At 42.6% G+C, this 72,089-nt stretch overlaps 1 long non-coding RNA gene across 1 annotated transcript; it reads right to left on the bottom strand.

Annotated features, from left to right (window-relative positions):
• Window positions 1-55,746: 55,746 nt before the first annotated feature.
• On the bottom strand, window positions 55,747-67,566 carry LOC309367569. Its single transcript, XR_014167226.1, has 3 exons — window positions 67,433-67,566; window positions 63,318-63,487; window positions 55,747-55,764 (listed from the first exon to the last, which is right to left on the bottom strand). It is a non-coding gene; the product is annotated as an uncharacterized lncRNA (long non-coding RNA).
• Window positions 67,567-72,089: the final 4,523 nt, after the last annotated feature.

The raw sequence follows: 72,089 nt of genomic DNA, 5'->3' as shown, positions 1-72,089 counted from the left end.
CCGGGTCCGCTCTCACGCACATAGCCCGGCGAGAGGGCGCCTCCCCTGCGCGCGCGCCTGAGCGCGCGCCTGCGCGCTCTGTGCCCCCTCCCTCCCCCTTTTCGGCCCAGCGCGCCGCCTTGCCTGTTCGTGCGCCGCGCGTGTGAGGCGAGCGGGAAGGCCGCGTAGCCCCCCATGCAGGAGACCCAGGAGAGCCCGGCGGCCGCCGAGACCCCCGCCGCTCTGCCCGCCCAGGACGAGGGGCCCGGAGGAGGAGGAGGAGAGCCCGGCGGCGGTAGCGGAGGAGAAAGAGGCGGCGGCGGCGGCAGCAGCGGCGACTCGGAGGCCGAGCTGCCGGACGGGCCTTCCGCAGAGGAGCCTGAGGGGAAGAAGGAGCCGGAGCCCGAAAAAGGCGGCGGCGAGGAGAAGGAGGAGGCGGAGGAGGAGAAGCCGCGAAGCAGCAGTGGCGAGGAAGAGGAGGCCGCTGGTGAGCGTCGGGAGCAGCCGCAACCGTCTTCGCCTCCGGCCGCTGGGCCGCCTTCGCCGCCTCAGGAGCCGCCCGAGGTTGCCGCTGTAGCCGCCGCCGCAGAGGAGCCGCCGGAGCGGCACACTAGGCAACATCTCGCGGCACACTACTGTGCCGCGGAACACCGGTTGGGAAACACTGGACTAGAGGACGGCTTCAGATAGAGGACTATCCTCTGTAGAGTAGGACACATGGCTACCTTAATGCCATATATATCCACAGAAGGAATATAAACTGCATTTGTTTCAGTATATAATATACATCAGGTCCTACCAAAGATGTAGAACAAGAGGAGTAGTCTCTGGCTGTGGGCCAGTCTTGGTCTGCCAGAGGGTCCATTTCCCCTCAAAAGACTGCAGGGCATGCCATGGCGAAGCAGACCTCTGCAGTTAGCAGAATTGAACCCTCTGCTCATCAGCTGGTGATTGTGGGGCTCAGACCTGCTCAGTTTGACCGTGCATGTCGGTTCGTCTGATGGCAAGCACTAAATTCATCTCTGCATAAGAAAATAATGCCAAGGCATTATTTTTCAGCCCTTTGAAAGTTATGCCAGTGTTAATACGTAGAACTAACAACAGGTGATGATAGCCCTCCAGGAGAAAGAATAAATGTTCTATTCCCCTCTCTTTCCCCCTGCTGCCTGTCTTAGACTGCAAAACTGGAGGGGAGGCAATAATCAAACACTTGACAGGCACACAATATAAAGCTGGTAAGCTCTGTTTGGTTTGGTGAGGCACAATTTGTACAGAGTGTAGCAATACAATAGGAGAATTCCTCCATTCAGTAGGCCTCTCAGCACTTTTATTATGAACTCAGGTTCCCAGCTGCTTTTGTGACTGAGCCATTTCAAATCTTGCAGGGTAGAAAAATGTTTAACAAATTATCAGCTGAGAAGCAAATTTAGGGAACGTCTATGAAACTGAGAGGTGTTGGCAGGATTTCCCTCCTAAATAAAAATAAACATTTTGTTTGTAGCCTTCTGCTTCCACCAAACAGCAAAGAAGAGAAAATCAAAGTATAAGAGCCATTAAAAATATACAGTCTCTGAATAAAGCCACACATAACCATTTGCTAAGAGCAGGAGCAACAAACTAATCCATTTATCCAGGTCTCTCATCTTCCCAGTGCCTGCTGAAAAAAGTGCACCTTAAATTAAATAGAGGTGAGACTAGGTAGGTAAAAGGTAAAGGTAAAGGACCCCTGGATGATTAAGTCCAGTCAAAGGTGACTATGGGGTTGCGGCACTCATCTCACTTTTCAGGCCAAGGGAGCCAGCGTTTGTCTGCAGACAGCTTTCCAGGTCATGTGGCCAGCAGGACTAAACTGCTTCTGGCGCAACGGAACACCGTGAAGGAAACCAGAGTGCACAGAAACACTGTTTACCTTTCCGCCGCAGTGGTACCTATTTATCTACTTGCACTGATGTGGTTTCGAACTGCTAGGTTGGCAGTTCTTTAAATTATATAGAGGTGAGGCTAGGTACACCTAAGTCGGGAAGGAATTCCACAGATGAGGAGCAACCATTGAAAAGCCCCCGGCCTCCACACCATGTACTTCTTCTGACATAGTCAAAACAAAAAAAAAATTCTTTCCAGTAGCACCTTAAAGACCAACTAAGTTAGTTCTTGGTATGAGCTTTCGTGTGCATGCACACTTCTTCAGATACACTTCTTCTTCTGACATAGCGATTTCCAAGATGGCCCATCTACTTATCTTAAGGTATGTGCAGATCAATAAGGAAGAAAGCATTCTTACATATATTAGGGCCCCAGACCATTGAGTGTTAAATGTCAAAGGGGCTTCATGGGGTAAGAAAAGCAAAGACGGCATTTCACTGCCGTAGTGGATAAATTTTAACACTGAGAGGGGACAATAGGAGATAACCAATAGGAGATAACTGACAGAGGCAGGGCAATGGCTTTCAGTGGTCAGGGCTGTGTGTCTATTCTTACTGTTGTTCAGCACAACTGTAGACTTTTGTAATGGGTGGAAAATTCAACATCCTGCGAATGCCCAGGACCACCAAGAGTCTATGAGAGGTTCAAGGAGAAAGGAGTTGGCAGCTATCAAGGCCAACCCACAGAGTTTTGATTTTCAGAAGTGAAAGGAGGAAGGGTGACATCATGTGTGGGATGGAAAATCTCTTAAGCGTGTTAAGCTCCCTCCACGGTTACAGGATCTAGTGGAAGTAGCAGTGTGACTGTAGAGCTGTATTGCTTGTAACTTCATAGGGCTCAGCTGCCCCTCTCTGGCTTAGTGCTCGCTCCGTCCTACTTTTACATCTTTTTCAGATCCCGACAGCCTGTCAACATGAAAAGCCAAAGTCATCACATGTTGACTTTATAGGGTCAGGAATATAGAATGAGATGAGAATTAGTCAATGTAAAACAGCTCCAGGAGAGGTGGGAGAGGAGATTCCAAAAACTGCATTGGTTTTATAAATATTGTATTTATTTACGTTCTTTATAAGCTACCTTTCGGGGCAAGTCCTAAGGCAGAGAATAAAATGATTTAAACAATAAAGTAAAGAACACATAAGAAATTATTAAAAGAAGCAGCAGCAAAATAAAACAAATGAAAGCCTGCAATTGCTCAATCCCGAAAATATTTAGGGATCACTTGAAACAAACGAAGCACCCAAAAGAAGGATACTTCAAAAATGTGGGGCCATCTTGGGGAAGGCCCTGCCAACCTGATCCTTCTTAGTCACAGGCCAGAGAGCACAGCCTTTGAGGCTGATCTTAAGGCCAGCATAGTCAATAAGGGTTTCGAATGTTAAAACCAGCACTTTGAATTGAGCTCAGAAGGGAATTCCAAATAGGCAACCCATGTACCCGATTAAGAAGAAATGTTTTATACACAGACTTCCTGGTCCCTACAGTCAGCTTGGCAGCTACATTTTTCACCAGCTGAAGCTTCAGTGCCAGTCTTTCTGACATTTTTTTTATTATTTTGGATGCTAACTTTTGAAAGAACACTCCCAGGTGTGCTAATGAATGGTAAAGTCTGACAAGATGGAAAATGATGCCCGAAGTTTAACTGTTTCCCAAGAAGCTGGACGAGAGCATGTTGTGTATGTTGTAAACTTTCTTCCCCTGTTACACCTCCTGCTTCCTTTTCTTTCTCTTTGGGGAGAAGTTAAGAGAATATGAGCAGCAGCAGCAGCAGAGATACAGTCACTGAAAGACCAGGACAACAACTGTGTGTTGCTCTGTACACTGTCTGCTCTGTGACCTCCTTTGCTCCTAGAGCAATTAGGGGGAAACCCACCACACCTTGTTGTGTAAAGGCTTATATTTTCTTTGAACACATCAGCCTCAAAAAAATCTTTACGTGTAATTCTAAAGCTCCTGTGAGCACATGTGTTGAAGCTCGCCCAAGCAAACAATCCCCGCTCTCCTCCAACTGCAACACTGTACTGGGGTTCTCCCACTCCCCACAGCCAATTTCAGGGGACACTGGGGCTGCAGGGAGAGGAGTGGGAAGGCAGTCCCATTGTGCAAGTGGAAGCTCTTGCACTGACAGGGGAATCTCACCGACATAAACAGCAGAAGCTTTATCTAAGTTTATAGGAATGGCAGTACAATGGGATGGATATATAAAAACAGCAGCTGGAGAAATAATGGGCAAACTCCTCAGACAAGGATTCAGGCAGGGTTTTCCGAGCTCGAACTGGAAAAACAAGGGATTAAACATGGGTCCCTACTCTACTATTCTACCCTTGTGAACCACCCTGAGATCTTGTGTTGAAGGATGGTATATAAATAAAATAAATACTACTGAGCTATGCCCCTCCCCAACTTCTAGAGCTTCATAAGAGGTTGCAGCCATGACTTCACCACCTCCATTCCTCTCTGAGTCCTTTGTACTTTTCCCCATCCATCTTCCTTCTTGCAGGAGTTAATCAATCTCCAGTATTGCCCCATAGGAGAGGAGTCAAGAGGAGAGGGATGGATGGAAAGTCATAGAGAAGGGCAGATGAAATTGCAGCTGCATACTCTTCTAGCGTTGAAGATCCACTCTCAGAATGGCAACTTAGCAAGTTCCACCGAATTCCAATAGCTTATGGTGAGACTATTGTACAGCACCACTTCATATTTCTGCTGCTTCTCCCTATCCATTTACATATTAGGAATTATTAACCATGTGCAAGGAAGGCATAATAGAATTATAGTGCAGAACAAACTGATATATGTCAACCTAAGAGTATTAGCATACATTCTCTTCCATAAGCATGCTTCTTTTTAACTCTTGTGTCCATTTTACCAAGACCCTGGAGAGGTAATTAGTTAATTCACAGAAGCATGAGAAATAGAAACAGATGTGTTTAATTCAGTTTATCACTGGACTCCAAGAAAGGAAAAACTAATGATGTTCCTTATCAGTTAGCACAGGAGTATACTGATAACTCCCCAGGAGTTCATCCTCAAAATGTAATGTTATCGCTGCTCACACAAGCTATGCTCTTGATTAGGAAGCAAAAGTTCAGCATCCTGTGGCCCTACAGAAACAACACTAAGCTGCTGTGCTTGGAAGCAAATGGGAACCAGCCAATATGAACAAAGGAAAGTGTTAAGTTACTAAGCATATATGAAACTGTGTGTGTGTGTCTGTGTTGTCTTGAAGCTGTTTAATGCCAGCAACCCTGGCTCTCCCTTTAATAACCCATAGATTATTAAGAAGAATAACATTCTAAATTACAAGGGTGAGCTGATAGTTGCAATGTGGATTAGGTTATGAATAAATGTTTCAGTTTTAAATTCTTCTGCACACAAACAAAGCTAGAATCATGGCCGCAGATCTAGAGTGAACAGGGCGGCATATTTGAGTCCCTTTGAACCCCATCCTGGTTCCTTGTCACTTACTGAGAATTACAAAGAGCAATGGTCAGAATCTTGTTGTAGCTCTTTCCTGATATTTCTGCTGCTATCTCCCACCACCATGAAATATCACATTTTTAAGTATCATGACATGCAAATCAGTCATTGTTTCTGATAAGTTAACTGAAATGAAAAACAAAAGGCATTTGTGCAGCTAGCCTGATCAACGGAGGTATCAATCCCACTTTCTTTGAAAGTAGATACTGTCTTGCCAACAGTGGCGTAGCGTGGGGGGTGCAGGGGGGGCCGGCCGCACTGGGCGCAACATCTGGGGGTTAGGGTTAGGGGGTGCAAATCCACAGGTTAGGGGGCGCAAATCCATGGGTTAGGGGGCGCAAATTACTTGCCTTGCCCCGGGTGCTGACAACCCACGCTACGCCACTGCTTGCCAACACTTATCTATAGCCATGCCTAACTTAGAAGAAAGCTACATTCTTCTTTGGTGGCTGACATATCACAATGTGTCAAAAGAGCATGCCACTAAGTGTGAAAAGTGACATGATGTGTGACATCATTTCCATGAAGGAAATGTACCATTTCTGGTTTGGGCATGAAAACTTCCTGCAGACACCAAAGCACACAGGCATTTGTGCATCTACTTTCTAATGCTGTAGTGTGTGAATTCACCATCCTAAGTCCATGTACAGTAGCTTGAAAAAAGAAGTGAAAGGAATATTAAAAAAACAAAACAAAACATTAAGATCTCCTTATGAGACTTGAAATTCAAATATTGGGCAGGGGGACACAAGCCTTTTAAATCGCAGTTAAACTTTATGAATCCCTTGCCTCTCCCCATTTGACATGACCTACACAGCATTTCAAGATAAAACTCTTTCAGTGTTGTGGATATGCAACATGAATGCATGCATTTAGATCAGTGCTCCTCCGTTGGTGATCTGCAGACCCTAGGGGGTCCACTTAACCTACCAAGGAAGTCCGTGGTGCCATTCACATAACAAAAACTACCATAGCGATATTACAGTTTTCAAAAGTAGGGGTCTATGACTTGGCTTTTGAAAAACAGGGAGTCCACAGTGCTTAGCTAATTGAGAACCACTGCTTTAGATTATAAATTAATTCAAAGCAGCAGCTGGAGCCACATTGCTTTAGCAAACACCACGTGCAATCCTAATGACAGACATTGCTTATCAAAGCAATTTAAAACTCTGTGTACAAATCTCCCCATTCCCCAAATGGGCTCTGAAGTGCTTCAGACCACAATGGGAATGTGTTTTTCATGTGATGACTTTTAAACATTAATTTATATCTGTTGCAGTGTTCCATGATGAAGAGGGCAATTCCTCTGTTTACATGCTTGTGGGATACAAAAGCGTGTGATAGGCTGAGAAGTTTTGTTGAATGAAATGAGGCTTAGTGTTGCTAAGACCCATTTGAGTAGAACAGAAAGGTCCAAATAAAGCCTTCCAGATTCTGTAAACTCTTAAAATGTTTAGGGAACAACAAAGTTCTTGGAAACCAGGCACAGGATTGCATACAAACAGCTAATGCTGGCATACCTTACCATAGCCTTCCCTGATGTCAGACATTTTGGACTACAACTCCCATCACTGCTGGCCATTGGCCATGCTCTCTGAGGCCCATGGGAATTGCAGCCAAAACATCTGGAGGCTTGGGAAAGCTGCTTCAGAATGTCTTCCCTTCCGCCCTGTCAAACCACCACTCTGGGCACTATCTTCAAAATACTGTCTACCCAGCAGATTCAGTCAGCAAAGGCACAAAAAGTTACATTCTTAGCGGCTGACCCCCAATTATTTCATTCCTTCTATGCACAGACTTGACTAAAGTCTAAGCCTGATAACCTTTTGGAGGAAAACCCCAATGAAATCTACTTGCTTGCTTGGCCCTTTGGGGCTCAGAGCTAATTTGAGTATGCTAATTCTGTTGGACAAAAAGGCCCTAGCAGTGCCAGAGAAAGATGACGAAGATCAAATACTATGAGAAAATATGTTATGAGAAGAACTGTGGAAGGAGGACCCTGAAGCTTAGAAACTATTTGATCTATGGGTAGTCTCCTTAGTTCAGCTTTTCTAGTACTCCAGTGAGATTTGGCTTAAATCACTTTAAGAAAATTAGGAAATTGGGAAAGTTTAGAGAGATGGAGGCAATGGTCCTCTGTTCTCTTCAGTGTCCCTAAGGAAAGCATCTTTCTTTAACCAAATGGTGCCTGCATAACACAAATGGAGAAGCAGTGAAGATGATACCATGTGGTCCTCTGGCATTCTCTCAAAGTAATATCAGATTAAAGGAAATTGTGAGCAACACTGCTTACTGCTGTATAATAGCAATGGCCTCACGGGATCTTCACAGAGGTCTCTGAATCTCTGAAAAATGTAGATGCTACAAGTTACAAGAAAAGACATTCCAACTAAACATCAGGAAGAACTTTCTGGCAGTAGGACCTGTTCAACACCCAGTTTGGCCCCAAGGCTGAGAAGTGGAGCCCTTTAGTAAACAAACAGCTGAAACAAATAGGCTTTTTCATACAGTGACTACACAGGCACACATATGGCAGCCAAAGAGTGTTTTAATGTTCGCTAAATGTTGCTGCTTCAAAAAATATTCTTTGGGTCATCTAGAATATGGATGGCAAAGAGTTCCTTTCCATGAAGTGTTGGAGGCATGTATGGGGGAGTGGGACCAAATGAATCACATCTTTGGCCTACTTCCAGTCCCTGCTGACTGCCTTTGGATTTCAGCAAGCTTAAGCAGAGGGGAAGTATGAACAGTGCCTTCATCCATGTTTTGTGCTAAATTCATCACCAATGTTGCCTTCAGAAACCTGTGATTTCTATATCCAGAGATGATGTTCTTTTCCCCTCAATGTTCTGTGGTCTACCCCTCATAGCAACATCTGAACAGTTTCACTAGAGATTGGTAACTTCTCCTGAGCCAGGTTATGTCTGGGGGGGGGGGGAGGCAATTTCTTGGCTTATCTTGCAAGACAATCTGATTTCAGAATCTTCATCTATGCAATACACCAGGGCATCTAGGTAGTGAGGGGGAAATCATCACTAACCAGCCCAGATGAAGTTTAAAAGGAAGAGGGAGAGGTGATCAGGATTAGCCAGGATAGGAGGAGGGGATTAGCCAGGCTAGGAGGAGTTAAACCAGAAATTCTTCTCTGGGTCAGATTTTAATCCAGATCAGAAATCCTCTTGCTTTTTAACAATGTCAGGAGCATAATTAAAATATTTAGAACAGTAACATATTTTGATTTAGTATGGAGCCCATCTAGGTAAGTGCCTGACTAAGTGAAATATAAACCTTTCAGTGAAAAATTGTGATTTTCCAGTCCTCTCATTCATTGTGATTTTTGTTAGGACTTACCTGGACCTCTCTAATACCAGTTGAGTATGTCTGTGGTTTCTTTTGAGTATCTACAAGTATCTACAAGACGTGATTGAACTATGAGCTCAAGTGATGCAGCTCAATGATGGCTACCAAGAGAGGAGTTTGATCCAGGCAGACTTGAGACCTCTGCTTGAACCTGACCCTTGGGTAGATGACAAGCACTTGATGTATATTAGTCCATAGAAGCCCTTTGCCAATTCCAGTTTGGAAAATCCCCTTTCCGTGAGCAAGCTCTGGTGCCAAAGCACAAGTTATAAGCCTACCTCCTGCAAGCTGCTCTCTACATGTGTCTCAAAAACCAGCCTTTTGGTCAAAGAATGTTTTGACATTTTGGTTCGAATTTATGAACATGATCTCATGGAGGGAATTACAGTGAAACAGCCTTTTATTGAAGACAGAATGCTTGGCAATTATTTCCAAAGCTAAATGATAAGTTCACAGTAAACCGTTGTTTTTGCAGCAAGGTTTCAAGAAAGAGTTTTGCCTTTGTTTACACTGGGCTGCCGGGCTGCCACAAAAGTCTTTTGAAGACCTCACATAATAAGTCCATGTGGCAAAAGTCAAGTCATATTCCTAATTTTTAAAAGCAGAAGGATGTCAGGAAACTCTTGATAGGTATCTTATGCTGCATCTTCTATGGGCTTTATACCATTTTCATTGTCATGGCTTCACCCAAAGAATCCTGGGAACTGTAGTTTGAAATGGATGCTGACAATTCTCTGATGCTGAGAACACTCTTAAACTAGTTTAAGAGTGACTGTTACTGACTATGAAAGGCAAGTATCAGAGCCAATTTACACTTTATGCAGTAAATGAATTTGTGTTTGTTTTGTTTTTTTGTCTCGGTCTGAAAGGACTGTTCATCATCTCTTTTCATGTACTTATGGAAATGCACTCCTCCTCTAGATATTATGGAGCTTGCCAGATACTGGGGTCAGCAGGCAGTAAATTCAGCTGCTATATAAAGTCTAACCTAGCATATGGTCATCGTCTTCTTTTTAACAACAGGTGATATCCAGCGCTGTCTGCCAGGAAAACTCATAGATACTCATGGGTACCAAATGATTGAATGTTGCTATAGGTATTCTGGGTGGGTATTTTAGTATATACCCTCATCAGTCAAATTTTGTGCAGAATTTCTTGTACAAATTAGGGTGTAGTCAATTTTGACTATGTGCAAATATGTGTGTGTGCATTCGTTCTAAATCCACCTTGCAAAAGCAAATATATATTTCTGTGTTTTGTTCAATCACTATCTGAACATCAATCTAGAGCAGTGTCCTTCAACACTGGGTCCCCAGATATTCTTGGACTACAATTCCCCCTCCCACCATATTCCATCAGCTGAAACAATAGTCAGGTATGATGAGAGTTGTAATCCAACAATTTCTGAGGTCCAAGGTTGAAGAACAGGGATAGCTCAGCACAGCTGTGCGCCAAGTTCAAACAACGTGGACATGTAGGTATGTACTCTACCGCACGCTCAGTGATAAATGCGAAGATGAATGAAATAGGAAAGAGTTACAACATGAAGGGTCCTGAGGGCACCAAAAAAATCTGGCACTGCTACTCATTGTTTATAAGGAAAACAAGTGCTTGAAAAGCAAATATCTCACAGAGCAGCCTTTAAGGTATGTGCTGGCAAAACTGTGTGGGAAACTTAGCAAAGAGCCTGTCAGCACATCAAGCCATCACTTTCACGGCATTTAGGTTTCCAGTCTTTCAATTACTGTGACATCTCAGTACATACAGATGCCCTTCAGACCAATTTCCTAAACTCCTTACACAGCATGAGCAAGGATGTAAACTAAATATGGGCGACATCTAATTCCCAAAATATTTTCGGAGAAGTTATGCTGGATGTTTTTGCCAACAAGGAACCCTTTTCAAGGGAAAAACTCAACATGGCTTAGTGCAGGGGTGGGTGACATTGGCCTTCCAGATGTTGTTGGACTGCAGTTCCCATCAGCCATGACTATTGGGCATGCTGGCTGAGGCTGATGGGAGTTGTAGTTCCGCAAAATCTGGTCCCCCATTCCTACCTCAGTGCTTGGTGATACACAAAATTGGCCTGAAGCTGCAAGCTAAATAGCTCACCACTTAGCTTTCAGCCTTGCCATACACTCTGAGGGCAGCCTTCACCAACTTAGTGGACTACAGCTTCCATCATCTTCAGCCAGGACAGGAATTGCAATACACCAGGTTGGTCAAGGCTGCTTCAAGGTACTAAAGATCAAAAAGAAGCATATCATTGAGAAAGAGATTTGTATTGTTTGCCATTTTGACCAAGCACTGTTTCTCAGAAAAATATGAGACAGGCGGAGATGTGTTTCAAAGAGAAGTACCTGCTTTCAAGAAGCTGGCTTGGAAGCCACGTCCTTGGAAAACTTCTGCTTTCTGCACCCAGATATGAGAGCTCCAAACCAGTGGAAATTAGTTGTATTAGTTGCAACTCACTTACATCCCATTGATTTTAGTGTAACTACATTGCTGGGTATCAGAGTTGTTGCTTTTATTTTTTTTACAAAGTGAGATGTGAGAAATCACTATTTTAGTTTATCTATAGTTTTTTTTAAAAAAAACAACAAAAAAATTCTTCTTTCAAAATTTTACATGTGAAAAAACGGGTTGGGTTGTTGGCATTCATCTCAAGAGAGAAAGAGAGTGAAGTGTGTCTCTGGGGATGAAGTCAGACTGCTGTGTTAGCAGCATCAAAGTGACCTTCCCAGGGCACAAGCCTGGGCGGTGTGTATGGAGGTCCTGGACTGCACAGATGACAAGACCCCCCTCTCGGCCTCGCTAATGTGGTCCAAAGGGAAGCAGAGCAATATGTTTGGCACCAGCGTGGCTGCAGGAGTTGCTGGAAGGAGGCGTACAAAGCACCATCCAGCCATCTTAGGGACTCCACAACCAGATAATAAAATAAGAGTCAAATAAATTGAGAAAAGATTTTAAATGCAGGTGACAAAATCAGAATTCAGTTTATTCAGTCCTCTTAAGAAGTAGTACCTAATGAGACTACACTTCTAAACATGGTCAGATCTGACAGATAGCAGCTTTCTTAGTGTAGGTCAACTGAAATAGATTACCGAGTAGATAGTTTTCAGACATTATGATCCTGAAAATGACTCCTTTTTAGAGTCTACATAATTAAGAGAAGGAATCCATGTCTCATTAAGGTACTTTTAGCTACCTTATGAAGAAAAATGTCAGTAAGCCTTTTTTTTCACCTTAGTGGGGCTTGGGATACACAGATGCAAAACGTGATGTTCTCACTGTTCACACAGTTTTGTGGTCATAGGTGATGTCTTATATCCAACATCGATATGGCATAAAGCCATTCCTTCATTCCTGTTACACCCAAGGCTCATATCAGCGTGACGGGCAGCAAAGTTCATGGCAGCTCTTTAGAAATTTTGGCTTAAAGAACATGTTCACACCTACTGAATACCATTTGTCTTGGTCACATGATCTGGGTCCCTTGAGCAAATACAGTTCCCTTTTTAGGAACGGGCTTTTTAGAAAAGATAACCAAAAAGCTTGAGCTTTACATAAAGTGTTGAGAGGCCCTTTTTATTTATCTTGCAATGCATGCTGTTCAGAGCCCCTTTAGATGCCATAGTTGGGGTCAATGGGTGGAAATCATTGTAGCGTCAAGGAGATCACTTGATCAGTGCAACTCTCTCCCATTTCCTCCCTGGGAGCACTGTTTTGGGGTTCTCTTGGTCTTCCAGAGCAGATTAGGGAGGAAGTACAGGGTGCATGGGAGAGAAGACAGGGGAAAGCCCCCTTGTACTGGTGGGAGTCCTTATGCTGGCTTCTGCTAGTAGGATGGGTTAGTTGAATCTAGCCCAATAGTTGGGCTCTGGGTCCCACTTCTGTTTCTTTTATGAACAGAATCAAATTGCTTCAACCTGAGAGAGCTTTGAACTCACACGATAAATTTTCTAATGTGAATTAAGGGTCAAGCCCAGGCTGGTACAGGGAATCTGTGGCCCTACAGATGTTGTTGAAGTATACCTCCTACCAGCCCCAGTCAGCATGGCCAATGGCCAGGGATGCTGTGGGTTGGATTCCAACAACATCTGCTCCATGACATGAAATTCAGTGAAATTCTCACGAGTCGGGTGTAGGGTTTTTGTTGCTCTTACCTTACCTTTGAATTGACCAAGATTCTTGTGTCATGATTCGGATTCTGCAAACCATTTCTCATTATTGCATTATTGATTATGCAGACAGGAAGGAGCACAGAAGGTCTCCACTGTTGGCTTATGCAAGATTGTGGTCCTCACAATTCCTGACTTCTTCCATTCTCTGACATTTCCATTTCGCTGTTTGGTTTTTACAGCTTTCAAGTATACGAGAGTTAATATAGAAAATGTTATGATCCTGGCATAAAACCAAAATGGACTGTGGTGTAGCATATGTTTCCACATTCCTCTTTCCTCTCACTGGTTCGCTCCCCCAGTGTGGTGTAGTGGTTAAGAGCGGTAGACTCGTAATCTGGTGAACCGGGTTTGCTTCCCCGCTCCTCCACATGCAGCTGCTGGGTGACCTTGGGCCAGTCACACTTCTCTGAAGTCTCTCAGCCCCACTCACCTCACAGAGTGTTTGTTGTGGGGGAGGAAGGGAAAGGAGGAGTTAGCCACTTTGAGACTCCTTAGGGTAGTGATAAAGCGGAGTATCAGATCCAAACTCCTCCTCCTCCTCCTATCATTTTTCTTGGATTTCTTTGGATGTACTGAATTGTTTGTATTATGCTTCTTAAAATTTCTAATTTTTTTTTATTTTAAAACACAAAAAAGAGGTGGAAGGATGGCTTTCAGCACGGCACAAGTTGCAATATTGCTCACTACGGTTTTTCATATATATCTGAGGCAATTAGGAATCCACAGTGATCCATTGCTGTGATGACAAGGAGCTCACATGTTCACTCTTGTCTCCCACAGTTCTTCCCAACAGTCTGATGTCTCTACAAATACCAAACAAGGCCCATCAGATTTCCTTTGAAAACATAAACACATACATGGACGCACCGATGACAGCTGCTACTACTGCTGGGGGGCACATTTCCAGTTACAACAGGCTGATGTCATCTTCAATCATCTCACAATTTTCAATCAAGCTATGCTTTGAGAGCCTAAAGGCAAAAACAGGCCTCACCTCTCTAATGTCAGCCTACTACTGACAAGAAATGGGATGGTTTGTTAATTTTTGAAAGAGTAATTATGCACATTGCCTCGTTCTTGAAGGAGTGAGCCAAATTGATTCTGAGCGTAATGTTCTCAACTGCAAGGGACCTTCAGTGCTACAGTTGGCCACAGATGTATCCTGGATGTATAACAAGCTGAGCCAAAGGGAAGAAAGAAAATAGACCTGACCTGTGCATACTGCAGGCACCAACAGAATAATTCACTTGAATCCCTAGCTGCAACCTTTAAGGCACAGTGTTCATGGGATTTGGCTTTTTATTTTTGCGGATGTAATTAAGGGATTAGGGACAATTAGGGGACCAGACCTTCTTTAGGTCCCTTCCTTTTGCATTCGTGACACAACTAAATCATTACTGATATATCATTGCTTCTTTCAATACTTGGGTTAAAGTAAATTTTCCTTGATGCTTTAGTTGCATATTTTTATGTGTATTAAAGTTCTAAAATTATGTTTAAAGCTTTGTAACTTTTATTTAAAGTTAAAAGCAAAATGTGGTACAACACAAAAAACAACAAACAAATATTCAAGAGTTGAAATCATGAAATTGAAAAAACCTAATTGCAATAACCTGAACATCAGTGCTATTTTACTAGAAAAAGAGGTGCTGGAACTCACCATGAACACCTCCCTTGTTCTCCTATAATGGCAACAGCACCTACCTGAGAGGTGCCGGAACAGAGTTCCGGTGAGTTGTGACTTAAAGAAAGTCCTGCTGAACATCCACAAATCAGATCTGATACAGATTACATTTCACAAATTTCAGTTGGGTGTTATTAAAGTCTTGAATTCTCCAAAGATATATGAGTGTTGTCCTCTCAAATTATCTGCAGAAACTTTGTTTCCAAAAATCTTTCAGTTAGCTGTTTCCTGTATTCCCCACTTTAACCTTTTCCCTATATTGGATGAACTGAATTTACAAGTTCCAGCACTGCACATTTCTGCAGGAGAAATTAAGTAAATGCATGCATAAAGTGATTTAGCTTCAAATTACAGTTGACAGATGTTGGGGAAATTTAAAACACGAATTCAGACAGGTAAAACCTTGCTTCAAAATGAAAGCACAAAACAGGACCACATTTTAAAAGACGTCCTCTGTTCATCAGAGGAGGCTGCAGTCTCTAAAACAGATTACATTTCCATCAGAACCTGGAGGGGCTAAATCAATTCAGTTTGTTAAAAACTGAACCAGTAATTTAACCAGAATTATGCTCCACCTGCTGAACCTGAACCTGAACTGAACTAGAATAAACATTGGTAAGCCCCCATGTTTGTTTCTTTTAAAAATCTGGTTTACATCCCTTGAAATGAAACAGTAGCCATTAATCAATTCAAGTGAATTCCCAAGCAAGTAATAATCATCTGAGGGCTTCATCCTCTGAGCTAAGCAAAATAGTGTGGGATAAGTGCATGGATTGCCTGATATCTTTTCTTTTAGCAGAAAGGTTTTCCTCCACAAGGAAGAACAATAGCAGAGGCAGGTGTGTGTGATTCACATTGTGGAATTTACATTGGACAACCAGTGCAGGGAGAAAAAATTAAAAACTCAACTTGCCTTCTTTTTGCAAAAGAAAATGACATAAAGAGATTTTTGTTTAGTCATCATTAGGTCCTAAATGTAAATGTGAAACCTGCTGCTTGTTGATCTGTTATTGTTCAGCTCAGGTTAAAATAGAGAAAGAATGTTTAAAATTAGAAGAGTGAAGTTTGAGCCTCACAGGGGAACAAACAGATCATTCTAATAAATTTAAGGGATCTTAGGGAATTTAAAAAACCCGCATCTATTAAAAACTGTTCATGAGTCAAGTAGCCAGGCCAAAAAATGGCTGTCTCAGAAAAAATGGCCAAGAGCAGGCAGCATAACTAATAAAAGTAAGGAGGGACCTGCTCAAAGCAAAAATAAATAAAAATAAATCCCTTCTCTCAGAAAGAAGGCAAAGAGACAACTTGTGTTCCAAAAGGCCCAGAACAAGCAAATATCTGCCAGCAAAACTGGAGCTTAACAATAAGGTAAAATTAAGTGAAGAGGTGAGCTCCAACACCCCTTAGCCATTTAGAGTTTATCTTAAAGGTAAAGGTAAAGGGACCCCTGACCGTAAGGTCCATTCGTGGATGACTCTGGGGTTGCGGCACTCATCTCGCTTTATTGGCCAAGGGAGCCAGCGTACAGCTTCCGGGTCATGTGGCCAGCATGACTAAGCCGCTTCTGGCAAACCACAGCAGCGCACAGAAACTCCGTTTACCTTCCTGCTGGAGTGGTACCTATTTATCTAGTCGCACTTTGACGTGCTTTCGAACTGCTAGGTTGGCTGGAAAGAGTTTATCTTAGGCACAAACAATTAGAACATGTTTTTTGTTTTGCTTTCAGCCTTTTAATGATTGTCTTGCACCAGCCCAGAGCCTGAATCTAGTAGTCGCAGCTCAACAACCACACACTCCTGATCTACCAGATTCTTCCAGGCCACCCCCTGACCCACTCCACCTCAGACCCACCAGGTTTGTTCTTGCAAATCCTATTGGTCCCAACACTTGGGCAACCCAGCACTGCCATTCACTTTGTGGAAAAGCCCTCCTGGCTACATTTTCATAAATCTTTATACCGGCTACAAAAGGGATGGAAGAAATTTCATGCTGTAGCAAACTGCCAGAGCCGTTTCTGCCATGCCAACTTTGCTCAGACCTTGGCCACATGCCCGCCAGCATGTATGGCTGTGATGGGAGCTGTTCCAGGTCCATTGCCCAAGGCCCAAAACATCCTGGAATTTGGCCAGCTTTGCAGTTTTTCAAAGCAAGGGCTTCCCTGGACCCAGCAGAGAGCTGTGGTGATTGAGGAACTTTTTGAAAAGAGAATTCTGTGTAGCCCCCATGTGGAAGAAAGCATAATTTTTTTTCAGAACACCACTTAAAACTCTAGGCAGGTGCTTATGATTATAGGATTTGGTTTAAGCACTTGCCTTTGGGAAATCCTGCTCTGTTCTGAAGACTGGGGGTGGATAACAGGCATTACTCAATTTCTAAAAAGAGAAGCACCAGAGCTCAAGTATTAACCTTTCATTCCAGATACGTGGAAGCTACTTTTTGGTACTACAGTATTGCTGACGGAAATGTAAACTGGTCATTCTTTCTTCTTGCTTGAGCACATGAACTTTTCTTTTCAATATCCGGGGTGTAATGTGAACCAGACCCTGTCAGTGTTTTAAAAGTATATCTTACTGGAAGTCCAGTATCACTCAGAACCACCTGCCAATGGACTGTCTATCCCCCCGCCTAAAAAACAACAACTTAACCCCACCATTTTAAACATTGAACTAGAAAAAAGACAACCTGTCAGCTACTTCACATGATGGACACAATGTAGGGGTGGACAGAGAAATAAAGAGAAAAGCTGGCAGTCCCCACTTTTAGATTTGGCTCCACCCACTGCTGGCTTCAGCCCCACCCACCGTGTGGCCCCCAACATATCACCCCCAAGGGAATATGGTGTTTGGAAAAGAAAAAGTTCCCCACCTCTGAGGTAATGTATAAAGTAGCTTAACTCACTGGATTGCTGCTTTATAACTTCAACAATTTCACATGCCACGGCCATGCAAAAATTGGCTAGAGAACAGCATTGCAAAATTCAGAGAAGCACAACTGTTGAAGGATGGCTGTTTTTCAGTTCGTGCATTATTTCGTAAAGGACACCATTGTGTAGGTTTGCAAACTGAATCACATTTCTCCCCCAGCCTTTATATAAAGGACGACACAAGGCAAAATTCAGCAGAGATTTCAAGCAGAAAATTCAGGTTTGGCTTATGTCGGCATGGTGGCCAGAGTTATAAATTTCAAATGCAAATAAGAAAGCTATTCAAGGGGGGGGTAGATATGAACAACACAGCAGCTTAACCCCAGTCCTCAGATCAGTGACCAGCATTAGCTGAGACAAACATGCCTAATTTTGAATGCCGTAAGAGCAAAAGGAGTCACTTGCTCATTGCAAAATGATTAGATAACAGATCTTCTGGTCTACACAGTAGACATTTGTCTTGTTAAAAATGCACAAAATATTTTTTTCCTCTGTTCTCAGAGCTATGGAGGAAGAAATCAATGAAAAGGGGTTTGATACTCTGCAAAGGTAGGCATGCATTTGCACACTGGCTGAAGAATCCCTAAATCTGCACAAGATTAGGCTGGCAGTGGGATGAATCTTCCATCCGTCACATGCCGTTTGTGTTTCTCCAGATGTGGACTCTCCCCACACCCATCCACTGTAGTTACTGTTGTCTGTTGTGGCCAAACGTAGAAATAAACTTTGCCAAAGCAATTCAGTTTGCCTGAGACCTTGAATCCTTCATTCCTGCTCGCATGTCTTGCTTCTCCTCCCCTGCATTAACCTACAGATTGCCCCAGTTTGTCCAACCAGCCTTTGCAGGCTGTGCTATAGAAGCACAGCCAGAATGTGCTCCTCTTGTTTACCAAGCCTCTGATGAGGCCAATCTGAGGCTTGGGAGGCCTTCCTTTTTGCGGATTCTAATATGGTTTTGCTTCTTGCAGCTCGGTTATATCATATAAGCAAATTTAAGGGAGTCCTGCCCTCGACTGCCAGGGATCTGTCCCACATTAGATGCTCAGATCACATTACTCCCCTTGAGGAGGGAGGACAGGGCCTGATTATGGAGAGCAGTCTTATATATTTATTTATGCCTCTTGACATTGTGTGGTCTTTCCTTGAGTGTCGCTTCATCCTTTTACACAAGTGAGCTCTTTCCATAGGGTTTAAAGACAGCTGTTTGCATGCTATATAAGGCAACAACTGACAAAGGTGAGAGGACACTGGAAGATTTGTCATTTTATTAGTCTTAGCCTTGCTTGCCAGGATCGGGCCACTATTGCATCTAGGGACACATCAAATGAGCAGAAGCGGATTTAGGGCAGCACAACCAGTTCCACCGCACCACGCAACAGGCCTAGGGGGCGCTGCAGGGCATCACAACTATGGCATAATGAATTGAGCAGAACAAAAGGCAAGACACGGGCAGAGCACTGATTTTGTCCTCCCATAGGGCACTGCTGGAATCTGAAAGAAAAGACCACCCCTGAAAAGATCAAGGTTGAATTATTCTATTTCAACTTCCCTAGCTACCCTTTCTAAAAATTGTGTGTGTGTGTGTGTATGTGTGCAATTTGACTGCCATAAACTGATTTAGAAGCCTTCCCTTTTCCTCAAGCCAATACATTCCAGGCAAATGATTGTTGTGAAGATTTTAAAGCACCACTACTTGGCCTTTTAAAGCTTCCTACACAGATATGTAAGATTTTAAAAGACCAGAGCGGGTGGGGAGGCTGCTTGCAGCATTGTCAGAACAGAGCTCAAAACTTAGGGAAATCTAATTATTATTTTGCAAAACAACCACTGTTTCCTTCCAAACCCTGTGATGTGGACAGGCAGAACCAGGTGGGAGCTGCCGCTGGTGGGGAGAGCACTGGGTTCAAAATCGAAACCCACAGCACTAGCAGGAATGAGGCTTGACCCTTTTCCAGCTGCCTATGGAGGACTACAATAGTCCTCGTATTATCTTCCTTAGTTTAAGAGAGGGAGAAAGAATAATAGTGGCCTGTGTGTTAGGTTGACCTGAAGATTTCCCTCTGTTCCGACCTTTCCTGCCTGCCAAGATGGAGTTGGGGGCCCAGCAATCATGGAATTCAAAGGTAGTCATCCGAGGGAATGACTGCCTGTGCAAGTGGGGCCAGAAAGAGATGGGGGAGAAATGTGATTCAGTTCACAAGTAAAGGTGAATCTACCTGATTTGCACTTTCAAAAACAGTGTGCAAACCGAAGCGCTGCCACCTTTTGAAATTTGCATGTCTCTGAATTTTGCAATGCCGTATGCTTTTCCGGTCAAGTAATGTGCAAAAATGCAAATGCTAGGGTAAAGCATGTGTGAAATAGATATAATGACAATAACATACAAAAATACATTATTTTATAGGAGATGTTGCTTTGCAAAGATGTACATATTAGACAAAATTGCACACAAATAAGTCTAAGTTAGAAGAGAGATGCATGAGGAGACATTTCTAACCAGCAGAATGTGATATGGTCTTTTTCAGAAGGCTTGTGCCAAACTTTGTAGTCAAGTCAGAAGGCTGCCTTTCTGGGGAAAGATGAGGCAATATCAAACAATATCCCCTGATGCTAGAAATGACGTGTTCTAAGTGCTAGCCAGTTAAGAATTAAGCAGCAGGTATCAGCTGCATCTTGTTGCCTTTGTTGCTAGACACCCATCATAAGCCTCTTTTCGCTTGTGTTTCCCTACAAAGTGCCAATCTCAGCAAATTTATTTCCATTGCTCTGCCATATGACATAGTTACAGTAAAAACAATAGCCATAATCTCAAGCAATAAAGCATTCAACAACCAGCAAGGGATTGGCACAGCTGACAGCCCACAGGAAAAAGTTATTTTCATAATTAATTCTAACGAGTTTGCTCAAGTGTTTTGTGACGGGTATTAGTGCCCTCTTCTGGGCACAATCAGAAGCGTTTAATGTCAAGCCCTGTTCATTTACACAGCTCAAAGTGTAGAGGAGCAAGAAGTAAACTCTATCTACTCCTGGAGCAAGAAGCAAAGTCTATCCATCCTTTGGAATTTGAAGATGAAACCTTTTGAATTTAAAGCCACAAAAGATCACAGAACTGGAAGGCAACTCTGCTCATATGGCCACTGGCTTATATTGAGGCATAGTTTGATCATCCTGGCTTGGCAAACGAGGTTAGAATTGCACAGTTCAGGGGGTGGGGAAGAAACAGGAACTATATAGGACGCAGGACTATTTGGAGAGATGCAGACCACTTTGATGGCACATTCCAGGATAAATGGATAGGCTGGTTTCAGAAAGCTCAGGTTCATTCATTTGTTGAGAAATGGAACCCCCAGATAACACACCTATTGCAAAAATATCTGTCTGGAAGGCATTAGAGGAGCAAAGGATATAGACTCAGCAAGTTCTAACTTAATGACTGGAACCTTAATGGACTGAATTGGCACATGAGGCAGTTCTAGGATTTCAGATTTCTGGAAGGAACTGGCGGAGCATGAGGGACAAGTTACCTTTTAGATCAACCTCATCAAGCACTCAAGAGGCAAAGCTTAAACATAGGAGGTATTGGACCCTCCCCTCCAGCTACAACACATAAATTGCTGTCATTGTGGAGCAGGGAGTTCTTAATACACCTTTGGTGGAAGAACCCAGCACTCAAGGAGTTCTGGCAGGTCATGTTTTTGGCACTGTCACTGAGATAACGCCAGAGCCGATTGGTTTAGAGCCTGCATTGGCCAAACGTTCTGTGCTTCAGGAGTGTTGTGGGGATGTCTTACATCAGGAACTTATTATCTCCCTTTTGGTACCTATCCATATGGAAACTGCCCAATTTTGGGAAGGGTAAAGAGGATTTCTCCATGTTTGTCTAGTACAATAGAATTTGGCAAATGGCTTTGGCCAATAAGCTCATCCAGCAATGTAAGCTAGCCTGGGAAGAAATAAAATGAGACGTATTTATAGCTTTGTGGTACCCCTATAGCATCTGTGAACTCAGGTTGCAATTGTTTGTGCCACTTGCTCTAACAGAGATATTTTTAGAAATTCTCCCTGCATATTACAGATGGGCACCAGCACAGAAAGCCAACCTGGTGCTCTCCAGATGTTCACAATTCCCACCATGGTAACTGGGACTGCTGGAGTTGTGATCAAGCTGAAGGATGGGTGCGGTATAAATAATAATAATAATAATAATAATAATAATAATAATAATAATAATAATACTTTTTCTAAATATTGTAAAAGGACAATGCACAGGCTTCTGTACCAGTGCTCAGTTTATTATTTCAATTCCATGCATTTTGCAAAATGTTGACTAGAATTACACATTTAAAAACTTAGGCCTTTACTCACGGTGCTGAACCTTAAAGCAAAATGTCAGTATCAATACCTTACATTTAATACTTGTGCACCTTGTCTTGCCCTCCCCCCCACCCCCGCCTGCCATCTAAATCCAACTTTAACCATAATAATGCTTGCAAAGCAAATTCTTCTACCTTGAATTTCCTAGCAAAAATTTAAACTAGCCTTATTTAAGCATAAGTTTGAATTTGGGCAAGAAAACTCAGGGTAAAATCCAAGACACCTACCCAACTGCCTCCCCTCCCCCATCAGACCCCCCATCAGACCAAGGCAATCTTTGCTATTTTCTAAGGCCCTGGTGGTTATAGCAAAACCAGCAGATTGTCATTTGGTGACAATGCAGGTGCAGGCCTTCTCAGTAACAGCACCGTCCTCTGGAATACCCTCCCTCAGGTAATTCATGATGGAGAGACATTAATGATGCATTTTGCTTTGTTGTAACCTGCCCTTGGACCTTTTGGTGAAGGGTAGGCAATAAGTCTGCTGGTGATGATAATGTTTTACAAAAATGTGTGCATTCGGCAAAAGTGAACACAACACTGTGTATATTAGAAGGTTGCACTGTGTATATTAGAAGGTTGACACTCTGCTAATAATCGGCTGTGAGTTGCCTTTGTGGGCTTTCTGTTCAGGACCTGTGAGATATTGCAAAGGTGAAGTTTAGAGCTGTAATCTATAGCCGTCCAACCTAGTGACCCTCTTGATATTGTGCAGTGAAACTGCAGCAGAAGCAGCGCATCATGGTGATTGACTCTGTCCTGCAACCATTTACTGCAGAGCAGAACATGCTACAATTGCCAGTTCCAATAAATTGTATCCAGGACTGAAAGGAACTTTGGCTAGCCCTGCCAGCTACAGTTAAAAACCCATGGAATTATTTATGGCTACTCAGCAATGAATGTTGCTGCCACGTATATCTATGATGGGAATGTTTTTCAAACCCTTTCACTCCTAAGCATTCCAAACTTTCTCAGCTACTATGCTGGTGTGTGTGTGTGTGTGTGTGTGTGTGTGTGTGTGTGTGTGTAGGGGGCAGAGGGGATGTTTTCCCTTATAGCTGTCTGTGTGTGGCTCCCTTTGAAATCCTGTGCATCCATTTTTCTAGAAGCATCTTTTGTAAAAAAACACACAAAGCAATCAAAAGTTCTCTGATGTAAATAAAAATGCTTAAACAAGTCTCTGATGCTCATCAAACGAAACATAACACACCACACACGTGCCTTGTAATCTTGTTCTCATGGAACTTTAAATACATTACGCTACAGGCATTTGTTTGAATTTCATGCTCTGAGACACTGTGACGAAACACTGCAGCCTCCTGGGTATGAAGTTATATCTTCTTCCGTAAACAGAATGATTCCTACCATAGAGCTCTTTTGCAAGCAGACTTCCCCATCTACTTCAGTGCTCCTTGAAGAGCTCCATCCTTGCCATACTCAAAAGGTGACATACAAAGTTTGTAAAAATAAAAGGTAAAGAGCCCCTGGACGATTAAGTCCAGTCAAGGGTAACTATGGGGTAGCGGTGCTCATCTCGCTTCCAGAGCGAGGAAACTGACAGATAGCTTTCCAGGTCATGTGGCCAGCATAACTAAAACTCTTCTGGTGCAAAGGAACACTGTGACAGAAACCAGAGCGCATGGAAACGCCGTTTAACTTCCCGCCACAGCAGTACCTATTTATCTACTTGCGCTGGTGTGCTTTCGAACTGCTAGGTTGGCAGGAGCTGGGACAGAGTAAAGGGTGCTCACCCTGTCGTGAGAATTCAAACTGCCAACCTTCTGAGTGGCAAGCCCAAGAGGCTCAGTGGTTTAGACCACAGCGCCACCCACATCCCATACAAAGTTTGTACCCCTGGTAGAACAGGGGTTGCAACCTGCAGCCCTGGAGCCACATGCAACCCTTAGCCTAATCTTCTTTGGGAGGGGAAAACATAGGAAAGGTAGATGGCTGAAAAAAGAGAGAAAAGAAGATGCTCCCCCCACGTGTAACTTTGGCCCCACCTACTGGCAACATAAGGCACTCAACTAGGGTTGCCAGGTCAGGTGCATCCCAGACCCTGAGATTTCAGAGCTCAAATCTGAGACCTAGGGGTGACCCCTGATGATGTCATGGGTGGTGGACCCTGGTGACGTCATGGGAGCAGGCCCTGGTGATTTTTTCTAATATGCTTCTTCTCACCACTGAGCCCAGGAGACAGAGGTTAATTGGGAGAGGGGAAGAGAGCAGCCCCTACCCCAAGAGTCTATGTAATAATTTGCAGCTGGCTCCTGCCAGATTGCAAACTGCACACATTGTCTACACACACACACACACACACACACACACACACACACACATCTTATGCACCTGGTGAGTCAAGTGGGATAAAGTCCAGTAGCATACAATGCTTATAACTGGATAACCCAACTGCAGAGGAAGCAAATCTCTCTGGCAGATGAGACTGCCGGTTGCTGGGAGATGAGAAGCTGTTGCTGTGGGCTTGTCAATGGCCGCTTGCTAAATCACCTGTGAGGGTGTAAAGTTGCACCCAAGTGAGCAGCCAATCAAGCTCTAGCCCAGTGGGGCAGATGGTGCTTCCCTCCACCACACCTACCACACTTTCAGACTGTGCATAACCCATCAATGTATGAAACTGAAGCTGCGTTAATGATTCTCAATATGTCTTCTTTACAGCTATCACAATTGCCTGACTGACAAAGATGGCATCTAGCAAGACAGATGGTTAAATGCAAAAGTATATAGGGATTCTTCTTACTCTTTGGCCTAGGGGAGCATTGCCAAATCTCTGAAGATTGTGCAGGAATTTATTATGGAGGCAGAATTCTAAATGATAGCCTTTGTTTTGCAGAACCAACGCTAAAGCCCAGCCACCAATGAGTTTCCCAGATTCAAATGACTCCCCCCAGGGTGGTTTTTTACTGGAGAACAAGTAGGAGTCTCGTGACATGAACTTCTGAAATTTGCACAGATGTTACTAATGTAAAATGGATAGCTCCGTAACTCCCCCTACTCCACTCCCCAGAGGTTTCCAGAATAGCAACAGGGGTGTGGTCGCTGACACCACACCGTCTGGAAAGCTTGCAATAAGAGCTAAAGCATCTCTTTTCTTCTTTCTTTTGTTGCTTTCTCCAACTAGATATAGCAGATGAGGCCAAGCTCCCTCTTAAAAAGATTATATGTTAATACCTCCAATAAATAACCCTCAAATCCTTTCTGCATTTCTTCCCCACCCGCCCTCTCTCTCTCTAGTTTCCCAGTCATGGCTGTTCCAACCGGCTCCAGATGAGGATACCTGGGACTACCTGGACTTCCGATGGGAGACGAAAGTGTACAGCTGCAAGGGCTTCCAGATCACCTGGAAGCATTCTTGAGCATTCGCCGTGATTTGTTTGCAAGGAGATTACACAATTTCAGCTATGCAATGAGTATAAGGACATAGGAAGAGCCTGCTGGATTAGGCCAATGGCCCATCTCGTCCAGCATCTTATTCTCACAGTGGCCAGTCAGATGGCTGTGAGAAACCCACAAGCGGGACCCAAGAGCCAGTGCACTTTCCCCTCCTGTGCTTTCCAGCAACTAGTATTCAGAAGCATTGCTGCCTCCAACTGCGGAGGCAGAGTAGAGCCATCATGGCTAGTAGCTGGCGATAGCCATCTCTGCCATGAATTCATCTAACCCTCTTTTAAAGCCATCTAGGTTGGTGGCACAGCTCTCCCAGCTCTCCCACACTGAAAGGAATGCATCACATATTACGACAAAGCTTCCCATTTTGACATCTAACCTCCCACCTCGTGTCAATGCCATCTTCTTGGAGATTTTAAAACGATGGCAACATAAGGTAGGGTGTTCCTAAGAGCTGAATTTGCTAAATCACTCTTTGGAAGATGGCACAGCAATAACCCTTGCTAAACCTGAGCTGCTTGTTCCTTGCAAGACCTAAGTCCATTTGCACATTTTTGTTGTTTAGTCGTTTAGTTGTGTCCGACTCTTCGTGACCCCATGGACCAGGCACTCCTGTCTTCCACTGTCTCCCGCAGTTTGGTCAAATTCATGCTGGTAGCTCCGAGAACACTGTCCAACCATCTCGTCCTCTGTCATCCCCTTCTCCTTGTGCCCTCAATCTTTCCCAACATCAGCACATTGAAACATTTGCACATTAAAACTCCCTAAATCTGGCCTACAAGAGACATCTGAATGTATGGACTTCAAAGCAAAGGGTTAGTCACGCTGGGATGCTGCTAAGGAATCGGGGGCAATTGGCAAGCCTCCAGCCGGCTCCAGCCCACCAGTCGACGTGCTGGTCGAACTCCAGTCCTTGGTGCAGCATGAATCTGTGACCCAGAGATTCAGCAGAGTAAACGCACAACAGAAGTGGCAGGGAGAGGCTGTGTAAAGCATATTTACAAGCAGTTTATTCAGCATACATCAGGACAAAAGGAAAAACATGTCTTCTCCCTTTCACATCCAAGCAACCAGCATAAGCAATAGCTATACACCCAAACGGAAGTTCCCAGCAAGCTGAGCTGGAGTGTAAACAGACATGTGACATACAACAATTCCACGTGTCTGTTAAGGTGGAACGGAACATCAATATCCTAACAAGTCACTCTGCCCATTGCTGCCCCTGGCTGCTTTCACTTCCTTCCTGCTGTTCTCAGTTCTGTCCCCCTGTTTTTTTGGCATGCACTAGGGTAGCATACTGTCAGATACACCACAGATCTGAACCTGAGCCTGAACCTAAGCCAGCACACTAGCTACAATGCCAGCCTATAATTGCCCTTTGCCTTGAACAGAGAATGGCTGTCTGCAATTCTAATTCTAGTTCAAGCACCTTTTTGAAATAGCAAAACCCTGCTGGGCTGCTGTTTTGTTTTTGTTTTTTCATTTATTTTGAAAAAGGCTTCACTTCCTCCAGTACAACTTGTCCGTCGGCTGGGATAATGTGGCCTGCCAGCACACAGACCTTCTGCTGGGTTAGTTTTAAATGAATGCTCCTGATTATTGTCAAGATATCTGCAACCCTGAACAATTCAATATGCTCCATGTTCCCTTGTGCCTTTGAGTCCAGTCAAGCCACACACTTGCCTGGCTGCAGCATGTTTCAGTGGAAAGCAAAGGAATGTTCAGCAGCAGCCCTGGGAATGTACTGTAAACTGGGCTGGGTCCATAAGAGCATAATGTGTTGTTTGTTGCTGAGATACTCTTGAACCCCTTGGAATTAGCCAGATGCACAAAGGCAGTGGTATCAATTCCAGTTAAATGTCAGCTAATAAATTAGCCAATGTGGCTCGCTTTAAAACAAGTCTGTAACCCATCCTGTAGGAGCCTCCGGTTGCTCTGGTAATATCGCTCCTTCAATCCTCTTCAGAAAAGAACATCCAAGAACCCTATTCCCATCTCCTCAAATGTGTTCCCTGCATATCTTGCTGCCTTTTCTGGTCTTCCAAAAGATATTCCCGGGCCTTTCCAGGCAACACAGTTTCAGCCCAAGGAGTGTGGTGCATTTGCACGGAGGGAAAAGCAGGTAGGGCCCCAGGTGAGGGCTGCTTAAATGGCCAGGGGGTGGACCCGAGGGACGCCTCCCCTCTCTGTCCCAGCCCATGTCCTAGCCTGCACCCCCATTTGCCAATCTGGGATGCAGGCTAGGATCCGGCCTCTGATAGGTGGTGTGGGTTTATGGGGCTCTGAGGATGCTACCCCCTCGCTGGGGCCTTGGAGGAGCCTCCGCCATCCTGCAATGCCACCACACCCAAAAAGGGGGGAGCGGACTTACTGAATTACTGTGCAGGATCCAGATGCGGTCACTTCACCAAGAGAAGCTGCTTTAGTGCAGGTTTCCCAAACTTGGGTCTCCAGCAGTTGTTGGACCACAACTCCCATCATTCCTAGCTAGCAGGACCAGTGGTCAGGGATGGTGGGAATTGTAGTCCAAAAACAGCTGGAGACCCACGTTTGGGAAACCCTGCTTTAGGGGAATCATACTCTATATCAGTGTTTATGCTGTAAGGGCTTATCCACACTTCTGCTTGTCCTACCGCTTTCCCCCAGTGAAACCCACTATTTACCACTGAAGTTTACCATCAATCAGCTTTTCCATGGATTGACGTTTATTTGGATTCAACAGTAAGGAACAGGTTTTCCTGGGGAAAGCAGCAGGGCTAATGGAAAACCACTTGGACCCATGCCTTTTAGGCACAAGGCTGGGTCCATACAAATTGTTGCACTTAAAATAATAATAATAATAATAATTAATAATAATAATAATAATTTTTATTTATACTCCGCTCTCCCCAACCAAGGCCGGGCTCAGGGCAGCTAACAAGCAATAATAAAAACAAGTTGAATGAATACAACTTAAAAACAAGATTAAAATACAACATTAAAATATTGAAACATTAAAATATTAAAATGCAGCCTCATCACAGGAGAAGAAAGGAAAAAGAAAAAAGAAAGAGGGGGAGGGAATCAAATTGGCTCCAAGCCAAAGGCCAGGTGGAACAACTCTGTCTTACAGGCCCTGCGGAAAGAAATCAGATCCTGCAGGGCCCTGGTCTCATGAGGCAGAGCGCTCCACCAAGCCGGAGCCAGGGTTGAAAAGGCCCTGGCTCTTGTTGTAGCTAATCTAACTTCCTTAGGGCCCAGGACCACTAGAGTGTTGCTATTTATGGACCTTGAGGCTCTCCGTGGGGCATACCGGGAGACTTATGAACTTATGGACTTAAGTCATAGCTAACTTATCTTATTGATTTCAGTGGGACCTAAGTGAAACTGAATCTGAATCTTGTTGTTGTTGTTTAGTCGTTTAGACGTGTCCTACTCTTCGAGACCCCATGGACCAGAGAATGCCAGGCACTCCTGTCTTCCACTGCCTCCCACAGTTTGGTCAAACTCATGCTGGTAGCTTCAAGAACACTATCCAACCATCTCGTCCTCTGTCGTCCCCTTCTCCTTGTGCCCTCAATCTTTCCCAACATCAGGGTCTTTTCCAGGGAGTCTTCTCTTCTCATGAGATGGCAAAAGTACTGGAGCCTCAGTTTCAGGATCTGTCCTTCCAGTGAGCACTCAGGGCTGATTTCCCTAAGAATGGATAGGTTTGATCTTGCAGTCCATGGGACTCTCAAGAGTCTCCTCCAGCACCATAATTCAAAAGCATCAATTCTTCGGCGATCAGCCTTCTTTATGGTCCCGCTCTCACTTCCATACATCACTACTGGGAAAACCATAGCTTTATGGACCTTGGCATCCAGGTATGGATGTCTCTGCTTTTAATCTAACCCATTGTTTTTCAGAACCTGAAAGTTTCATTTATTCATAATTCTGCCTCTCCCATTTCCCCCTTGGCTATTAATGATATTGGTGAAGCCTAAAGCATCCCATCTGCTTGTTTTACAACATAGCCCCAAAGACACTGTTGGAATGTGAAACTGATGCCCAAACCACTTTTCCATCAGATTTCAATTCTTTTGGCGTCCACAAAACAAGCAGAGATATTGGCAGTGGTCACCTATGTTCTTATTTTAGAATACAGTGGAAAGTTGTCCATACCTGGATGCAATATGAAGCACTATAGGAAGCACATGAGAAATGGACTGTATCAGAGATGGCCCAGATATTAAAATGAGGGACAAACCACCTGACTTACCTGTGTTGATTGCCAGGCTATGAGTAAAGCAAGACTCTGGAGATTAAGATATCCTTGCAGTAAAAGAAAAGCAGCAAAAACCATCGACATGAAGTAGCTCACAGAGATATTATGATATTGCTATAGGATTGGGAGTTAATCTGGATGCCACCTTTAGAGTCTGTTCCAAGTTGGTGTTTTTATATCTGGAACAAAAGGCTGCTCAAGTAATCAAACCAGTCTCTTTGTTAAACCAGTAGTTCTCACGAACTCTACCAAGTATATCTTTGCAGAACTAAAGTGTGCAGGTGATTGGCAGCCACAGAAACTACCAGCTACAGGTGCTTCCAGAAGGTGGGCTAATGGAAGCAGGCCTCCCACCCACTCCCATGGCTGGAGGCAATGTTATTAGTCAGTGTAAGAAAACAACAGAGCAGGAACAATTTCATCCTGAACTGGGCTGTGAAAAGAAAGATGCTTGCCTTGCTCTCTGTGCTGAATTCAAAGCTATGGCTTTGGAGGCGGGAGCTAGAAACCTAATGCGGGAGCAAGAACTGATGGAGTGTTAGTGCTCTGAGCCCTTCCACCTATGGCTGAGCCTGTATATATCTGTAAATAAAATCACGTATCACAAACAGACCACCACCTCCAGTGATCTTCACTCTGAGGAGACCCAACCCGAGCTGTGTGCCGGCAGCACTGAAATCTCTCACCACTTGGAGAATGAAGTACAGGTAACAATGTTTCTAAAATTCCACCTGATCCATTTAGACTTAGATGATAGTGATTAAAGGAATTTGGTGGATTCATGGAGGAGACGGCTATTCATAGCCACTGATCATGATCCGAGCTGGGTTTATGTATAAGCAAAACAAGCTATAGCTTGGAGCCCCACTTGGGGGGGGGCAAAATTTTCACTATTACAGTGGTACCTCTGGTTACAAACTTAATTCATTCCGGAGGTTCGTTCTTAAGCTGAAACCGTTCTTATCCTGAGGGATTTCGCTAATGGGGCCTCCCGCTGTGCGCACGCCTCTGGTGCGCAATTTCCGTTTGCATCCTGGGGCAAAGTTCGCAACTGGGAGCAGCTACTTCTAGGTTAGCCAAACTCGTAACCTGAAGCATTTGTAACTAGAGGTACCACTGTAATACAGTGGTAATACAGTGGTACCTCGGGTTAAGTACTTATTTCGTTCCTGAGGTCTGTTCTTAACCTGAAACTGTTCTTAACCTGAGGTACCACTTTAGCTAATGGGGCCTCCCACTGCCGCTGCGCTGCCGCTGCACAATTTCTGTTCTTATCCTGAAGCAAAGTTCTTAACCCAAGGTACTATTTCTGGGTTAGCGGAGTCTGTAACCTGAAGTACCACTGTATACTTCTTAATTGTATTTCAGTTCAACAATTACTTTGATAAAATACATATCTTGTTATGTGCAAATGGCTTTGGATACCTATTAGGTCCATAAATTACCATATAGCATATATTCAACACAAAAAACAATGATAATTTGTTGTTGACAAAGGACAGCTGGACATATAAAAGGCCCCATTACCTACAGTAGCTTAGGGTTTCATCAAACCTAAATCCGGGCCTGATCATGATGGTTATATTGTCCCTACCAGACGCCCCAGGATAGCAATTGCTGGGGATCAGAAGTTGAGAGTGCTGTAGTGCTGTGGATGTGGGAGAAGTCTGCTCTGAGCAGACAAATGAGATTGGATGACAAGTTTATATTGTGCTGTGAAATCAAAGTAGCAAGAGTGGCTGCAGTCCTAACCCCACTTCCCATGGAGTTAGCCTCTGTCTGTCTCAAGAGACAATCGAGTGTGCTTCCGGGGGTGAAGTCAAACCACTGGGGGATCACAGCGCCTGCTGTGGCTGCAGAGACCGGCATCTCAACACTGCTGCCTCCAGCATTGTTTTTGCTGTGTTAGCAGCACCAGAATGATCTCTCCATGGTGCAAACCTGGGCAGTGTATATGGAGGTCCTGGGCTGCCCAGACAACATGACCCTCCCTCTTGGTCTCCCTGTTGTGGTCCAAAGGAAAGAAGAGCAAAACATTTGGCACCAGCTTGGTTGCAGGAGTTGCTGGAAGGATGCATATAAGAGGCCACCCAACTGTCTTGGAGTAAGCCCCACTGAATTCAGTGAGATTTACATCTGACTAGACATGGTTAGATTTTAGCCATATATGGCTTTGTGATGGGTCATTAGCCACTTCATTGACTTTGTCTTTAAGGTGTCACAAAGCTCTTTGCTGTTTTTGCTGTAAAAACGAATAGGAAATTATTAACTTTGAAAGGGAAGGTGCAGGGAGGGTAACTGATTTGGAAATATCCATTGATAACTGAGTTATGCATGCCTGTTGTATGCTATGTAAAAAAAAAAAATCTTAAAATGTATATTTCCACATCAGCAGATGCCAAAATGGAAGACAAACTCATTCGAAATAAACCAATTGCAGCAGAACAAAATAATATTAGACGAAAGTGTGAATGAATATCAGGGCAGAATGAGGTCACATCCTTATATTGCTCTCGTCTCCTGCTTGTGGGCTTCCCATAAGCATCTGATTGGCCACAAATGGAACAAAATGTTAGACTAGATGGGTCTTTGGTATGATCCAGAAAGCCTCTTCTTATGTTCTCAAGTTCTCATGTACAAGGGTCTTGTATTTCTTATAATGGAAATCCGCTTCCAAAACTAACAATTCTGTTTCCAAGTGACACATGTCCCAGACTGACCTTTTCAGAATAAACAGCAGATCAGACAGTGAACTTCCCAGTGCTTTTCCAGTTATTAATGTAAGTCTCTTTATGTCATCCTACATAGCCAAAAAGAGCAAGGAGTTAAAGAGCAAGAGGGCCTGTCTTCAGTTGGAAGCCAGAAATTACTTCACATTCTTGGGAGTCAACTCATCACCAGATGCACATCAGAGTCGATCCATGTGTAAAAACAAGCACACACACACACACAAATTCCAGATTAATGAGCATACATACGGTTAAAACAGCCAGTCAACCCAAGGGTTCCTGCAGGGCCTAGCCAGCTACTCCATGCTTAGCAAAGCCATCTTACCTGTTCACCAAAAATTGAATTTCTGTCATTCCAACTCAACATTGTCTCCAATATATTCCACCCCTTAACATGCACCCAAACCACAGTAATTTTGTAACAAATTACAGAGTAAAAAAAGAATCAGCAGTTTTGAAAGATGATTGCATGACAGTGGTACATATAAATAATGTACCCAATTAGGTGTTCCTTGCAACCGATATCAAATTTATAAAGTGCTTACCACTTGTACACATGTCCAGTGTTAGCAAAAAAAGAGAGTATACCTAGCTAGGATACAGATTTCTGGCATATCAGAGATGCTTATAGGTTGGGAAGAATGTTTTTGGTGACACTGATCATGAATAACACCTAAATATGAACATGCTTTCCATAAATGAGCATCACATTTAAATCAGGTCTCATACTTCCTTCAGTACCAATGAAGAATAAAGGAGGAGCAGTACAGTCCGCATTCAGTAAAAATAGACAAAACAAATCATGACTGTACAGTGGGAATCCCCACTGTATAATATTACTGATGCTTTAAAAGTGCGGCTAATTATACCAGAGAGAAGTTACCCCTGTAATGGTGAAATCCCCCTTACAATGTTCCCAGATTGTGCTCTTTCTTCTAGAATGGTTGCAATTCCAACTTGGTCTCAGGGGAACCAGGATATGTTTTATTTTACTTTTTTTTTTTAAAGCTACAATTCCTTATCTGGTGATACCAAACATTCAAGTAATGCAACCAGTTTACTCAAATAAATTCATCATACAGCAAAAATAATAATGACACAATTCCTTATTTGGAGATGCCAAATGATGCAGTGATGTAAACATTTTGGTCCAATTAATTATTTCCTAAATATCCCCCCCCCCTGCTTATTAGTCCTCCCCTGCAAGGATCCCAGCTTCAGTGTCCCTGTTATCCTGGCAAACACTTGGGAAACAGGCATGTAAAGAGCAAACATAGGATGCATTCCTCCCTCTCCCTCTTGACTGAGCCTAATTTCCAAATTTCCACCATGTAATATGACATGTTGGGACAGGTGAAACTGTGGCTCTAAAGGAACAATGGCTGTTTGGGAATCAGGGCTAAATAGAAAAGGGTCAGTTCCTTTTATATTTGGCACCAAATACTAGGATTGGTTCCAGCGATTGAAGCTCCCAAGCAGGGCTTGCCATCAGTGCTGGATTTAAGAGTGATAGAAGCAGAGACACTGATTACAGTGGCAGCAATGTGATTCTCCCAGAGTGGGAGCAAGAGGGCAGATGGCAGGGAGGCCAGAAATGGTGGAATCGGATCCAATAATAGATGGAGCCAACCAGTGCTTTTTTTCTTAAAAAAATGTTTAGGGGTACTCTCATTTTGACTCAAGAAAATTACTGGGAAAGGAAATGAAGTGGCCATCGGAGGTAGTAACAACAAAACTGACCAATCACTGTGCTAGATTCCAACTCCTACTTCACACATTAAACGCTCGCTTCCATCTGAGACGCAGGAAACACTGTGACAGGAAATGAGGCTGCCATCGGGGGTAGCAACGGAACTGACGATTCACCCTGCTATTCAATGGAACTGACAATTCACTGTGCTAGAGAAGAAGCGTTTTTTATAATAAAAAATTAGTTTCTTCTCCCATTACATTCACAAAATGTTTAGGGGTATGCGTACCCCTGCATCCCCCCAGGAAAAAAGCACCGTAGCCAACTATTTCTAGTTTTGTCCCCATCTGTCTATTTCCCCAAGAGCAAAACTTAAGCAAAGTATGATGATTCTGATAGCCGGGGCCACCTGCTGGGCTGGTTGCAATTAAGATGGCAGGTATGTGGGGCAGACAGAGAATGGTGGGGCAGTGCCCTGTTTGCCCTAACAGACCAGCCTCCAATGCTCTGGGGGGCATGTCCTAGAGTGTACACCCTCCATTCATGCAGTTCATTTCTGGACCTTTCTCTTGCCCATTTGGATCCTACTGGAAGAGTGCAGCCAAGTCGCAAGAGGATTTCTGATTTTTCAGTTGACCTCTGTAACACGCCCTGGGCCTTGAACTACAGTTGGGCGTTGGGAAACCAGCAGGTGATTGTGTTTCTATCACAGCTACAGTGTTATATAAGGGAATTATAATAATAATATCTCCGTTAGCAGAAGAAGATTTGGAATTCAGACCAAGGAAGAAGATGCCAAGAAAATGTCCAGTGGTGGAGAAATCTCCTAGATATGTTCCTCATAATCATTTAAGCAACTAACTACAATTTCTGGTCAGTTGTCAAATATTTGTGGAAAGTTCACCACCTCTATGGCTAATGCTTCCAAGTTCCTTGGCAGAAACAAGCCATCTGACCATTCTCTCCCTCCCAGGAAATTCAGAAATTGACACAGATGGCAAAGAATAAAAAAAAAAAAGTGCAAGTTAGTAAGAGTTGGACACTTTCCTTTAGAAATTAAAGTTAACAAAAGAAACTGGATGATAGATATCTTATGGTCTACAAACCATGTAAAATGGAGTCTTCATGCTTCAGCTGGTTTGATCTTAATAAAGGCAATAGGAATGGTGACCCTACTTGAATGCAGTTTATACCATCTTAAATGACCTGTGGTTTGCCACTTGAAATATTAAAATGGTGCCATCTATTCCTATCTATGAGTTGTGGATATGTTATTGTATACCCATTAGGTTGAGCTGAGAATGCAAGACATACCTTTTAAAATACATTTTAAAAGAAAGTGATAGTGTTCACTCTGAAATTCCTTTATTAGTGGGTGTGCTGTTATCTTTCCAAGCATATTGCTCCACACACCCCAATCCCCAAGCAGTGAAATGTTATATGATTCCAGTGTATATACTGGTTTCCTTTGAATGGGGTCACTAGGGACTTACAGGGACTGTGATATAAGGAGGGGTGTGGGTTTGAGGATAAAATAGAGGTTGACATCTTTAACTCCATAAGTTGAAACTCTTCATATTATTTCCAGGGAGAACCCCCAACACCATAACATTGGATTCTCACATAGAGAACTTAAGTACTGTACTCCTTATGCACTCAGATTTTCCACAATGACCACACAACACTGTCATCCTCAAAATGCTAGCCTATACTTTTTTCCAAAATTTAATCCATACTTTTCCGTAATGTGTATAATCCAATAAATAAAAATAAGCTAGTATATATCTGCAGTCACCATTAGTGTGCAAGCTTGGTAGCGGGATTTTTTTTTTATTATTCTTAGTGAGCAGTTTGTCATTTTGGTGGGTAGTTTCTGTTGCCACAGCCATCCTTCCATTGGCTCCTCACCTGAGCACAAGATTCCAATTTTATTCCCAGAGCCCCCCACAAAAAACCCCTACCTATTTCCACATGGAAGACACACTGTATATACCAAACAAAAGACACCTGTTGACTGCATGCTGAAGGAACATCTAAATTCTCAGGATGTCAAAACCTGGCACAAATTTTGATGCTTGTCTGGGGACACCTGGACATGCATAGAAAGTGTCATTGTCATGTTGCAAGGACCCATTGTTCAAGATTTCTAGCTATGTCCAAACCTCAAATATGGATTGGCTATTCAACTGATTTTCTCTCCTTCTCCAGCCCTTTTAAGAAAGTCTGTGGAGGTTTCCATCTGACATATTACATGGATGAGAAGAACACAAAGTCTCTGCCTGTTCTTTGCTCTAACAATGTAAACATCTGCAACTTGATCCAAAATCAGAATTAGAGAATGGAAAGTAGATTTCTTCTTCAAGAGAAACACCTCATTGCTCTCACTGCTTGATGAGAGAGCTTTTCAAAAAGGATGGGGCTTCATCAAGACACAAAAGATGACTTAATCTAAAACAGAACAGATGCACTCTCTCTTTTGCATCTAGCGTAAATACGGTATAACGATTTATGTCTTTATCCTGGCAAAAAAACCTGCCTGTGTGTAGGCAGGAATGAGAACACTATGGTGTATTCACAGGATGTATATAGATAGCAGAAGGCGCAAGATCTCAAGTTTTTCATGTATTTATTTGTTGTACATGGCTCCCTGTGTCTCCTGTGTTTATGTTTTGTTAGGTTTTTTAAAATCGTTTTGTTAACGTGAATTTCAGCCAATAGCACAATGCTCAACTTTTTATTCAGGGTAGTTCATTAGGACTGAGCAAATATTTTGCCACACTTGAGATTTTCCACCACTGCCTGTTGTTTTTTCACAGGACAGTCTGGGGAAATATTGGTTTTGTGTATGGCGGGGGTGGGGAGCCTTGAGCTCTTGGGTCAAAGAAAATCCTCCAGTCCTTTCTATCCACTCCTCAGGAGCAGTGGAGGTTGGTCCATTAGGGCAAACCTATCTCAGTCCACCCATTATCTATTACCATTACCTGCCAGCTTCCTCCTCCTTAGTCTCATTGTTGCCTTTATAGAACTCACAAGGGACAAAATGAGAATGCATCGGCTCTGCTTGCCATGGGCTCTGACTCCTCCTACTGGTGGGCTCTCAGCCCTCCACCCCACCGGGGTCTGGGACTCTCTGCTGGCCACACGCCTCCCCAGCCCTGCTCTGAGCCTTCCACAAGTGCTGCTGTTGCCTGGTTGAAATCTTGGTTGCCGGGAGGGAGGAGGAAGAGATGTGGTGGGTGTGTAAAAACCTCTGGATTTTGCATGGCTGGGATGTGTACAGTGGTACCTCAGGTTAAGTACTTAATTTGTTCCGAAGGTCCGTACTTAACCTGAAACTGTTCTTAACCTGAAGCACCACTTTAGCTAATGGGGCCTCCTGCTGCTGCTGCGCCGCCAGAGCACGATTTCTGTTCTCATCCTGAAGCAAAGTTCTTAACCTGAAGCACTATTTCTGGGTTAGTGGAGTCTGTAACCTGAAGCGTATGTAACCCGAGGTACCACTGTATTCCTCTTAACAGGTGCAACAGCCATAAACCACCCTACACCCTAAGGTCCCAGGGCAGTTTACAACAATTAAAAATGTATTTATTTAAACCTTTTCTCCAAGTCCATAGTTCTCCTCCCCATTTTACCCTCACTGCAACCTTGTTAGATAGAGAGTGATTGACTGGCCCAAGGACACCCAGGGAGCTTCATGGCTGAATGGGAATTTGAACCCTGGTCTCCCAGGTTCTAGTCCGACCCTCCACAACCACTACATCACACTGGCTCTCGTTGCTTAATAATGTAGCATTATTAATAAATGTTACATTTAAAACAAATTGTCACAAAACAGGGTGGGTTCTAAAAATGCACACCTCAGGTGCCCAAGACTCTTAGCTTTGTGCATAAAGAGGTATGCGCAAAGGTAAGAGTCGCATTCATCGTCCTGCCCACTTGGGCCTCTGATCACTGCCACCACTGGCATGTGCCCACAAAAGCTTCCCCATGATGAAGTATGCCATTCCTTGAAAATTCATGGGAATCCTGTACAGTACTCAGGAGGCCATGCAGTGCCCATATAGCTGCTCTCTTCCACTGTCTGTCCCTGTAGCATTGTGGTAAGAGCCTGATGGAGCTAGTCTTTCAGCAGAGAAGAAAGTGCCATTATTTCACTCTCTTCGGTAGCGTGTTGAAATAACTGCTGTTGTGTAATATTGTGTTAAATGTTATATCTCACTCTTCCCACCTTGAAAAGAGATCTGTACTATTCAAGAGCGGAGTGAGCAGAATATGAGATATCAATAACAGAGATGACAAAAGCTTCTTTTAAAATTCAGCTAGAATTTATAACATGTTTATTAAAAGAGATGCAAGCATCATTGAGGTGAAATCACAGCATCAGTATGATGGCGCAAAAACACAGAAAGGCATTCCGCCCCCCATGCCAGCAGACTATCAACCAAACAGCAGAACAAACGTATTTTACAGCAGGTACAGTGAACACCGAAGGGACCGCGGGTGGTGCTGTGGGTTAAACCATGGAGCCTAGGACTTGCTGATCGGAAGATCGGCAGTTTGAATACCTGCGACGGGGTGAGCTCCCGTTGTTCGGTCCCAGCTCCTGTCAACCTAGCAGTTCGAAAACATGTCAAAGTGCAAGTAGAAAATAGGTACCGCTCTGGCGGGAAGGTAAATGGCGTTTCCGTGCGCTGCTCTGCTCTGCCAGAAGCAGCTTAGTCACGCTGGCCACGTGGCCCGGAAGCTGTCTGCGGACAAGCGCCGGCTCTCGGCCTCTTGAGCGAGATGAGCACGCAGCCCCAGAGTCAGTCACGACTGGACCTGATGGTCAGGGGTACCTTTACCTTTACAGTGAACACCACTGCAACAGCAAATGCTCCTGAATTAAATTACATGTCCATGCTCCATTTTGTATTTTGTAAGAGGTTAGAACAGCCATTAGGCCTATCCCGGGGGACATGCACTGCAGACTTCAAACACAGGAAAAAAAGTCTGCGTACAGTTATAGAAGCTCCAACATAAATAAAGCACAGCTAGACATATTGGCAAAAAGCAGGCTTTGGGTCAGTATGCCTTGGGAAAATGGCATTTCAGACCCACCAGTAGAATTTTATTTTTATTTATTGTGTACATTTTTAAAAAGTTGCTTTTCTTATGAGAAAACATATTTAAAACGACTAGCAGAACTAGCCAACAATGCCTAATAAAAAGGATATTCAAGTCTAGCATGCTAGTCTTACATGTGCTTGGTGCAAACTATATTACCCCCACCATATTGCTACATTGCTATCAATATCAATTTAAATTAGAACCACACTTATAATTTAAACTGAATAAAAGTTTTGACTTGGTAAGTGTTGCAGTTTTTAACAAACTGGTTTGTCAAGGGTGCTGAGAGTTGCTGGGAGACTCCTGTTCCCCCCACAGAAGGACAGTTCCCACAGCAGTTCAGTAATCAATCTGTCATGTATCTGCATAGAGAGTTCTCATCAGAGGACCAAGAGCCCTGGCATAACACCAAACTCAGGGTCGGGCTCCATCAGGGCTCGGGGGGACTATCTGCAAAGAAGGACTATCTGCACCCAGAGTGAGTTCAGCCTCTGACATCAAGGCTGAAGAGATCCCGAGCCTTAGGGAATGGCAGTGCCTTAAACACTGAGTGGAAACCCATCCCATCCGGCGAAATGCCCGACTTCAGGCAGATGAAAGGACTGACTAAATGTACACGGAAAATAAAGAAAAAGGAGGTGAAGTGCAAAGATTTGAACAGAAGGTGCTAAGTGGTGACCCTCAACATAGCTTCACCTGTGACTCATATCTAACTTCCAATATGGTCCAAGAGAAGTATTAAATAGACAAATCCTGTCTCCTTGCTTCTCCCCAATGAATAACAGGAATGAGGCGTTCCTCATTATTTAATTTCTCTTCCAGTTTCTGTGAAAGCACCAGATTGCTAAGAGCCATGGCAAAAAGTTTTGGGGCAAAGTAAAATAGAATGTTCTATGTATGAATATGTAAAAGAAGAAAATGTTGAAGGAGGATGTTAATGTGCATTTAGGGAAGTTTTTAACGTCTGATGTTTTATCGTGTTTTTAAAAATTCTATTGGGAGCCGCCAATAAAATAAAAGACAAAGCCTTTGGGGACTGAGGCTGGAGAGATGTAAAGGTCTAACACTTTGATTAGAGTTCCCAACCTTTTTTGAGCCCGGGGCACCATCAGAAATCTAAGAAACTCCTGTGGGCCACAAAACACCCTTTCACATAGAAGAAAAACTGGTGATGCTCAGAAGTCCCACCTCATTAAAAAACAAAAACAAAAGTTGGTGGTCTCCTAACCAAACAGCTGCACACACCCAAAAACCATGAACTTGCATCTTACCATATGATCTGTGGTGTTGTCAGGGAAAGGCTTGAGGGCAGATTCCCCCCCCCCCCGGATGAGCAGAAGGACCCTCAAATAAATTGCTTACTGCAATTTGAAGTAAATGAAGGAATATACAATTATCATCCAGAGAGCACCACCCCTAAGATTATTTTTATTTTTATTATCATTTTAATGACTTCAAAAGCTTGAGGAGGGGAATAAACATCCCCACAGCATAATAGTCTGCAACATATTATCTCTGGGAAACAAGCAATATACCGTATCTATAGAGTGTGTTGCTAAAATACAAAATGTCCCTAAACATCTTGCAGAGAAAAACCCATGTTGAATACAAATAGACTACAAAAGGAAATCAATCCCAGAAAATATATAAAGCATCCCTTGAGTTATTAGAGGCGGGGTTCTTTTTAAAAGTTTCTTAAACATTCAGAATACTTCAGGAGTGGGGTTAGCTGATTTGTTTGAGTGGTAACAGCCACTGGAAGACAGCACAGAATACACACCTTCCCAGTGATTTGGGGGGGAGTGGTACTAAACAAGCTAATGATGCTCATGGTACTCATGCTGAACTAGATAATACTATAAAGCAGCTCCTTGTGTTCCCATGCAATCCTGTTTGCATGAATATGGCGTTGCTTGAAATGTGTGAACAGGCCTAGACAGATTTCTTCTCCTTTTCTTTTCTTTTATGTGTATTTATGCCAGAAAAGGAGCTGAAACTGCAAAAATTTCAGATTTCCCCCCCCTTACCTCAAAAGAGAGGGAGTGGTATGGTACATAAACCTTTAACCATTTTAGAAAGAAACAACGTTTAGCTAAGCTAATGATGGCCAGGAAGTATGTGCTTGAGAACCAACCAGACTAGGTGAAAGAGAGAAGTTTTTAGCTTTGTTTATAGAATTAGTAACTTACTTGGCAACTTTTTGCCACACTGTGTGGGATTCACTGTACTTGCTAACGGGCAATATAATTAAATCTCTGAGCTTTCAGAAGAGGGAAATGGGAAGTTCATTAAAGGTTGGTTTTTTTAGTGTAAGAAATAGTTTTTTTTAATGTCTGAAGAGGCCCCCACAGACTTGGTTTTTCTCTCCTTCCCCAAATTTACACGTCTTCTTTAGAGTTCATTGTACAGTACTCAGTTGGAGTATTTTCACAGGCCTTGGATGAAGCCTTATGTGAGTAGGTTCTTGTTGCCATGCCAACGCTGTATGTAGTTTGTTATTAATATTATATTTGCATCCAAATGTATATGACTATAGCAGCCACATGTCTGCTACAGTGGCAATCCATACTTTTTTTTATCAGCATAAATCTGCAAGCTGGAATTAATGTATATTACTCATTGCTCAAGTGAATTGGCCATCTCATGATTACTAAAAGACCACTGAAACCCCTGTTATAATGATAGATAGTATATGTTTGTGTGCTTGGAGGGGTAGCCTCAGGGATTTCTGGCCAGGGGGATGCAGTGGACATCAGATTAGCTCTGCTGCATGATGAGTCCTTCTGGATCAGGACAAGGCCTATATCTAGTTTAGTATCGTGTTTCTCAAAGTGGCTATCCAGATGCCTATGAGAAGCCAACAAAAGTTTTCAGACGACCTGAGTTTCCTATTATGAGAGAGGGAGAAAAACCTCACTCTATTTACTTTCTGAATACCACGCATAATTCTAGAAACCTCTATTATGTCCCCTCTTAATCAACTTTTTTGTCTAATTTAAGATGCCCCTAATGTAATCTTTCCACATAGCTGAAGCCATGTTGATTCTCCTTCAGCAAGTCTTGTTCTTCTCTATACTTCATAATTTCCCCATCAGTAACTCTTTCCAGCAATCTACCCAGAACAGACATTAAGCTAACCATTTGTGATTTCCTAAATACTTTATAAACATTGCTGTTAACATCAACTGCTTCCCAGTCTTCAGATATAGAGGCCAATCTTAGAAACAAGTTACATGTTTTTGTTAGAAAATAGCAATTCCACATGTGAATTCTTTAAAAACTCTTAGGTGGATCCTATCCAGACCTTCTCAGTTTTTAATGTGTCAAAAATATCTAGAACAGCATCTCATGGTGCCACTATATGCCTCTGTTTTTCCTGAGAAAGTTAGTTCAGGTACAAGTATTTGCCCTACGTAGTGAAAAAAATGTATTCAGCTTTTTTCATTTTTACAGGGTACCCAACTACATGAAGAGAGCCTACAATCATACATGTGGTAAGGCTGTAGGGTCTGTTCAGAGGTTCTGATAAATGCATGGATAGAGCAAGGCTAGTAGGCATGATCCTGCTTCCTCACCATCCATATGTTCACATCTTTGAATATGTCACATGGAAAGTATTGAACTTTATGGAAATGGGAGGCAGAAGATGCTATGCATTGGACATTGCAGTCAGGGGTCAGGGGTGGGGAACCTGTGGCCTTCCAGAACTTATCTGTCTCAAGGCAAATGTTTAAAAATGTAGTATAAACACCAACAATTGGGAAACACTTGCCGGCGAGCACTCCAATTGGAGAACAGCCTTCACCAAAGACACCATGGGCTTTGAAGACACTCGAACTCAGGATGCAAGGGAGAAACGTGCTAAGAGGAAAGCACGCTTGGCAAATCCACACTGTGACCAACTCCCGTCTGGAAACCAATGACCCCACTGTGGAAGGACATGTGGATCCAGAATTGGCCTCCACAGTCATTTACGGACTCATTGTTAAAACCGTGTTTATGGAAGACAATCTTACTTGGCTACGAGTGATCGCCAAAGAAGAAGAGAGATGGAAGCTCAATAATTTCTGGAGGCCACGGGTCTCCCATCCCCACTGTAGGTACATATGTAATTTTTCATCATTAGAATTTCTTTTCTTGCCTTTTCCCCCCCCAGAAGGAAATACATGTTGAATTTCCCACTCCCCAAAACCAATACTTGTTTGAGCTCTGTTGATGGAAGACACTGTTTTGCATTCTAATTGGGACAATGGAATGTACATAGACAACTTTCAGTTTAACTACCAGCTGGTGATGGGATTGGCTGCTTCATGAACTTTTGGCTCAACACAGCCTACAGCTGCCTTTGGAAAAATTACATCATGCATTTGGATGAGGGGAGGACTGTGCACCATCTGCAAGCCAGGGAAATGGACTTTTGCTGCTGGGATGGAAAACAGCCTTTGAAGCCTTGCCTCTAATGCCTTTGACAAATTCCTATTGGCAAATGCACACCTGAGGCCATAGCAAAGTCGTCATGGCCAAGTAAGGGTCTTGGAGATGTGGCAAATGTGTTTAATCATCTTAAAGCTACGATTAAATAGACATACAAAATTAAGGGTGCTGATAAGTATTTTTCAAAATTTCAGTACATTAAAATGTGATAAAAAGCCATCAAGATCATTGTGGGGTTCCAAGACACTCCTTGTGGTTTGGCAATTAATTCAGCTGAGCATTCTTGGCTATGGAATATAGATCTCGGCAATGTGCTAAACAGCTATCTCCAATAAGAGAGAATTGTTTTTAAAAAGCCATTTTTGACAGCCTGCAGAACCAAACTAAATGTGACTATAATTGCGTGATTGCAATTAACCTACTTAGATTTGAAATGTTAATAACAGCTGTGGCCCTGACCCAGTCATTTATATTTTTATTTTATTTTATTTTTTATTTTTTTGCTGTTGGGCACAATCATTATTGGGACCATGCAACATAAGGAAAGGGATTAACCCTGTCTTCCAATGAAGTCCTGATTAATGTCATCTCTCAAAGCTATTGTTTGCCCTAGGTAGGATGTTTGCTTGGGCAATAATTGAAGCTCTCCTACTCAGGCAAATAACAGCAGGTTGGGGAGGTGGTTTTAATCAGGACCATAGCGCAAGGGAAAGGGTCAAACTACAGTCCCAGTCTTGCTCTCTGCCCCCTACAGTTGCTTTTTAAATTGAAGAAGTAGAAAGGTCAATCACGACTGTGCAATTAATGTCAGGTCTACTTAGGCCCTGAATCAAGCCTCAAATTGGCAAACCCATTTGACCTGCATTAAAGGAGGATATTGATGTAATAGCCACATCACTAAATGCCATGACCTTCGCTGTAACCTACTGCATTTTGGTTTCAATTCTTTTAATGCAGCTGTACATGATACATCTGTTAATATTTAAGCATTTTAAAATAATAGAGAGTGCTTGGACAAGTAGAGAGTGCAACATACTGGATACAACACAGTCTTTGGGTTTTCGTAAATTGGAGTGGCTAAGCTGAAGCCCTCTCAATGTTCTTGTGGACCCCCATGTATTCAGATATTTATTTACTGAAGAAGTATTGGAGAATAAAGATGCTCGTAGACTGTCAGGTAAGATGGTATACATTTGGATCTGATGTGATCATATGTTCATATATGTTTGCTAAGAACTCAACCCAATGCATTTTTGCAGAGAAATGATTTCATTTACCTCAGTGGGCCTTTTTTTCTCCAAATAGGGATGCAAAAGGTTGTGGCCTAGCTAATGAGTGCCCTTATTTTTCGGAATGAGCAAAATATTAAACACTGCACTTACAATCCTACCATATTTAGTATGCTTTTTCATCAAAATCATCTGCTTTTATTTCCCCAGCTCTGCAACTTGGAGAGAACCATGGTCCTCCCTGGGACAAAGTGTTTTAACATGCAGATGAAGGCACACCATGCCAAATCTGCTGTGTCCTGTTATAAACAATTATCTTGAAGCTCAATAGCTGCCATAAGGAAGAACGCAGCCAAGCAGCTTAGTTACCAGGAGTGTCTGTGTATGTGTTTACAAACTGTGTAAACCCCTTCGCAAGGAACCACTTATTGCAATGACTGTATAGTGCTGAAGATTTACACTAGAAAAGCTCCTTGTCTATTTGGTAAAAATGGCTCTTTTTCACTAGCAGCTGTTTCTAACCATCCTTCTGCAAGCTTTTGACCCTAACGTCCTTACATAACTTCCCCATCTCACCAAGGTCCAGCATATTTTCTGGAATGCACAGACTCCTTTCAAGTCAAAAAGCTACATTCCCTATAGGGGAGGAAACTTCTCATTGTTTCAGTTGCAGATTTCTGGCCACGGGAAAGAGATCTCAGGACCTCAAAGCTGTGCTCAAGGTTTGATTTATATGTTTACTTAATGACAGAAAGTTACTGTTGCTTTGGGGATAACTCATGAACAAGGCCATTACTGTAATCCACGAAACAGAAAGTGCAATAAAAAGCATTGTAGGTTTTGTGTTCTCCATGTAGCTCCATTGTAGAGCATCTGCTTTACATGCAAAAGAGCCCATGTTCAACCCCTGACATACTGCAGTAGGCCTGGGAAAGAAGTGTTAAGTATAGTTGTTTGATTGTACATTGAAATGGAAAATGACTCTGTGTACTATTAAAGGGTCCCGTTGCTCAGTCCCAGCTCCTACCAACCTAGTAGTTCGAAAGCACGTCAAAGTGCAAGTAGATAAATAGGTACCGCTCTGGCGGGAAGGTAAATGGTGTTTCCATGCGCTGCTGTGGTTTTGACAGCAGGCTTAGTCATATTGGCCACATGACATGGAAAAACTGTCTGTGGACAAACATCAGCTCCCTTGGCCAGTAAAGCGAGATGAGCGCCGCAACCCCAGAGTCGTTCACGACTGGACTTAACTGTCAGGGGTCCTTTACCTTTACTGTTAAAAGGGAACATTGGGGAAATTCCATTGAAGTTAAGCTGGAGCCTAACAGTTGATAATTAGCTAGTAATATATCTCTGATGGCCCTTGATCACATGAGTAAGGTATTCAGTTCCAAATCTCCATTTTGAGGGAGTTGCCTTTGTTCTCAAACCACCATAGAAGAAAGGTGTGCAAATGAGTCTCTCCTGGAGAAAACAGCCTCAAGCTGGAAGGCAGGCGAATGGAGTCTGTGTGTGGAGAGAAAGACCTTTGATTTCAGGTATGTTTTAAGTAATCTGATATTTCTAAGAAGAGGAACCTGTGTTTGGACAAGCACATTGTTTTATACAAGTATTTGGTTGCATCATTATTTGTTTTTGTGTCTGTTTGAAGAAAGTTCTGTTGGTAAAGCTTTGAAAACATATTTTGGGTCTGGATAATTTTTATTCCAAGAGGAATCGGTTTTTATTCATCTTACTGCTTCAAGCTGTGAAATATTAATATCTGCAACAGGAAGAGCATCTGAAACCCTGCAAAACCACTACCAGTCAATGTAGTAGTAGAAACTGAAATTGGCAGATTCACTCATCCCTACCTACTTTACAGGGTGGTTTTGACAATAATTTGGGTAGTGGCAGAATCTTGCACACAGCCTTGCACTCCTTGGAGAAATGGTATGATATAAATGTAATAATAAATTGTTTAGTCTTGTCTTCCTGGTTTTCTCTACTTTAAATAGTAGCTGGAGATGCATTAAAAAACACATACAATGCCCATTCTTCCTCTGGAAATAGCCACCCCATGAAGGCTCCTTGGCCTGTGTTATGTACTGAGCTGAATCCTAGAACAATAGGATCCAGAATGCAGCAGTCTGATTGGTCCTCAGGAGCCACCCAATCCAGCTCCAGGTGGAAGTGAATCAGCGACCTGATTGCCCTGCAGAAGCAGCCAATCAGGCTTCTGGAGGAGATGAATCTGCAACCCGATTGGCCTACAGGAGCAGCCCGGAATTAGCCAATCACGCGGGACCCATTGTGTAAATAATGTATATATAGCTAGACGTTTTGGGAAAGTTTCATTCATTGCTACTACAAGCTGAATAAAGAGCATGAAATTCACACTCGACTCCGAGTATATTTCAGCCTGTGAGAATCCAAAGTTATGGCTTTGGCATCTCCCCTAGAAATTTGATAGAGAGCAAGATCCTTTGGAGTGTCAATGCTCTGAAACATCCATGCAGCATAAGTTGGAAAATAAATGTGTAAAGCATAAACCATGTATCACAGAAATGCCAAAATCTCCCATGATCTTCATTCCATGTAAACCAACACGCAGGAGCCCTTGAAAGACTGGAGCATGTGTAACACTAGCAATTAGACCAGCCTTCCCCAACTTGGTGTATTCCAGATGTTCTGAATTGCAACTCTCATCAGCTCTGATCATTGGCCATGTTGGTGGGGTCTGGTGGAGAACATCAGGTTGAGGAAAGCTGAAACAGACAATACTGAGCTAGACTGACAAATAGTCTGACTTGGTGTGCAGCAGCTTCCCATGTTGAAATATTCAGGTGTTTACTCAAAAAACAACAACACCTTGGACTATTCTTTGGACTACCCATCATGCAAAACTACAAGAAGCTGATGGCTATCTTTATCATGAGCATGAGTGAAAGACAAAGTATTGCCACATGGAAGATGTAACATTTGATGCAGATGGCCCCAATTGTTCAAACACTGCATTTACGCAACAGCTGCCAGGAAGCAGTGGCTCAGAAATGTGCATGAGCTGCTGCCAAGCATCATTACATTCTCCACACAGCTGTGTGTCTGGGGGCCACTCCACATGGAGATATTAAAAAAAATGCTTGAACCAGTTCGTAATGTCTCACATTTGAATCTCTAGACTGACTTCACAGAAAGGTATCGCATGGAGATAACACATTCATCAAGCGATGGGCTTGTATCATAGCTGTGAGATTTGGAAAAGCACGCCTAATCTATTGTGCCACAAGTACACAGCATGGACAACAGGGACTGCCAACCTTTTTTGACTGGGGGCACATTTTGAATGTAGAGAGAATTCTGAGGATGCCAGTCAGAAGGAGGCATGTCATAACACAAAATTATAGGGGCTGCAAACATCATCTTCAGTTTATGCGCATGCTGCTTTTCCATGTTCAACGTGGCTTACAACATGAAAAGATTTGCATCATTACAAAAGTAGTCACAAACAATAAAACACATAGATCATAATAAAATCTAAAAATAAAGACACAAAAAAATGATAGCAACAAAAGCAGCAAGAAGCCCCAACAAAAACTCCTAAACAATACCCCAGTTCAAGAGTGTGTACAACAGCAACAGCTTATAGTCAGTCAGGGCCCTGCACTCCCACACCAGGTGGGGAAAGGCCTGCAAGGCAGGGAGCAGGTCTTCCAGAACTCACAACCAAGATTGTGAAGTTTTCCCCAGAATTGTATTTCTATAGGAGAAAAGGCTTAACCTGTTGAATTTCTGACTAGAAAATAAGACAGAAGCAGGAGAAGTGCAGCTCTTTAGGACCCTAGAGATTCCTTTTGCCAGGTGTCTAAACAGCTCACTTACCAAATACAACTCTGACTTCACTCATTGGCTTAAGACACAGATGGGTGGGAGCAGCCCGTCAAGCTAATTTCACAGAAATCTCTTAGAAGGGCCCCTGCATATTTTATTTCGTAACTTTCCTTCAAGGACCTGTGGCTATAGCTATGAATCCCATTTCTCCCTTTCTTCATTCTACATCTAACTTAGATTGTGAAATGTAGGAGAGAGAACTGTAAGATGTGAAATGTAAGAGAGAATTGTACAATTTGTACAATTCCTGTTACCTGACCTGAGGTATCCAAGGAACAGGGGAGGTTAGAAAGTACAGTGGTACCTCAGGTTAAGTAATTAATTCGTTCCGGAGGTCTGTTCTTAACCTGAAACTGTTCTTAACCTGAAGCACCACTTTAGCTAATGCTGCTGCCGCCGCGCTGCCGGAGCCCAATTTCTGTTCTTATCCTGAAGCAAAGTTCTTAACCTGAAGCACTATTTCTGGGTTAGCAGAGTCTGTAACCTGAAGCGTTTAACCTGAAGTGTATGTAACCCGAGGTACCACTGTACATAAATAAATACAGTGCCAGTAACAATGTTTTTGAAATGAATGTTGTGAGCTTTTTAAAGTGCAGAATCCGTGTGACTTTTGCTGATGCAACGGCTTCTTGTCTTGATGAGAGTGAGGCAGTTCCCCAGGATGCTCATTAAGTCAGGAATGCCCCTTTCCTCAACTTGTTCACCTGAGAAGAGCAGCCTAGCATTCCTCCTGATAAACGGCTTTTCTTTATGTCATCTGTTCTTCCCATGAAGTATGGAATGTCAGTGTGTCTGGAAGGAAATGCTCTTTATGGCCAGACGTATGCAGAGCAGATGGGCTCATCTGCTGAAGGTGGGATAGGATGGAGAGACGGAGGCCATGTATAGAATACAGTTAAGTCGCCCACTCAAATGGACATTCTTCCTCTATAATGTCCTTCGCAAGCTCTGCTTTGAGGGAAGACTATCAGACACAATTCTCTCTGGCTTTATCCTCCAATGCATTTCATGATCCAGGGCTTGGCAACAACCCTGGGAACACTGGACTGGAGCCCCTGGGTCCTTCCCAGCCAGCCAGCCAGGTTCCTCCACTGTTTTCACTGGAAGAGCTCCAGAAAGTGGTCAGACTGTCACAGATTTTTTCCCCTTGCTCTACCAGTGAGCTGTGGTCCTTCTGCATCTGCTTTGCAGGCAGAAGATTCCAGGTTCAATCCCTGACATTTCCAGGAAGGAGCCCCCATCTGAAACCCAGACGAGCCACTGTCAGTCCATTTAGACAATACACTGATTGGCTGAGCTCACTGCCACTCTTGCTCTGGGTCCAGGATTGCTTAAACGAAAACAGTGCGAAGCTAGAGGTCCAGCTGCCGATGTAGCCATTTGCTTGCTTATTTGCTGCTGCTGCTCGCTTGTTGCAGCACTGCTGGGGTAACTTTGGGATCATTTGAAGGAGGCAGTGTAGGATCCTCTGAGCTGAACAAGATGTCAGATCTAGGCCTGCTAGACTGTCTCTAGTGACACTCCTGACACAGATTCCTTCTACTTTCCTTCTACAGCCCATGGCACATCTACACCAGTTTTATTTGCTAGGCAGGGCCTTAGGTCCTTTGCATTGGGCCTCAGATCTCTGTCCTTCTCTCTGCTTTTCTGTGAATTATTTTTTAAACGTACTTTGCTCACAGGGCAGTCGAGCGCACTGCAAAGGTGCTAACGAGACCCCAGTCACCTAGTGCTTGAATTTGTGGAGCAAAGCTATTTGTGCCCGGTAGCTTAGAGTAAGCGTAACAGCAAGAAGCAAATATTTTCCCTCTGAAAGTAGACCATAATTTGCATCTAAGCATTCAAATTAGCATATTGTAGAATTGTAGAGTTGGAAGGGATCCCAAGGATCATTTAGTACAAGCCTCTGTTCAGGGACATATCAGAGGAGTAATAGGTGGGGCAGACATACTCTCAGAAGCAGTACTGAGGAGACTCCTGGGCTCAGGTGCTTCTCAAGATACCGTGATACCTCAGATTAAGAACTTAATTCGTTCTGGGGGTGCGTTCTTAACCTGAAACTGTTCTTAACCTGAGGTACCACTTTAGCTAATGGGGCCTCCCACTGCCGCTGCGCCGCCACCACGCGATTTCTGTTCTCATCCTGAAGCAAAGTTCTTAACCTGAGGTACTATTTCTGGGTTAGCGGAGTCTGTAACCTGAAGCATCTGTAACCCGAGGTACCACTGTATCTGCACAAACCATGAGAGACCCTAAATAGCTGAGGACAATAATAGACCTACATGCATAGCATACATAAATGTTGCCCTAAAGGAATGGAAATGAGGAATATTATTAGATGATTGTGTTTTAATAATATGTACATTCATCTTTTGGCTGGATTCTTTTGGCTGTCCTGAAAGGAAATGCCTCTTGGGGGTCTCAGCAAGGAAAACGGCTAAATATTTTGCTTGATGATTTCATCACAGGAGTCTTCTTTAGGAAACGCCACTTCCTGCTGAACAGAGGATATATTGTTCTCAAGAGACCTTTAATATGGGACCCAGCTCAGTCTCATAATGTCAGACAAAGAAGAAGCTGTGGTAAGTCTCTGATATTTCTTTTATTATTTCTTTTATTTATATCCTGCCTTTTGGTCCATGGAGACCGGAACAGGTTGGAAATATCTCAAGAAACATAGATTCAGATTTTCTGCAAATATACTAAAATAAATGACTTGATCTCCCTTGAATATTACAATTGTCATGGGGTTTTTCAAGAAGACACACAGGGAAAATGTTATATTAGCCTTTTTGTGCCACTTTGACAGCATTTTAACACTTGATGATACTGATGCAAACCACTGTGATACATTTTATGATCAACAATAAACAAATAATTATAAAGAAAATAAAATGAATAGTTGGTGAATCTTCTCCAAAACAGTGGAAATTGTAGTTTGGGAAGGTGACAACTTTCTCTCAGAAATCCTTCAGAAGTAAGAACCACTGAGTTCAATGTGGCTTACTCCCAAGTAGATGACTACAGGACTCTTGTCCTCACAGTCCCTTAACCCAGTTTAAGTCTAGATATGTCCATAGTAGAGGTGAAAATAAACCTGCCAACTCTGCTGTCTAGAATATGTAGTTGACTTATCTATTTTAAGGATCATATTCTTCTGTATACTTTTAAATCTGGCCACTTGGCAGCCATATTTGTCTCTCGTTGTAGTCTGCTTCATGCAATGTGCTACTATGTTTATTTTTCATTGAGTTTCTCCAAACCATTCTTCCCAAGGCTGGAGACCTCCAGATGCTGCTATCTACAAATACCTTCACACTTGAATATTGACCAAGAGGGCTGGAGCTGATGGGAGTTGTAGTCCAAAGAAGAGGCCATATTGGGAAAGGCTGCTCTAAACAAATCATGGTAATCCTTGTAAGAGCAGACTTGCTAGCTCAAAGCAAATTATTCAACCATATTGGTCCTTTTCCAAGCCAAATAAATAAGCATTGAAAATCCTGAGCCGTTAGAACGAAGGTGATTTGTCTACTTGCATCTGTGGTAAAAAGCCCATTGTGGAGTTCTAGCAAACCCTTTCACCCCCATTTGTTACTGAGCATACAATGCAAGTAAAATATGATAGTTTCATTGCTAGGTAGTACTGCATTTGCAAATCCTCATCTCTTCTAATTAGAACCAAGCTTTGCTAAACATGAGTTGCTTAATTTCTCAGATCTCTTGGAAAGAACCTAGCTTCTTTACAAGCAACATAAGGGAGAAGTGTTTGCATTCAAATTTGAAATCTGAGAGTGACAATAAATTGTATTCAATCTTAGAGTGTGGGGATAAGCTTTTAAATATGGAACTGTTTTAGACTTTAGCATACATTTGGAATATAATCAAAACAAATCTAAAATAGGAACATAGCTTTCCTGGTTTTCTTGATATTGTTTTCATAATAGTAGCAGGGACACCCCTTTAAAAAGGGGGGGTCTGTGGCTCAACCAACAGTGCATCACTGCGGTAAGATCTTGTAGCCTTTCCAGCCAGTTTTCCTTCCACCCACTAAGCTTGCACCTCACAGGGGTGGGTGGCACTATAATAGCAGAACTTTCGGGACTGAATTCTCCTTCATTTATCCATTCGATTTTGAAAGAAATTTAGTACCATCCCATGCTACTGTTAAGTTTTAGGTGTGGTTATGTGACCAGCTGCTGCTGAATCATTTTTATTATTTTTATATTTTGCAGTTAACTTTATTTTTCATTCATTTCAACCATTTCTATACTGCTTAATTACAATTACATCCAGCTCAACAAATACACATTTGTTGTATTTGTACAAGAACTAATTTAATGCTGTGTCATTGCTCATACACTGCCCTGGGATCCTATGGAATGAAAGGCAGTCTAAAAAATTAATTCATCTTCTTTTCTTAGAAAGTGATATTCAGATTTCTTCTCTTCTTCTTCTTCTTCTTCTTCTTCTTCTTCTTCTTCTTCTTCCTCTTCCTCTTCCTCTTCCTCTTCCTCTTCCTCTTCTTCTTCTTCTTCTCTCTCTTGGCTGTGTACACTTTGTAATTTTAAATCACATTCAAAACACATTATTTGCTTCAAAGAATTCTGGACAATATAGTTTGTTCAGGGTTGCTGGGAACTATAACTATGTGAAGAGTGAACTACAGTGCCTGTAATTCTTTGAGGGAAAGAATACATTTAGAATGTGCTTCATAGCTGCACACAGCTCAGATAGATATCTGGTGGGTGAGAGAAAGAGAGAGAGAGAGAGAGAGAGAGAGAGAGAGAGAGAGAGAGAGAGAGAGAGAGAGAGAGAGAGAGAGAGGGAGAACAGTCTTTGCTTAAAGTTAAAGTTTATATATAGAAATTCAGTGGCAGCTATCTTAATTTCTTTTTCAGAAAAATTACATTGCTCTTTTAAAGCCATTTTTCCATTAACCTTGCCTGATATATATAGATATATACTCAGTGGCCAACTCACCCATTTCAAAATGACTATAACATTTCCTCCTTTAAAAGTTGGGAAAACCTGACACGCACTATCACTTCTTTGAGAACACATTCTTCTCACCTTCACTCATGTGCTCTAAGCAACAGACAGTAAAATCATTACTTTTAAGACATATGGGAATGGGACAAAAGTCATCCTTTCCTTATACCTTAGTACTCTTATGAATGCCTGGGGCCTTCAAAAGGAACAAAATGTACAATAGACCCCCACAACTATATTTATGGTGCAATCTTACATGTGTTGAGTCAGAAATAATTCTGTGTTCGATGAGGCTTAGGTCAACGCCCTGCAATGCAGGAATTGCAACTACAGCATCCATGACAGATGGCCATCCAACCTCTGCTTTAAAATTTCCAATGAAAGAGAATGCCAACAATACTGAGCTAGATGAACCAATGGTCGTTCCTCTGCTGGAGAAAAATCATCTTATCCACTCGCTACACCCACTTGCTCTTTTAAGAGTCCTGCTGGCAGAAACAGGTATTGGCAGAGGGACGGGGTAGGGGTGCAGTGGTTGCAGCTTCTCACAGAGTGCCTGGTGTTTAAAGGGATAGCCAGGATAGCTCTGTGAGGACTAGCCACCCTACTTTTGCCTTTGCCTCCATGAGAAGCTCTATGTAGGGGGGGAGGAGCTGGTTGGTGGTTGGGAGGGTGGAAATGATTTCTGTGAGCCATGTTCAACTAATAAAAATTCAGTAAAGCCTAGGAGTCCTCAAAGAAAGACAGAAGAGCAATAATAGCTTTTCAAGTTCAGTCAGATCAGTTGTTTTGTATTCTGTCCCCATCCAATCATAGGGAGGGGACGAGACATGATATGGATAAAGCAGAAGCAAATTAATTGTATAATAAATCCTCTTGGTGCTAATGGCTCTGGTGTTTTTGGTGTTCTGAAGTGTGATGTTACTAATCAAGAGAGTAGTGTAACAAGAAGGATAATGTTGACATTACTCATAACAATATTCTAGGGTAGTGACATCAGAAGCCTCTAATTCCTTTATTGGCTTTACCAATGTTTTCAGCTGGGAGAAAACACACCGAATGGATCACACACTTACCACATCTGTCGAATGCTGATTGTTTGCCCTGCTATTATGATTATTACTCAAAATTTATTGCATTTTCTCTGATCTTGAGTCCTGTGGAACAGATGCTACATTAACTTTTTATTTTGGGCAGAAACTTCTACATGCCTCATTCTTTGAAAAGAACATTTATTGGGTGGATATTATAGACATTAAAGTGTTTGCAGAGAACTCTTCAGTGATCTCTTCTCAATTAAGTGTCACTGATGAAATCACGTTCCGATGGATGCGTCTCACCAGAGAGATGAAGTTAAATATAGTAAGATCCAGAAAATGGTTATACAGATTATAATTGGCAATCCACAGTGATGATCAATGGTGCAAACAGAAAAGACAAAGGAAGAGACAAGAAAAGGGCTGGAAATTATTACCAGTATTACCATATTAGAGGTGTATGAACAGAGGAAGCTGCTTTATATTGGGACATGAGTCCCAGCTCTGCTTTGGTATTATGTATACTGACTGACAGGGCCTGTCCAGGATTTCAGACTGAAGCCACTATCAGCTCTACCTAGAAGTGCTGGGGATTGAACCTGGAATCATATGCAAAGCAGATGCTCTTCCACTGACCAATGGCCTTTCCCCCAGTAATACTAGGCAGAGCTAGCATCAGCTGTCGGCATGACTGGGCTTCTGCCAAAGCCCATGATTCAAACAAGGCAGAGGCGCCAGCTTGCAAGGGTGATTGGGGGGAGGCCAATGTCGCATGTGTGACATCACACACAAGTGAACGACCTGACAACTGGTGTGTGATATCAGCACATCGGGAGGAATCTGGGGCAGAGCTGAAAACAGCAGCCGTGCAGCTTCAATGACCAGGCTCCTCTGCCTCCTGCCGCCACCACCAGTGGGAGGCTGCTTCAACCCTCCTTTCCCTCCATGGAGGAGGAGGAGGAGGAGAAGGAGCAGGTCACTGGAGACATGACGCACTGGGCTCTGTGCTTTGGGGCATGGGGGGGCTGGCCTCTACCCCCAAAATATTGAGGGGGCAGAAAAGGGCTCAGCTCCCAAGAGCTGGTGACTCTGATACAAGGACTCTGCATGGATGAGGCTACTGCAATTCAATCGAGAGAAAGTAGACATAATTGTGAACTATGACTGACAGGCCTGGTGATATGCAAGAGGTGGAGAGATCTATTTGCCTTGTCGGGCTGCAGATGGTCACAGAGTTGGAAATGTTTAACTAATCTATCTATCACCTATCTATCTATCATCTATCTATCTATCATCTATCTATCTATCTATATCTATATCTATCTATCTATCTATCTATCTATCATCTATCTATCTATCTATCTATCTATCATCTATCTATCTATCGATCTATCTATCTATCTATCTATCTATCTATCTATCTATCTATCTAATCTATCTATCTATCATTTCATCTATCTATCATTTCATCTATCTATCTATCTATCATCTATCTATCTATCTATCTAGTTGCAGGGTACACCAGGAACATGAAACATACTGGGCCTTTATTCAAATTCAAACAGTGATTCCTATTCACACGCCTTTAAACCTCCAGGCTCAAACCTTCTAAGAATGTCAGTAATAACCGTCATTGAACTCTTCCTGTCTCCACTGCTGCAAATGTCAGTGGGCTGATTTTAGCACTGCTAAAAGTGAACATAAGAATGCTAACCTATTTCAGGGAGATGTAAATGTTACTGAGATATTATAGGTGGAGCTCTAAATGCTAATTAAAATGGTTATTGTCTCTAAAAAGTGCTTCAGTACTATTACATTTCTTTTCATGCAGAGGGATTTATAAGGCCAAGCTTTGCACCAAGTAGCAGAAATGATTCACAATAGCCTGGCTGCTTCCTGTCTTCATCGCACATCGACTCTGTCTCTGGTAGCTTTTTCAACACAAGCAAATTACTTGTATTGTTAGGAAGAGAAAGGAGCAGATGATGAGTTTATGGTACGTGAACTGAGTGTGCATTAGCATTTGGAGCACTGCTACAGGGACACATTGAACAAATCATACAGTCATCAGAGAGCAGGACAGGATCCTGTGGAAGAAACTGGCTCATTTGATTAGAGCATGTGATTTTATCATCATTTCTTATCATTGCCAGAGCCATATAGGCAGTTCAACTACATAGAAGAGCTGAAGAAAAAAATGTAAAAACAACAGCAATTCTGTTTCTTTTCCAGACCCCGTAGGGGGAAATGCAAAAGAGATGTCCCTTAAAGATATTTGACCAAAAAGCATTTTATTTTAATTTGGAGACTGAAGAGAAACCACAGAGCAGCTAATGGATGAAAAACTCACAGAAATAGATATCTTTGGCTAGAACATGAACTGGCCTGGCTAATGTTAAAACTTTTAACTACCTATATGGCTCTGGCAACACTAAGCAATGATTATAAAATCACACATTCTAGCCGATGAGCCAGTTTCTTCCACAGATTCCTCTCCTGCCTCTCAGGATTGATTACTGTCTGATTTGTCCAGTGTTGTTGGAGGTATTTTGCTTTCTCCTGACACATCAAGCCTTCACCTAAACCAAATTTCAAGGTCTGTGATCCAGAGTTTTAGGAAAATGTGAGTCATGATCACATAGACTATAGGAGCTTCCAGAAGGACTGTTTATTCACACTATGTTCGAATGAAACTTGTGCTGATGTCACCTGTCTAAGAAGTATTCATCCTCATATGTTTCCACAGAGGTAATAGATAACATTGCCAGCTCTCCCACACTTTCCAGCACAATTTTTGATCACATTTCTTTTGGGACTTTTTGGGGCCCAATTTTTCTGTGAATAAACAGTCTATCTAAAAGTATTCTGTATCATTCAGCTTGATAAGAGCGTAAGAAAACCCCTGCTGGACCAAGCCTCCAGCTTAAGTGCTTACAGGACATATTTACTGTCTCCACTGAAAACCATTGCCTTTCAGATTATATGAATGCACTGAATATGGTTTGCTTTGTGCTGGCTGTTTCAGACATGCCAGCTCCCACTTAACACTGCCTCAGGTGAGTGGTGAACATGTATATATGAATTTGCCTTCTGTCAGGGGCAATAAGTATAGGAATCATTATGCTGGTGGGTTGCTAGACCTGGATTTAACTAACTCAGTGCGCTCCTGCTAGTACATGTCTTCCCCCACTTTCCTTCCCCTGCGCTCCCTGCTCCTCTTCCAGATCTGAATCCCTTTGGACTCGTGTGTGGGTAAACAACAAAAATAAGTGGCAGGGTGCTTGGATTCAAAATGCAGGACTTGCACAAAGAGAGCCTGAGTAGCAGAGTTTTAAACTCACAAAAGCTGAGCAGCATCATAGCATGAGGAATATAGGTTGTTAAACCTTTTTTATGTCATTCAGCTGCACACAGCAGCTGACCTCATTCTACCTCTCTTGCCATGTGCAGGCCACACACTGTTAAGTAAGTTTAAAATGCTTTACTTACAATTTCAAGGTCTTAGTCATACATTGTTCCATGCAGCAGCAAGGATAATACAGGCAAAATTGTACTGGGTAGAAAATACAGCAAAGTAGCTTCAAACATGTGGTCTGTGCTTGGACACAAGCACAGACACATCCTTCTCGTGGCTTACAAGAGAGAAGGGGGTAGAAAGGCATCACTTCCTCTCTGGAGGAGAGTGGGCATGACCTAACTGAGTCTATCTAGCAACACAGCTCTGTGGTCCTTAACCCCTTCATGCACCAACTAACAGTCATGCATAGTTATGTTTGACTGCAATCTCTCACAAGGACAACCCTTAGAACAGTGTGCAGGGTGAGGAAAGGAGGAATCGTTCCATCTGGCAAGCTGAAATGTTTGCACTGATAGAATGATCAGAAGAGCACAATGTTGAATTCCTCCCTTCAACTTTTATTCCCATGCTTCCTCCTGATGAAAGTCACAAATACACACATCAGTGTTACTATTTGGGGAGCGGGGAGAGATGTATTGGTGACAACAGCAGTACCACACAAATCACAGCTTGGAGAAGGATTTTTGTCCAGAACATGATCCCATACTTGATTCTCCCTTGTATGGCTGCTATTCATCACCAAAATCCATGACCAAATACAAGGTTAACATAACATGTCCCTTGACTGGAAACTCCTGGCTCTCTGTTTCATGGTTGAGTGGCAGTACATCACTGGTCCTGCCCATGTGGGATCCTGAGTTTACCGTAGGTTGGAGCATGAGAAGAAGCCATGTGGAAGCTGCTTCCCACATCACTGCCCCTCATGCATGTATCAGCCCAGCATGCCGCAAAACAGGAAAGAGAGATAGCGAGATTGTGCTGGGCATTTCAGTGTTTTTTGGAACAAGATAAGAGACTTTTCAGAGCCAAGCCCTGCTTGCTATTTCAGCTAACCATAATTGAGAGCAAGTCTGCCAGAGATACAAAAAAAAGTGGTGAAGGTGGGGAAGAGACCCTTTTTAGTTCAAAGTTCTGAATCCTGTTTCAAGTGTTATCATTGAGTCATGTTCACACAGTTCCTGTAAGCCACCATCAAGCTTTCTTGGTGGGAGATGACAGAAAGATAGCCCTTTGTACTTTCCCTTTGAATAGCCTACTGATCTCTTCGTCAGTGGCTTGATTTTAGTGCTACAATGACCTCATATTTCTCACACTTTGAACTCTTGTTTTAAAGCTTAGCAATGCAAGTGTGGTCATAGATCTCATGAGCATAGGATGGAGTGTTTTATTGCTAATTGTTTGGATCTTGGCTTTTTTCATTTATATTGCTTTAAGAAAAGAAGGGGTCTGCCTAAAGCAACGTTGAATATAGGCAACACCACCACCTTTTATGCACAAGCAATATGTGCACAACTGAGCTTACGTGCATCATGTTGAACCCAGAACTGAATTTAAAAATGGCCCTAAAAGAGCGCAAAAAGGTCAGAAAAGGCACAAAAACAGTTCCTAGCAATCCCACAAGCCTTTGCAATTGCAATCCCAAGAGCCCTTGCACTGACCATTCCTGTGGTGATTTGGAGTTTATGGAAGGTGGTTGGGAGAACGTGATTGTGGTGAGGTTTGGCAGGGTGCCTCACTCTACTTAATAATAGGGCCAGCCCTGTGTCAGGGAATGTTATTTCCAACTGTCTTCAGTTTGGTGGAGTCTGGGGGCTTATCCACACTTCCTCTTGTCTGGTTGCTTATCCCTGGGTAAAACTGCTCTTTAGTGCTCAATTGGAGCAAACAGCAATTTGGGTTGTTTGCGGATTGCCATTTGTTCCAATTTATCGCTAAAGAGCAGGTTTTCCCTGAGAAAGGAGAGGGCAAGAGGGAAACTGCTCTGACTCATTCTTTCTAAGCATGGAACAAGTGGAAGTGTGGATGAACCTTCAGACAAATATGGCTTAATTTGTTATCTTTTAGAAATAGGATTTTTGAAAAGAAACAAGTTCTTATGTATATCTTCTCTATCCCTTTCTCTCTCCCCCTGTCCCATTGTCAAGAAGAAAACATGCTTCAAAGAATAATCCAGCACCGTATTTTGTGCTTAAATGAGAAAATAACCCTGCAATCCTAAACACACTTACTACGAAGTAAGTTGCATGGAACACAGGGCTTACTTCTGAGGAAACCTGCATAGGATTGCACTGTACAATCTTAACTTTTTGCAAAGCAGCTGTTAAGAGGAAGCAAAGGTTTCACTTTTTCTGGGCAAGTACATTCTGCCAGATGTGTTGACAGTTTCTATTTACTGAAAAGATTAATTAATGTACTGGGAAGCAGGGCGGAAAAGAAATCAGGTAAATCATACTGGAGATGGGAAGAGTCAAGGGAAAGAATTGTATAAAGAAAAACTCCTTAGAAATCCACCCAGATTTCAATCATAACTACCCAAACCACAGGGCAGAATCAGACCTGGCAACCCAGTTCTGACTTGTGCTCCACAAGGACAGCCTCTTCAAAAGGACATGGCCACTTCAGGGATGCATGTCGTTATCTGAAGCGTGCCTCAATGTACAGATTGCCATTTAGTTTTATTTTTGCAAAGGTCTTGCACATGGCAGGCTTTCTGCCTGCAGCTGAGCACTTCTGGTTCAGAAGATTCACATGCTCAGCAGGACTGGAACCTGCAGGGGACAGGAGTGGTGGCAGCAGGTGTGACCCCAGCCTCCCCTGCCTCTCATCCATGCATTCATCGGCTTTCCAAAATGAGCAACACTGTCCTTTCTTCATGCAGCCTGCAATGGCTAACCAAAAGAAGCACCAGTTTAGCTGATCCCGTGTAAAAGAATTGCATCCTGAAATTTTCCTTCCAAATGCCCCTTAGTATTAGAGGCATGACTAACCTGCTCAACCCTTTCAGGAAATATGGCTAATTTTGTTATGAGCATGTTAAGATTTGCAATTTGAATTTGGCTGATCTCCTCTGGACTTAGCAAACAGAGAAAATCTCATGAGGGCTGGATCTCTTGACCCTCTGCAGCTCACAGCCAGCCAGATGTGTGCTGCAGAGTCAGCTCTAAGGGCTTAGGCCAGCAAACCTTTTCCGCAGGGGACCAGTCCACTGTCCCTCAGACCCTGTGGGGGGCCGGACTGTATTTTTTTGGGGTGGGGGGATGAATGAATTCCTATGCCCCACAAATAACCCAGAGATGCATTTTAAATAAAAGGACACATTCTACTCATGTAAAAACATGCTGATTCCTGGACCATCCGTGGGCCAGATTGAGAAGGCGATTGGGCCAGATCTGGCCCCCAGGCTTTAGTTTGCCTACCCATGGCTTATGCACTTAACTGCTGGTCTCATTGTGCACTGATATTGCTATCAGTGACTGGGACGCTTCAGCCTGATCAGTTTGCAGGGAGATTAGATGATGTTGGCTACTTAATGAGCATTCATTCCTATTTGTTTACAGGGAGGTTAGATGATGATGCATCAGAGCGAGTGTTATCCTATGTTTTCCATTGTATTTTCCAGTCACTTTCCTAATGGCAAAAAGTCCTATTGTTTAGGGTAGCAGATTTATTGCACAAGACCTCCCTATCAAGCAACTTGACTTTGCTGGTGCATAATAGAATCCCACTCGAAAATAGCAACAGTTTGGAAGTCTCCTCAGATAGAAATGGGTGTCTTGTATATGGTTGCAGGGAGGGAAGCAGCTCTGTGAAACACCTAGGTAAGGGAACATGCACAGAGTGGTGAGGGTTTTTTTGTTTGTTTGTTTTTTCAAAAGTGTGATTCCCAAAGAAGACAGAATAAAGTTTCTTTTGCTTAAAGAATCTCTAAGGATTGCAGAAGCAAAGTGACTGCTTTTGAATGCCTTAAAAAAAACAATAGGGGATGAGTGTTGCTCTCCTGTAACACACACAGAAGTTCTTGTCCTATTATTTTAGCAGAGAACACAAGCAAGCTTTCCCCACTATTCTGCTTGCAGCTATTTCCCAACATCTTCTGGATCTTTTGAAATTATAGCTGCGGATCTTTCATAACTGTGTGCTCCCCATCTCTGGCACTTGAGCACATGTCACCCCTCTTTTTAAATGCTGAACATGGCGAACATGAGCACAGCTGTATCCCACCATAAGGCTACTCACCTCCTTCTAATATACAGATATGAGATTTTGAGCTACTAGTACTGGATTTGGTCTAGCAAGAAGAGAGCGGTGAAAGAGAAATCTGGTTTGTTAAATCATCTGTAAAGGTCCTAGGTCATTTGGCTGCTGTTTTCTTTTGAGAGCACATATTGTCAAGATATTTGTTTACCATTGCCAGATGTTCCCCAATTTTTTAAAGAAAACATCTGTATTGAGATTTCTCCCCCCCCCCATGTTCACTGAACAATGTTACTGTTTTTGCCTTCCAAGAATATCCCCACCCTATCTTCTGCAGACCCCTTCTCTTCCAGTGGCTTGGCCTATGCCAGAACTTTCTCCCTATAAAGACATTCCTATTCCCAGGGGAAACTGGGGCAAAGATCTTCAACAGATCAGACGCTCATCAAATTGCCATTCTTGTGGCTCTTTGGGGGAAGGTATGATAGTCAATTTCCCCTAGGCACAGGGGTTTCCAAAACAGGTGGTTTACAAGTTAAAATTACAAGAAAATAATTGTTAGGGAAAGATGCCTTGGTAGGTTGTAGGTCTTCTTCCTTGGAAGTTTTCCTGAAAAGCTGGAAAGATGTCATTTCTGAAAGTTGGAGGAATAGAGGGTCTTCTCTCCTTAAGTCAGAATTCCAGACTGGGTGATTACCTTTCATCTTTCTACATTTCTGCCTGTCTCTTAGTTTCATGTGCTTATTTTTTGGCACATGAATCTGGAATCCCAAGAGAACCCCTTAAAAATTCTGCAGTACAACAATGCTCAGATGAACAGCAGCTATTTGGATGGGTGCATGTGGGATTTCCTTAGGATTATGCTGATCTGGAGATAAATAAAGAAATACCCAGTGATTTAGGGGAGTCGGCAGATATTCAGAAGATGAGGGCGGGGAGAGATGCCACCATTTTCCAACTACCTCTCTGTAGTAAGTGGTTGAGACTCTGACACATCATTGCAATGGATATGTTAGCCACAGTGTGACACAAAGTTAAACATGGTTAAGCTCACTGAAACTAATAAGATTAAGCTTGTGGTCCTAGCTTGTATATTTGGACACTGAGCTGGTGACACTTACATTGGAAATGTGGTGCCAATTTCATCTCTCCTGGCATTCTCAACATTATGTGGTCATTTTTGTTGATGTCACTTTTTCCCTGATTGTGGAAGTTGAATGTTTGCAGCAGAGGGCAGAGTAGAGTCCCAAATCTTCTCCAACCAGAAATCTCTTGCCTTGCTTCCTTTGCACTACAGTGGAAATTAAAATGGAAACCCAGTTCAATTTTAGACTGCTGGTGGCAATGAGGACCGTCATGGCATCAGTCTCCAGTCAATTTATCTCTCTGTGGGCCTTATCTTCTGCCCACCACAGCTCTATGAGCTTCTCTGTCTCCCATCTGCCTACGCTATGTTTTTTGCCATTTTCCAGGCCCCAGTCAAAGACCTTTATCTGGTTATGAATGTTCCTGATGCTGCTCCCAAATCTAGGATGCTGTTTGACCATTTGAACGAAACAGCCATATTTTTATGAACTCTTGTTTGGTTTTTAAAGGGATGAAAACCAGTTTATGTGCCACAACAGCTTCAGTCAGCACTGATCCGTGAAGCTGAAGAAGTATTAGTGGGATTTTGGGAATAAAGACAGCAAGTAATCTGTCTATTAAGGGGGTTTAGATTTAGAATCTCTTAGTATTACAGGCTGGAGCAAGACGCCACTCTTGGATTTTTCATTCTGTATCCTTTCCATTTCTGTCTAGTGTTACTCCAGAATAAGCAGCGTGTTTGTTGGCCTGCAGATAATGTGAGCAGAAGCTTTAGCAGCTTTACTTTTATGCTGAAAGATGTTTCTGTATTAAAATCCCTTTTTGCTCGTGGCTGGCTGTGGCGGTTAGAACTCTGCAAAGCACCATGCCTGCATTAGGGATCCCATTTCAGTTTCTTGGTGTCTCATTTTTCCAATCTTAAATTCAGTTTTCCACATTTCCACAACACTTTGTGATTTGTTTATTTTTAATGCCTCATGAAAATACACCAGCAAATTCCTCTTAATATGCACATGTTTGTATGTAATTTCTCCTAAAAGACCCATTTCCACAAAGCTAGTTTCCTGAATGCAATGCATTTTTAATACATGCATTTTCATTGATATATTACTGCAGTATATGCAGTTTTGCGTGCATTCATTGGCTGGAGAATTTCATTGCAAAATCTGGAATACTGCAAATTTTGAAGGCTAGCATTGTGTTGTTTTGGAAAGTAAAAATTAGCCAGGTTCATTTTTAAATACAAACTGATTCAGATTCCCCACACCCAAACTGTAATAATGGAGCAGAGAGATTTTTCATTTGATAGACTGTCAAAGGTGAATCCTATCTTTGAAAGGCTTTCTAATCCAAATCTGGTAGAGTCAGCAGAAGGTTCCCCAATACTGTTTCTGCCCAGAATATATGGCTGCAGTGACACTTTCAAATCATCATCCAGATTAGTGTTTTAAAGCCATGATTTTGGATATTTAATCACCATCATCTCATAGTACACAGAGGACATGAATGAACATGTTTGGTAGGGTTGCCATAGCTGGAATACTGCAGTTGGCAGCAGTGTCTGGGCAGAAATTTGTGAAATGTCGGGGGGGAACCGGACTTATGGCAGCTCATGTTGGCAGTGCTGCTTTGGCCAATTTTCCATAAAAATAACTCAAAAACAGCATTTTTTGCGATTTTGGCAAAAAAAAACCTCATAGACAGAAAAGAGACAGTGCTAGGCAAATCAAACATTTCTCGAGACATTCACTTTAGCGGTGGGGAGTCATTTGATTGACTCCGGCTTTGAGAAACCCCCACCAATTACCTGCGGTGGAACCTGGACAACGTAATAGCAGACCAGCTCTACATCCCTTTTACAAGCTGTAAACACCACGGGCTTAAAATGTGAGGGAGAAGCTCGGAGCAACACACCCAAAGGGCAATTGGAGTTAGGCAGGGCTGGAAAGAGCCAGGCTGCTGCCAAAGAAATATACTTCATATGCCCAGAAGGCTTGTTTGTGGTAAGGGAGAGCTGAGTTCGCATTAAAAGGAAAATGCTGGATTAACATAGGGAAGTGGTTTTGTACATGGCTCAGTTCGTGAGTTTGCATGCACTTTTTTTAAAAAGAGGCATAATTGATATTTAAAAGAAAACATGAATCCCAGCACTGTTAATAATAATAATAATAATAATAATAATACCTTTATTGTCAATGTACAACCTGTGTACAATGAAAATGACCAAAATTAATATGGTAAGTCCTATGCAGCAGGTTGGGGACAGATACAAGAGTATATGTGAGATAGGGAGATTGTAAAGAGGTGTTGACTAACAGGTACTTTTGTAATGTATATAGAGCTAGTGCTATATAGTCACTCAGTGGAGAGTCCCTGGTTTGAATTTCACTTCAGCCACAACCCAATAGATGGTCTTAGGCAAACGACTATTAACTCAGTCCCCATCCATACAATCTGCACTCTGAGGTTGGTAATAGTGAGACCTAGCCACACTTATCTATGCACTGGCCATGTCTACACTTTGCTGTAATGTGCTCTATGTGGGGCTCTTTTGAAAACCACCTCAGGAACTTCAGCTGGTTTAAAAACTGACCACCAGGGTGACCACATAACACCTTCATTATACCAGTTGCACTGTTTACTTACACATTTCTGAGTAAAATTTAAAGTGCTCATTTCAGCCTTTCCACCTAACCTTAAACCTTTAACCTAACCAAGTAGTTTTGCACCCATATCAACCTGCCCACACATAAGATCTTTAATGGAGACTCTGCTCATTTTGCCTGTAGGCTAGCGAACTTGGTAGGCACAAAGAAGAAGACCTTTTTAGTGGTGGCATCATGACTCTGGACTCTGGAATTTGTTGTCTGTCAACCTCAAGAAGATCGCCACACTCCAGTCCTTTGGAAAGGCTTTGAAGACTTGTTTCAGGCAAATTATGTATGGTGTGTGTGTACTGCACTATGAAATGGATGAATTGGGAAACTAAGTTTTATATTCTACGCTGGGAGGTTGTTGTTATAACTGGCTTTTAGTTCTGGAGTAATTGTAGAAATGACTTTGAATTTATATTTTGCAGCGCTGATGTTTTCTGGAAACGCAGTACAGTGGTACCTCAGGTCACATACACTTCAGGTTACATACGCTTCAGGTTACACACTCCGCTAACCCAGAAATAGTGCTTCAGGTTAAGAATTTTGCTTCAGGATAAGAACAGAAATTGTGCTCCGGCAGCGCAGCGGCAGCGGGAGGCCCCATTAGCGAAAGTGGTGCTTCAGGTTAAGAACAGTTTCAGGTTAAGTACAAACCTCCGGAACGGATTAAGTACTTAACCCGAGGTACCACTGTATTCAAAAAGTTTGCCTAGGAATATTTTAATTAACCAATAGCCACATTTTAAGCAGTAGCCACACCTTTGCTACTCACTCCCCTTTAATGCATGAGCAACACATGTTGGGTGCCTTCACATCTGAAGTTTAAATTTCCAAGCTTCTCTCACGCTATTTATATTAACCATGTGGCAGAGAACACAGAGGAGATGTATTTGCAATGCAGAAGGGGCATTATATTTGCATTATTGAACTGATTGAAGCAAGAGCCTCTCTTAAGCTTCACACGTGAAAACACTCTTTCTGAGCTCCTACTTCTCCAAATCTGGCAGGGCATCAAGTCAGATTTAGTTAGCACTGGAAGATCCAACCTAGCGGCTTTCAAACACAAAGATCAAAGTGACAATGCATACTGTTTCAAGATATGGCATGTCTAGTTCTTTTCTTATGAACAGATAGAGATGATTTAAAGGCACTTATTTAAAGGTAGTGCCCTGTGTGCTCACTTAATGTGAGACAATTTGGAACAGACTTAGTCTGGATGAGGAAGCTTGCTGAAATGTAACTGCATTGGGAAGAACTGTGAGCAGACAAAATGGAAACAATGGAATTTAGGGCTAGAAAATCGTCATCCTAAGGATTAAGCAAGATGTGATATATTCCGTGCCATTAACAATTGTGTGATTATTAAAAAATAAATAAATAGCAGGAGGGCTCCAGCCCACTGCAGATCTGGGTAAGGCTCATGAGGGTGGGAAACTGAATTTAATCTTTTGCTCCTGCCGTGGTCCCAATCTAGACTGACACAACACACATTTTACCTGTTTACTAAACCATTCCATACAGTTGCTAGCTGCATGAATTAGGTCATGTCCAATTTGGCCTTTAATCAACGGCATTACTCTGTGAAAAAAGGAAAGTTATTATGCAGTTATTTAGTTAAAGACTGTTAAAGAATACTTCAAAGGTGCATCAGTAAGGATGACTGGATCACTCTCTTGCCAGACCACATCAGTTTCAAATGTGCTCAGATTTTTTTAAAAAAAAAAACACTCCAGGAAATTTTATATATTTTTCAAAAATTGCATTTTTTGTATATATTTTACCCTAGAACATAGAATTGTAAAGTTGGGAGTGAACCTGAGGGTCATCTAGTCTAACCCTCTACAATGCAGGAATCCTGCACATAGCCATCCCTAGTGGACTCAAACCGCTAACCTTCTGGTTAACAGCTATATGCATTGACCCATTGCACCACAGGTCTGGGGGATGAAAATTGTTTATATGCATTTTATCCTGAAATATGCATTTCTGTATGTACAATATTTTAATCTAAAATGTGCATTTGTTAGTGTATTTTGGTATCTTTGTGAGCCAAGAGCTGAATTTTAAAGTTCAGAGAAATATAAAAAGTGAATACTGAGCTCCAGCCCACATGGTAGGACACCAGTTTCCTTTAAAAAGTGGAACAAATTGAATCCTTGTATCAATGTGGTTTTTTCTTCTTCTTGCCCGAGGCTACAACTCTAAACAAATCCACAAGGGATTAAGTACTGCTACACTCAGACATACTTTTGAATAAACATACATTGGATTATGCTGCATAGCACAGTGCAGCGTATATGGCATACTGTCAGTTATTTCGTTTTATCGTCAAACTACCAGGCAAAGCCCACAATATTCAGTAAGAATATTATATTAGAATGAAGACAGATTTCCTCATGAGAATGAATGGAAAGTGACACCCACTGTGTTCACTGTCTGGTTAGTGTGCTCAGTTTATTTCCACAGCTTGAAATCTTTCCTCCTGGCTAAAGCTGGAGACCATGTAAAAAGTTTATCACCAGCCATAGCTACAGAAAAGTGCTGGAATTAAAATTTCAGGGAAAAGAGAGAAAGTTACGCACAGCGTGACAAGCTGAAACCCAGCTCAGCACACTGAACACTGTTATAGAATTGCATACCAGTGACTGGGGGAAAAACAAAAATCAACAACAACTTACAAGCTTTGTGTGAGGAGAGGTAATGAATCTCTGAAACACTTTTATGTCATATGATGGGACTTTATATCTTATGTCTCAGTTACTAATAGTCAAGGCTCCTTACCTGCACCTAAGAAATAAATTCTTGAGAACACAGACATTTCGGACTTAGAAGGTTTTAACAATATTTTTGGGTGGCATGCATATTTATGGTATGACAAGGTTAAAGCTCATAAAGCTTTTAAAAATCATATTGTCAGGAAAGCATTATATAATGTCTGGATTAAATATAAAGACTTGCTGGAAAACAAAACCCCAAGGTGGCTGTCGCCAATGGAGGCAAAGGCTGTGAAAAGGCTCAATATGGAGTCCAAATGGCCGAAATATTGGGAAATTTTGGAACAAGAAGGGGACAGACTGAAATTGCAGAGTTTTGAGAAATTAAAAGATAAAGTGCGAGACTGGCTTCATTATTATCAAATAATGGAGGTTTACAAGTTGGACAGGAAAATTGGCTTCCAGGTGGAAAAATCAAAATTGGAAACAGAATTATTAGAACCCAATACTAAGAATTTGTCAAAAATGTATAACTTGCTGTTGAAATGGAATACGCAGGATGAAACGGTGAAATCAGCCATGATTAAGTGGGCACAAGATATTGGTCATAACATTATGTTTGCTGACTGGGAAAAGTTGTGGACCACCGGTATGAAATTTACGGCATGTAATGCCCTAAGAGAGAATATTATGAAAATGATTTATAGGTGGTACATGACCCCAGTCAAGCTTGCACTTATCTGATAATAAATGTTGGAAATTTAAAGAGACTGAAGGTACATTCTTTCACCTTTGGTGGACATGCCCAAACATTAGGGCTTTCTGGGAAATGATATATAATGAAATGAAAAAGGTATTTAAATATACCTTCCTGAAGAAACCAGAGGCCTTTCTCCTGGGTATGGTCGGCCAATTGGTGTCAAAGAAGGATAGAACATTCTTTATGTATGCTACAACAGCTGCAAGAATACTCATTGCAAAGTATTGGAAGACACAAGATCTACCCACCTTGGAAGAATGGCAGATGAAGGTGATAGACTATATGGGACTGGCAGAAATGACTGACAGAATCTGAGACCAGGGAAGAAAGACAGTGGAAGAAGATTGGAAGAAATTTAAGGACTATCTTAGGAAACATTGCAAAATTAATGAATGCTAGAATGACGTTGTTTTAGAAATTATGTGGTTTCCAGCGGTAATGGTTTAGGTAAATAGAAAAGAAAGGTTAAAAACTAAATGGAAAATAAGGAAGAGGATTTGCTGAATTAATAATTAGAAATTGGAATACAGAAAGGGGAGGTATGAGGAAGTCGGGGAAGTAAGGTATAAGAAAATAAGGGAATGAAATTATACTTGTTTTTTTGTTTGTGTTTGTTTGTATCGTTGTTTTGTATTGTTTTTATAAAAAATTTTGAAACTTTAATAAATATCTATTAAAAAAAAGAGATAAATTTGAACTTCACGATTCAAGTATATTACAAAAAGGTTACATAAGATCAATACTTATCCATTTTATGTATTGTATAGCTTTTGTAGCTTCCTGTTTGTCAGATTGATGCTGGTTGATCTATGTATTTACCTGAAAAAGAAACAGAAAGAAATGTTATTGTGTGGAGAGAGAGAGAGAGGGAGAGAGAGGGGGGGAGAGAGAGAATGGACCACTGTTATAGAAATAGGACTGGGATCTAGGATGAGTTCACATATTCTTTATTGAATATTTCCAATATTTATTGAATATTTGTTGAATATATCCAACAAGACATTCTAGTAAGATTACAATTTCCAAAAAGACATTTCAATACTTAATGCAGAGCTTTCCAAACTGTGTGTCACGACACGTTAGTGTGTTGACTGCAGTGTGTAGGTGTGTTGCGCGAACACTCCCCGCACTCCTCCTGGGGCTAGAAAGGGGTTAGTTTAATCTCTGGTTTGCTAGTAAAACTGAATGACTGTGACACATGTCTAAAAAATGTGTCACCAACATGAAAAGTTTGGAAAGCTCTGACTTGATTAATGGGATGACATTGCAGTGGAATCATAGAATTGTAGTGTTGGAAAGGACCCTGAGGATCATCTCGTCCAACTCCCTGCAATGCAGGAATATGCACTGTCCCATGTAGGACTTAAACCTGCAACCTTGGCATTATCAGCACCGCGCTCTAGCCAACTGAGTAATACCGGTACTAAGCTTTTGTTCTTGATCTTGCCTCCTCCCTCTCCTTAGTGCTACATCAATAATGTCTTTAGGGGTGTTCAATCAAGTCCTTACCTAGGTATGTACACATCATGGCTTCAGCCCTGTATACCTGAAGGAGCGCCTCCACCACCCATCGTTCAGCCCAGACACTGAGATGCAGCACTGAGGGCCTTCTGGTGGTTCCCTCACTGCGAGAAGTGAAGCTACAGGGAACCAGGCAGAGGGCCTTCTCAGTAGTGGTGCCCGCCCTGTGTAATGCCCTCCCATCAGATGTCAAGGAGATTTCTCATCAGGAGACATCTGAAGGCAGCTCTGTATAGGGAAGCTGTACCCATCTGACTGGCTGGGGCAACCAGTCAGATGGGTGGGGTACAAATATTATTATTATTATTATAATTATTATTATTATTATTATTATTATTATTATTATTATAATAAAACTCAGTTAGGTCATTCTTTTTCTCAATTTGGACCAAAATTTGTTTGGGGGAAACACATCAAAACACAGTTTTTCATTGGAAACGACAGAGTAGATATGAACTGTGGCTAACATCATGTACACACCGCTCCCCATGCAGGAAGTGTGTGGAGAGCCATTTGCTCAGCAAGCACTGGAAAGGGTAGAAAGAACGTATTTGCTGCCAGCACCCCTCCCTTGCCATTTAGCCTTCTGAGCATGTGCATGGTGGCCACAAAGTCAACACGCAAGTGACATGACCAGCAGGCATGTGCCCACAACCCCATGGCATGCTCACTGAAAGCATGAGGGGGCTCACTGGAACACCACAGCAATGTCAGAGATCACTGACACTCCTAAGTGGCTGTGAGGGTGTGTGAGAGTACTCTGTGGACTGAAAGTATGGCATAAATTAGGGGTAGGGAACCTGTGACCCTCCTGGGGTTGGAGGACTGCCGGCAGCGATGGCTGGTGCCCATTAGGAATGGTTCTACGAGTGCAACACTGAGACTAAGCTGACAGCCAGTGCCACTTCCTGGACCTTCCTTGGAGGTTTTTAAGCAGAGGTTGGGTGGTCTTGGATGCTTTAGCTGAGATTCCTGCATTGCAGGGGGCTGGACTAGATGACCCTTGCAGATCCTTCAAACTCTACTGTTCTATGATTGTGTAAGTCAATACGCAAGTGACAGGACCAGCATGTGTAAGTAAGAAGGCAGGCAGGTGGGAGCTGACTGAGGTTGGTGGGCATTCACCCTCATGGTCCAGTCTCCCCTGACTACAGTTCC

Source organism: Podarcis melisellensis (assembly GCF_964234715.1).
Source record: "Podarcis melisellensis genome assembly, chromosome: 3".
Classification (NCBI taxonomy): domain Eukaryota; kingdom Metazoa; phylum Chordata; class Lepidosauria; order Squamata; family Lacertidae; genus Podarcis; species Podarcis melisellensis.
The sequence above is the reverse complement of the archived record's forward strand: the minus strand, read 5'-3'. Positions and strand labels throughout refer to the sequence as shown.